The 72,089-nt window shown below is 38.9% G+C and overlaps 1 protein-coding gene across 1 annotated transcript; it reads right to left on the bottom strand.

The window, feature by feature from the left end:
• Nucleotides 1-15,026: 15,026 nt before the first annotated feature.
• On the bottom strand, nt 15,027-59,158 carry FAM193A (family with sequence similarity 193 member A). The gene is given in 22 exon segments (XM_050337971.1): nt 15,027-15,896; nt 18,752-18,833; nt 21,789-22,056; nt 22,058-22,630; nt 24,497-24,727; nt 26,548-26,734; nt 28,449-28,731; nt 29,078-29,350; nt 30,640-30,838; nt 32,600-32,851; nt 35,836-36,015; nt 36,117-36,270; nt 38,293-38,535; nt 38,690-38,802; nt 40,380-40,457; nt 44,320-44,464; nt 47,706-47,830; nt 50,986-51,220; nt 53,306-53,473; nt 53,738-53,904; nt 56,220-56,465; nt 59,138-59,158. Coding segments are annotated over 21 exon segments (4,140 nt in total). The 5' UTR covers nt 56,310-56,465; nt 59,138-59,158; the 3' UTR covers nt 15,027-15,802.
• Nucleotides 59,159-72,089: the final 12,931 nt, after the last annotated feature.

Raw genomic sequence — 72,089 nt, 5'->3', positions numbered from 1 at the left:
CAGCATGAGCTCAGGTTGGACAATCAGGGAGAATTTCTTCACTGAAAGAGTGGTTGGCATTGAAATAAGTTGCTCAGGAAAGTGGCAGAGTCACCATCCCTGGAAGTGTTCAAGAAGCAACTGGATATGGCACTTAGTGCTATGGTTTAGTTTATATGGTGGTGTTTGGTCAAAGGCTGGACTCGATCTTGGAGGTCTTTTCTAACCTTAATGATTCTATGATGCTCTCTGGGGGTTTTCACCATGCCAGTATCTGCTTGGGAGGGCAACAAGGAAGAGTGTAAGTAATTTAGAAGAGACAACTTTTTGATAAAAGTCATAGGTCAATCCATTAGGAGAGGCCCCCTGCTCAATCTGCTGCTCATTAACGAAGATGAACCAGTTACAGCCGTGAAGGTTGATCACAGCCTTGGCTGCAGCAATCACAGGAGGGTGATATAAAGATCCTGAAAGAGGTGAGGCAGGCAGGTAGCAGAATAGAGAGAGATCTTGCACTTCAGAAGAGCAGTTCTACACTTGGTCAGGGAACTGGCAGGCAGGATCCCACCAGAGGCTCAAGGACCTGGGAGGCTGGTTGATCTCCAAGAACCACCACTCAAAGCAGAACAGACTGTTCTGATGTGCAGGAAGTCAAGCAAACGTGGCAGAGGGCCAGCTCCGCCCAAGGGGGAATTCCTGACTGAGCTCAAACACTAAAAGGAAGTGGGGACAGGTTACTTAGGAGGAATATGGAGATAATGCCTGAGCACAAACCAGAGCAGGAAAGCAAAAGTTTGGCAGGTGTTGAAATATGGAAGGGGTGCAGAAGGCAACAAGAAGTATTTCAGCAGCAAGGAAAACAGGACAATGGTAACAAAAAAAGGCCAAGGTCTTGGCTGGGAAAGTCTGCCCACAGATGTCCTTGAAGGTATCAGCAGAGTCTGTGCAAGCGAAACATAACCCAGACTACAGAGAAAGTGGATTAGGGGCCACTTAGCAAACCAGGCATCACGAAAGGCAGCAGGAGGCTGGACTAGATGACCTGCAAAGGGCCCTTCTAACCTGAATTAGTCTTGATTAAAATTTCCAGAGATCACCATCAATTCTTTTGCTGTCTAAAGAAAAAACAAGCTGAAGTCTCATCTCAGTCTATCATTTTAACCACAGTTGTGCCAAAGCTAAAAAAAGCTGCTGTATTTGAAGACAGAAGACATAACAGTGCATACCTGAAATGGTGATTTGAATTTCAGTAATGATTCCTATCCATACACACTGTCAGATGCTGACATCTCTAGTTATGTTTTCAGACACCAATATCTCGGGTGAGAACACGATGGGGACAAACACAGTGCTGCCCTCTGAACCATATCAGACAAGCTGTTAACATCATTGCTTCCCCCTATTACCACTGACATCAGAGATTTGGTGGCTGAGGTTTAATCCTATAATACTGTAATATTAAAAAGTCCCCAAGCCCTTAGACCATGTCCACTGCTACAGCTGTAAACTCATTTAAGATGGAAAAGGCTATAGCGACTTCTGTGTGGAAGCCACCTTATCCTGCTGTTTGGGTTTGCTAACTTCTCCAAGAGTATCTATCTGAGCTTCCTTTAAGTCTTGTCTGTAGGATGAAATTGCCAACAAATTAAGAAATCTTTCCCAGAGGTCATCAGTATGCTGCTGCATTGTCAAGTGGTGGTATTTTGAGGTAATGTCAAAGCAAGCATTAGAGCAAAATAGCGGGGAAAAAAAAAAAACCCTTCAGGGCCACCTTCCAGTGGAGCACAGTAACAACCAATTTGAAGGAAAAATCCAGACAGGTACATCAGCTCTGTGAAGAGAACAAACCAGACAAGTATTAGGAAAATAAGTAAAACATGAGTGTATCATCAGTTCTCTCTAAAGGTCTCTTCAGTGAACCATTAGCCAGGTAACTTCTTTTACTTGGTCCAAATTCATTGTTACCTTGCAAACACAGAAAGCCACAGTTTTAATTATTATTTTTAAATGAAGCAAAGTCAAGCACGAAGGCAAGGCTGCTGCAAGAATCAAACAGCAACTACACTCTTAGTTCCTGTGCTACAGCAGGAGGGAGCTGAGCTGTAACAGCTTGTGCCTTTAGACAACAGAAGCTTTTGAAGTTCAAGCCTTTTCAGACCCTTCTAAGAAGCTGAAACATTCTCAGCTGAGTACATGCACTCAGAGATGCTTCACTTTAATGAACTGAAAGTGTCAACTTCCCATTGGTGCGTCAGATGGACTTTTTCTCAAGCAGTGGAAACAACTGTCTAGGCAGCACTTGCGTGGGGCTGCAGACACCACTGAGCTGCTGAAGTACCTTTTATAATAAATTTGAAACTATGAGGAGAGACCATTCATTCTTCACCTCTGAATCAGGAAGTCCACTCATTCAAGCAATCATCAGCTCCTGCAGCAAAACACATAACATTCACACCAACCCCACCAGTCCTCCTCCAAACATTAACTCACAAAAAGCCACTCAGAGGCTTCCTCAGGCCCACCGGGAAAAGAAGTGGGGGCTTTTTTAGATGTAGTTTATGGTAGTCTAAGGTCAATAGCTGATTTCAGATAGGGAAAGTCCATTGGCATTTGTTTATTATTTCCTTAATGTAATTTACACAGAGTGGGGAGGTTATAAAGGGAAAGGCCTGAGACAACCATGATGCAGCCAGAATGAAACAATGCTCGTCATCAACAAAACCAGCCTGAGATGGCATTAACACACATATCCCATTGCATGCCAGGTTTATACACTACTCCATCACAAACAAACACTGCTGTTGCAATGCTGACACCAGTAATGTCACGTAGTGGAAAAACCTGCCACAAGAACACAATCTCTACCAGGCTGATGTAAACCAGGCGCTTCACAATGGCACTGCTGTTCCAGTTTGGAATTCTAGAAATGCATGGGTTTATACCCACTCATTCCCCAGAACTTGCTTAGAAGCCATGAGCATAAGCTTTCTGTCTCCACTGGTAAAAATGGAGACATGAAAGATGAGCCTAAATGCTAGAAAGTAAGTGAACAATAATAACAAACAGAAGGCCAATTTACTACAATCAATAAATCAATTAACAGATTGCCCAGAGATGTTTCACTCTCTGTTCTAGAAGATTTTCAGGGCCAAACCAGGTAAAGACTGCAGCAACCCGATCTCATCTCTCATCTAAGCAACCCTGCTTAGAGCAGGAGGTTGAACTGGAGAATTTCCTTAGTCCCTTCCGACCTGAATTATTCTGTTTTAGATTCCTGCTATGCAGCCTTCCTGGGTTCAGCCTGGGAGTAAAGAGACTATGAATCTCTTCAAGCCTGGCAATACAGATATATTCACAGGCAGGCTTCAGAATTCAAACTCCCCTTGCAGGCTTTTCAGCCTTCTAGCATTCAAGTGAGACAGTCATTAACCCTCCAGCCCAATAAAATGGAACCATCAGCTCCGTGATCATCTATTGCCAGGTGGTGCAGCAGCTTTGAGAGCACACCAGAGAGCTGGGCAACAGCCCTTGAAGCAGCACAGGGAGCGTGGCTAGAGAGCATCCAGAAGAATGCCCAGGTTGTAACGTGTGCCAGACTTCACTACCCTGCCAGATTTCAGGGCTCACTAGAAACCACAATCACTGTGAAATTCACAGCCCACACTGCATGTCTGTTACTGGGCTGGGTAGGTGGGAGGGGGCATCTTGCAACAGGCATGGCCTCAGTCTGTCTCCCTCAAGTCTCTAACTAGACTGAGTCATACAGAACCAAGTTCAAAATTTGAAAGGGAAGCCAAACCCCTGCAAAATGCCTGTTTCCTGATCGCTGGTGGCCAGCCCTCTGCTGGGTGCAGACTTTCCCCGACTGCCACCTTGTGTCTTCCAAAAGCACTGCCAGTGGCGGCAGGATGCACCAGGACTTCTCTCTAGAGTTACCAGTCTTCACTGGTCTGTGCTTAACGTTCATTTTCTTGACTAACACAGGGAGAAGTGCAATTAAAATCTCAGCCAAACTCTTAGAACAAAATCTCTGTTTGTCACCTGTTTTTCTTACCAGTTCCTGGCTAGCAGCACATCTGGCTAATTGCCTTAATGAATCAGATGAAACTCACCCTGATGCCCCACTGGTTGTACCATTTATTTTGACAAGAATAGCATCAAATTACATTTGCACATTTATTATTACATGAAAATCCACCACTTTATTTTTTCCACTGGAGAGTGCAGCTGCCAAGTTCTGTTTAAAAAACCCCTCTGTCCTTTGAGGTATGCCCAAACAGACACCACCCATGGGATATTGGGGACAAAGAACTGGAAATTTAAAATTTGGGTAAGATTTGAGACATTCCTGATCCCTAAACATGAAAAAAAACATCTAGTGTTGGCAACAGAGAACAGCAGGAGAAGATGACAGTTAACATGAAAAGGAAGCTCACTTGGCCACGAAGCACAAACTTCTGTACTTGCCACACCACCCTCACTTATAGGCAGAGCTTTTCCTTCCCTGGGTGGCTTCTCTAACAAGGGATGGCCAGAATGCCACTATAAAAGGGAGCAGGACTGTTTCAGTGACTCATCCTAGAGGAAAGGTAGGATATAACTTTCAGAGTCTGATAGGAAAAGATCCACAGATATTATTTTTGTGTTTCTAACCGATGAAATTCAGATCGGCTATGTTTTAAAAGTCGGGTTTCCAACGTAACCAGGCTTCTGCCTTGGTTACACAGATAAAAGACAAACCAAGGCAGCTGGGTGAACATTACCCTGGAGAGGCACTTCAACCTCTTAGCTTCAACTTTGGGTCTCACCACCACTAAAAAAGTTAAACCTTTTGGAATCCTGCCAAAGTCCACTTCGGCTGAAACACAGCAACTGACATGACTGATAATCTTCTGCACAGATAAAGGCAACTCTTAAGTGATCTAAAAACATCACACACTCCTTACAAAAATCTAGCATCTACTATCCTGTCCTGTTGGTTAAAGGGAAGATTATTTTCTCACCTGAAGACCAAGGCACTGGTAAACATTTTTTTTTAACTTTTTTTAATGACAAAGTGTCAAATTTCATAGTGAACTCTCATTAAACAGCTTTAAGAGGCAACTTCTCATTGTATCAGAATAAAGTTATCCCACCAGAGCAAGATGCTCAAACATACCAAGCCCTTTGCATATACCTGGTCTCCTTCCTCTGTGTTTGCACAGCAGATCACTTCAGCTCCCTCTACACTCAACAGGAAATGGCAATGCATTAGTAGCTGAATTAGCTGAACCCATTGGAAACTATCTCACTCCTATGCAAACAAGTACATCTGCTATGAGACAACGATCCTCACTCAATGCAAAACCTGTTACCGCTGATGAAGGCTCTCAGTTTCTTTCTATCAAGCAAAAGTAAGGTGAACAAAGTAAGTCATGTGCTTTCCTGGAAATTCATTTCTAGTGGGCAGAAACCACTGCCATTCTACAAAGTTGGTGATCACTGCTGGAGATCACACCAGAGCCGAACTACATGAGCTACCTTTAGAGTTTCTTAAGCATTAAACCTGTAAGTCAGTTGATTCACTTCCTCATACATCACATGGTGGCACTGCACCAGTAGCCAGTCCATGCAATATTGATCTCAAAATGCAACCTACACCATTTAATGTTCCCATCATCTCACTTACTAGTTTCTGCTAAAATTTTGCACGACACCTTTCAGATGAAAATCCTCCCCACAGGCCTATTCCATGCTCTAAAGACCAAGCACCCTTCAGGGTTATAAAAGAAGTATTTAATACCAACTGTCATCTTTTAGAAGTACAAAAGTGATACGTGGTTTTAGGGTCACTTCCTGGATTCCTATTTCCACCAGGAAATGTGGTCATGTGTGATGGAAAACAGCAACCTGATATCCTGATATGGTAAGACAAAAGACTCCAGCACAGGACATGCTGTTACTGTAGCAGCAATGAATGAACAAAGAGAGAAAGACCAGATCCCTCCTCTTTATCTCATCCAATGATGTTTAGAGAACAAGCAGAAGTTTTACTTTGTTCCAACCCCACTGAGCTCACTCACAACATGGTCTGACTACAGCACATGCAGAACACTACACCTGTTCTCAGTGATACAACTGTCCACACATGGTAAGAAATGCCACGAGGGCTGGCTTTTCAGGCATGCATGAAACGGTCTAACTGAACAAATCAAGCCCCAAAGTATTAATTTGGAAGTTCTGCTGTCAAAAAGCCTCAGGAGAACATCACCACTTACACAACCCCACTGCTCCTCAGGTATTTCCTTGGGAACCTCAGCCACAAGGTCTGTAGGAGCAAGAAGGATCAACGTGATGGTCTGGGAGGTGTTGTGGTAAACAGACAAGGAAGAGAACATTTAGTGCAAAAATCATCACAAAGTGATTATACAAGAGTGTAATGCTTCACAGTGCTTCTCCTCTTCTTTATCCAGTGACAGTTCTTGTCTAAATCCTCATGACGTAAGACAGGCTTGTAACTCAGCCATAGACTTAGGTCTCTGGATATCAGGGTTCAGTTTCCAGCTCCATTTCAGACTTGCACTGTAGCTCTGGGGCAAAGCTGCTTTACCTCTGTGCTGATGCTTCTGTAAAATGGAGTCGAGTTGTAGATGCCCCACGTCTTTCCTGCCTCATCTATTCCAGTTGTACACCCATGTGGGACACCAGTGTCATCTTGGAAACATCTTTACCAGCGTTCAGATGCTCATCATTATTCCTCCTAGGAAAGACCAATTCTCAGTGCAGTGATGAGCTACTGAATTGCATGAGCAATGAACCAGAAATACTGTCAGTTGGTTAAGGCAAAAGCCATTTAAGAAAGTAATTAAATAAGAGCCCTTCACCAAAATAAAGTAACACATTTCCAAAGAGTCAAAGAAATGAAACCTTGTATTAAAATTTTTAGCAACCTTTTTCACATGCTTTACAAATGAAGTTAAAATGGAAAAAGGAATTGCTAAAGACCCTAGGATGAAGAAAGAGAAATCTTTTTTTTTAAAACTACTTCAAAATAGCTATTTTTTCCCTTCTTCATTTACCCTCAACTACCTAATTTCAGTTATCATACAAGATACAATACCTGAAGTTGTGCAGAGCACAACACTTGCTCAGTATGGCTGTGAAATTGCATATCTTGTAACGTTTAAGCTGATGAAACGTTACCACAACACACACCAAAAAAATATTAAAGAGGAAGTAGATTATCTCCTTGCAACATTTAAGCCTTACATAGTTAAAACATTACTTTTAATACCAATACCATTTTAGATTATTATACATTAAAACAGGGCATTCATATTTACACATGTAAATAAAGTAGCATGCTTGTTTTTCATACTTATGCTGCATTATCTCCTGCAATCTAATACACAGAATGTATTCCAGGCCATACCCAAAACCAAATAGGTTTGTGTTGTTGTTTTTTTTTTTATCTCCCAGTCATTTCAAAACACTATCACTTCCACAATTTCTCAACCAGCTGTGCTGTTTCCTCATTGGGTGACTTTTGTTTGGGTGATTCTGCATTACAGCAGGAACATTCAAGATTGCTTAAGCTGGCAACAGCTAACCATGAAGTGTCAATTGACATCAAAACCAAATCCAAAGTATAGATGATAATGTCCCAGTCTAAATACGTAAGAGGCATTGGTTTTATTTTTTTATTTAAAGAAACTGTGCAGTAAACAAAGTCAGCCAGCCAGCCTGGAGACTTCAATCTGCAACTGTGTTTGGGTTCCAGCTGTTTTTAGTAAATGCTTGGCTCACAACAACAGACTACATCATGCTGATACACTGCTGGGAGAGAAAAGGGAACTGCCAGTAGGTCATGCCAGACCTTATCTGTCCCTACACCACATCATTTAAAGGATTCCAACCCAAGGACAAACATACCTTGCTATGGAAGTGACTTCAACATTTTAAGACTTCTCTTCCATGTTTATTCTACTTGCATGCATCGTGCAGATTATCATGTCCTAGTTCAAGGCACTGCCAAAATCTAAGTCTTTGCCAGTGCCTAATCCATTCAAGCCCCTGACTCCTACGCCTAAGATGTTCCAAGGCATGTAGAGATGACACTCCTGTTGCACAAGTATAGATTAGTCCAGAGAGGCGTCTGCGTGAGGAAAGAGAAAACCAGTCAGGCTATACTGGTTAACATTGACACAAACAAAACCCAAAGTTCAGACCACACGAGAACATGCCAACTCTCTCCAGTAACTCAGCTGTGGCCAGTCTGGATTGACCAGCTGTTAAGATGGGCTAAAAATGATTTCAGAAGAGCAGTTACAATAGTGATCACCATTGGTGGTCCATGAATGAACTTAAATGAAGAAGTATCTTGCAAGAGAGTATCAGTCCTGATGTGGCAAGATGACTCTTTCTCACACTGCGTAATCAGTACACTGACCTGCTTCATTTTTGCATTTCCACTTACCTCACTATCCAGCATTATGCCCTCAGCTGTAGCTCAGCAGCAAATTTAACAAACATCTGAAACCCCTTATGACTTTACACATGCATTTACATAACTCCTTTCACCAGTGCTCAACCACCAATTATGCTTTTGTACCATTTACAAAAGCAGCACACCACAGTACAGAGAGGCTGAGTGATGTACTCACAACTTTCTCTGACGGGCTGTTCAGTGAACTGCCTTGCTACACGTTAAACAAAAGCTTTCAGTAGGAATAAGGAGCACCACAGAACAGACTTAAGCCTTTTACCTTACCATTCTCTTCTTCCACCTTCAGTTTATCCTCACCAATATTAAACCAGCTCCTCCCAGAGCTACACTTGAACAGTGCAGGCAGACCCAGAATTTTTTACTATTATGTTATTTTAATAGAAGAAATCCCAAACAGTTCAATACACAATTTCATGCCTCTTGACTCAAGGAGCATAATTCATGATACAGAAAGGACAGGATTTTCTGCAAGACCGCCTTTGAAAGCTTCCCCAGCTGGTGAAATACTAAGTATGACCAATGTAAATGACAAAAAAGGCTCAGAGGCAGCTGGGGAGAATAAATCAATGAATCAATTTCACTTTAGACCACAAAATGGCTTGGGCAAGTGACATGTACCACAGTTACATGACTGAAAAGGTTCATTAATTCTTCAAATGGACTTTTCAAACATGCACTCTGAGTCTAAGCAGGAAAGAGACATCACCTTTCAAGCTTTCAAGACAGATCGATGGCACAGAGAGGAATAAGTAGAAGCCCCCATAGGATAAATGGTAGCAAACTGGACTTTCATTACTCTCTTCAAATGGAAAAGTTTTTTTACTTGATGACTAGAGGACAAAGACTTTACCTGAAGACTGTTACAGACAGTAAGAGTACAACCAATTAAGAAATCTCAAAAGTGACCGTGCACGAAAGGATAAAGGCAACAGTATTGTTGCCATGTTAGGTACTGGTGTACCAGGGCACTCTTTCCACCCCACTTTCTACAGGTCTAGCAATCACACCTTTCACAGTCAGCAAGGCTACACAACTATGCTTCTCCTTCCAGCCTCAAGATTTTACTCACTAGAGCAAAGAGCTCACAGTCTGATGTAACGTTACTTAAAACTTGTCTTTCCCTGTCATTCTGTTAAGATTGTCCCGAGAGGACTTCTCTTGCAAACTGGTTACATCTAATTTGACCTAATAGGAAGTAAAAAAAAAAAAAAAGGAAAACAAACCAGACAAAAAAACAAACAAACTTGAAAACCTCAATTTAATTGCCCTTAGCAATACTGCAGAATTCACTTAGTAGTCCTGAAGACAAGCTGTATTAGACAAGGTATGTATGGTCAACTACCTGACTTCAAGTGACTTGATTCCTGTCTTTTTTCCCTTTTGGAACAAGAGGGCTTTGCTGATTATATATTTCCAGTTGATATGGAACCACTCTCCCATGAGCTGACACAGATGAGGGGATTGAAGCATGAAGTCTGTTGAAGCAACACTTTTATCTGACCTGATGAATTCTGCGTTGCAGCTTTTCTACTCCAAACCCCTGGATTCAAATCCTGTATTTCATTCACAAGCAAAACAACCCCACACACCATGCTTCTTACATGCGACTCCCCAGCTCCCCCTAAACCAGCACAAACCATTGTACTAACTTGATTTGCGTCAACTGGCTGTTTAAAAGAAAACAGAATCGGAAAACAAGTCCAAACATCTTGCCCTCAGAAAAATCAAAGTTGTGTAAGCTGGTTGAATGACATACTCGGTGTGGAATGCACACTCATTTATGCAATATGAGTGACAATTATCTGTGAGTGCATCAGTAGAGATTTTTATTTATTCTTCCACTTAACACTACGTGTCTCTCTTCACAGCACCTGCCTGCTGCCTCCTCTCTTCATCGATGGCAAGCTGGACATTATGTTATTATTTACAGCAAAAACATTACCTTGTCACATGTTCCTTGCCACTTGATGAATCTGAAATTGTCAGCTTATGGGTATTACAGCACTGTCAAAGAGATGTTCATTTTACTTTTCTGTACAGCTTCCACGAAAACATGGTGAAGAAAATGGAGGTTAAGAGTTGACACGAAGTTCCTCAATGCTCGTTAAGTGGTGTAGATTTTTCTTTGGGCAATTTCTAGAAAAGAACTGTCCAGTAGATCCCTCTTGATATGCTACATTTATGCTATGGACTGCTGTACTTCTGAAACACAGACACCCTGGAAGGAAAATTGAGGTTAAACACATATCCAGACGACACATCCTCTGCTCTCCTTGCAACTCTGCCTGAGGAGCCACTAATAACAAAATAAAACTACATATTTCTGGCAAAAGAGAATGTTAAAGGCCGTGGACCTCTGACTGAATTGTAAAATCACACTTTAAGCTGTTCCAAAATGAGACATTCAAACTAGTAGAAAGTTTTAAAAAATCTTAGATAAAAACCTATCAGAGAAGACACAATCAATACATACCTTCTTCTTTTTTGGTCTTTCATCCACTTTAAAATCCCTTTTGTACTTATCATGCCTATCAGCAAACCAGTAAAAACCCAAAAGTAGTCAGAGAAAAACACAGGTTTACCTGGCATGTTTTTCACCAATAGATCCAGAGTGCATCAATAGGTTTCTGCCACATCCCTTAAGCTCTGAGCTGGGAGAGGCCCAACTGCCCAGCTAAAAGCAGCAGCAAAGCTGAAACTGTGAAGAACAGAAATGAGGCCCAAAGGGTTGCATTGTTACTTCTTCATTCAGTGGGGAAAATAGAAGAGAAAAACATCTTCCTTTCAGTGTCAATTCACTTACACCACCTGCGTGCAGTAGCAGTACAAAATACAACATTTTTATGATTATTTAACATTTTCAGTTAATGATGAATAGGGTAACAGCTGACAGGCAAGTTGTTGGCCATTAGGAAGGCACCTAAAATTTGAAAAACTGGAATTTTTTTGAAAGTCCTTTCTGATGGACAGGAAGAGGAAAAGCGACATCCCAAATCAACACTTCCGTGGCTTCAGTTGGCAGAATTCCCCTATCAAAGGTTTCAGTCTTCAGATTTCCTGGAGGTTTAGAGAGAAAGAGCCAAAGACAACAGAGATACTACACACCTAATCCTGCTCAGATGTACGTTACAACAGAGCAAGCAGAGATATTTTTTTTTTTTTTTTTTTAAAACTGCTTCTGTCTGCAATTGCAAGTTGCACACCTCTATTTGTACTGGGAAACGTGTGAAATCTTGACTATTAAGTGTAAACATTTATTCCAGGAACCATCAACTTCTCTATTACGATACAAAAGAATCTATACTAAAGCAAAGCTAAACTAATCTTCCTTTGAAACAGAAGGTAACTTGTAAAGCGTTTTTGAACAGCAGCGAGCACACCAAACGCCCACACATTCAGCAGTCACTATGTGAATTCATTTTTAACACACCAATCTTCTTCCCAGGCTGTGGTGAGATCGGTGTTGCCAGCATGATGAACCTCAGCTTCACAGTTTTAAGCACCAATGATGCCACACCAAAAAAACCCAAAACAACCCATGCTGAAGACTTTTGAACTCTCAGTTGCATTACTTCTGGAAGCAGCAATAGGGAATGCCAAGCAGAGATAAGGCAGCCCGGTTTAAGGGTTGTTTTAGATCACCCAAAATCAGCACCGCCCAAGACACACACATTTTGTGCAATTATGCCCTCTTTCATTAAGGAAATGCCTGACAGTACCACACCCTCAGATTCAGCAGCACTGGTATCAGCAGACAGGCATAAAACAGATATGCCCCCAGTCACCTCCAGAACTTAAGACATCCATCTTTCATACAGGTAGATGAGTAAGGAATAGGGGGATAAGCTACACTACAGCTATCAAAATAGGCCACTCTAGACGTTGGAATTACTCCCCTTCCAACTCTCATGAAGAACTCTAATCTACTCAGTCATGATGTATTATTTACAGCTGTCTCCTCTGCTTGAAGTTAGCTTTGAACGTATTTTTTCTGGACTGAAAGGATCTGAACCACACAAATACCAATGTAGAACATAAAAGCTTCCAACAGGTTGTACCTCAGGCTTTACTTTGCTACTTATTTAATTCAGGCATTAAAAAACATGGTCATAATTCAGCAAATTCTCAATAAAACCATTTAATGAATGGAGTCACAGTAATTCATTTGTTCAAAGCCACTAAAGTGGTAGAATTGAAGTAGTATATTCATAGATTCATAGAATCCCTTAGGTTGGAAAAGACCTCTAGGATCATCAAGTCCAACCTCAATCCTACCACTGCCATGTTACCACTAAAGTATGTTCACAAGTATCACACCCACACGTTTTCTGAACACTTCCAGGGATGGTAATTCCACCATTTCTTTGGCCAGCCTGTTCCAATGCTTGACAACCCTTTCAATGAAGAAATTTTTGCTCTGTATTGAACCTAAACCTCCCTTGGCTCAACCTGAGGCCATTTCCTCTCATCCTGTCACTTGTTACCTGGCAGAAGAGACAACCTCCTTTCAAACCTCCTGGTTTCCAAGACTAAACAATGCTTATCTTCACTTATGAAATTAAAAAAAAATATGATTTGCCTTTAACTTCTCATCAAGGTGCAACAACAGCAGATCCATGGAGACTCATTCTTGGTGCCTTCTGTGATGTGTGTGGAAGCATATCACTTGTACTAATACTCCATGATGGAGCACAAGGCAAATATCTCTGAAGGATCTCACAAATACACACATATATTCCTCAGATGCAAAAGTACTACTTCTCTTGTCTTAATCCAGGATTTCAACATAAAGAAAAGCAGTCCTATTATCACTCTGAACAGCTTTGTTAGCAGAGAATAAAGCTGACTTTCTTACCCAATTCCTAGCGAAAACAAATGCTAAATGAGTTTTCTAGCACCATTAAAAATCTCAGTACTTTCAAAGCATTCCAACTCTAGAGAAGATGGGATCTGCATCAATATTCACCCATGTGACATCAAACAGTTTTCCCATCCCACCTCTTGGTTTGTTGAGAATCTTGACTTAGTGATGACATGCACTGCCATCTTGTGTTATGGCTCAGAACTGAAAAGGTCTGACAAGTTGGGTTTCACACGAACATCCAGCTTCCACTGTTTCAGCAGCAATTTTTTTCCCCAGTCACTGTGCTACATGAGAAGCCTCTCCAGCCTTTTATATAAATACATACATGCATACATAAATATATATAAATATACACATATATTAAAAAATAACCAAGATCTAACTCAGGCTGCAACAGATGCAAGCTTCCACAATCCCAGGGAACAAAGTGGACAAAGTTCATTCTTCTCCACTAACTGGTGCTCGTATTTTCAACAGCACACAGTTTTGCAGGGACAGCTGGTGCTAAGTGGCATAGATATTTACCTTTTAGGTTTGAGCTGCTCTTCCTCCAGCACAAACAAATAAGTCCATAGGCTACAATGCTGCATTGCTAAAAGAGTGAGGCTAAGCTATTAATCCCTTCCTCAACTTCAATCTGAAAAATAATACAAGTTGTCCCTTTTATGTCCTGAGACTATATTTTGAGAGGAGGTATTGTTCTCAAAATATCTACAAGAACAGGCTAAGGGTTCATTTACCTACAATGGCTGGGTATACACTGAGCAAGTATATTCTGTACCAGCAGCACACTCTGGGATAGGAGCTCCAGAATGAAACAGAGGGATGTTAAGTTGTCCATATTTCAGTTGTCTGTAGCCAACCCAATCCTGCTACATCTGTGCCTCACAGTGGACATGAAGGCAGTCATCTGTTAAACCTTCTCAAGTCCAAAGCCAAGTGTAACTACATTGTGTTTTGCAGTGTAGTCCCAAACTCAGTGGGTGGATCACAGAAAAACATGCATTTACAAGTAGGAGAAAGAAAATTGTAGAATGGTTCTGGAAATGGATATTAATGGGCTTTGGAGCTGTATTGTACTTTTAAATATATACTGAGTGGAAGTTCCTTTACCTTAAAAAAAAAAAAAAAAAAGAAAAAAAAAGAGAAAAGAAGATGACCACCTTACAATTTGGGTAAGTACAGTCATCTAGAAGTAAAAATGCTTCTGTTGTCTTTATTCTGAAAAGAGTATCAGAAAAACTTCTACAAGTGCACTGTCTTTACACAGACCAAACTCCTAGATAACCTGTCTTCTTTCTCACTGGGCATACTATGCAGCTGTAAAACATCACTCTACTGTTAACTATTTACATGACAGCAGCACTGAGCCTACCTGCTTCACTTCTGCACTGACATCGAATTGGAAATGTCTGTATTACCTTGTTTCTCACCAATTATCCACTGAAACAGAAACATTAAAGTAATTCACAGAAACTTAGTTCCAGCACTCAGCAGCTGCCCTTCTAGTTCTAGCAGATAGCAGTTTTCGTATCATGTGAGTTGGCATACAAAGAATATGTAAAACTTAATTAGTGTTCACTGACCAATTCTGACACACAATGAAATTTAGGTTAGAAAACTTCTGTTTTGTATGTTTCTTTCTTCCCCTTCCCCACCCAAGCAGGAAAAAAGCAAGACACAAGTCATCTGCCATACTAATGTATTCCATCTTTCAAAAAGAAAGACATGATTTTAATATTACTTAACAATATGTTAAAAAAGTAGCCAGTTAGGCTTCAGTGTTAATACAATTATACACTCTATAACAGATTTGATAGTGTGAGTACTGTTCTTTTTTAAATTTTCTCATTCTGCAAGTATTCTTACACAAGCTGGCTACAAGTCAGGAAAAAAAAAATCAAAACACAAATAGCGTAACTTGTACACTCTTAAACAGTAGATTGTGAAAGAATTGAGGGAATACTTGTCCCGTAAGAGCCTCTTTTTCATGAAGTCATGTCAGGAGAGTTCTGGAGCAGATGAAAGCACAACTGACTAGGTCCATTCCTTTGTCAGGAGTCAGAATGACAAAACATAGCTAGATGCAGAAGTGACAGGAGCCACTGCAGATGATGCAACCTAGTATTTTGGCCTCCACCCAAGCCTAAGCAATTTAAAGTCTCTGAGGCCAAGGCATTCAGAAGGAGATGGAAAAGAGCTATTGTTCCAACTCCAACGGCATACAGCTACAATCAAGTAAGTCTCACTCACAGACTACAAGCACACAAGCTAACAAATTCAGGTAGAAAGTGGCAATTTTTCAGTCCGCAAGAATTATCAGGCCAAAGGGTTCAGTGCAGATCCACACAGCACTGGGGACAAGGCAAGGCAGCACTGGCTCAAGACCAGATAAGCTCTCAGCACAGCAGGACAGGTAAGTGGAGTTGTCGTTCATTGATTCCTGCAGGGTTCCCTCCCCATCTTGTGTCATTTCAATGTGCAGCAAAGGTGGTTTTTTTCAAGCTAAAATTGGACCAGTTGATGGAAAGTCTCTGCCTTGTCTGTCTGGCAGAATCCAAGCAGAATCTGAAAAGAAGAAAGTGATAAAGTGAAATCAATACACATAAAATCAAGCCTCCTGTGTTATCCCTCTTTTGAAGAGTAGCTCTCATTCAGAAGGACATAATCTCTTAAAAAAACCATACCTGAAAAAAAACCCAAAACCACTAGCCCATCTCTGAAATACATCATAAACCAGTTACTTTAAACTGTATTATCAGGAATGAGTGAAGAAGGCAGCAAGGAATGCTGTGTATTTAGTGGCATAGAAGTGAGTTAACCAGAAACAGAGATGGCATCAGTGTATTCACCAAAAATCTTGTAAGGCTAAGAATAAGTGGTAGGTAGTGTGTAAAGCAGCATTGTCAATGGGACACTGCTGCTTCTTTCCTTAATACAGAGAAGTTACATGTGAGACAAAGACCCAGGGAAAGGAGGCCTGTCTATAATACAGTAGATAAGTAGCCCAACATGCCTGGATAAACACCTTTAGAACAAAAATCCACTTATTCACTTTCACTGAACACAATTTATGGAAGAACTCTGGAAAAGGTTGCCACATGCAAGCCTTTCAGTGACTTAACTGATGTTGAAGAACTTTATCAAGGCAAGGTGTGGCTTATGTAGGCTAAAGGCTGCATGACTGCATCAAAGTAGAGCAAACCTCTCTCGAAAGCTTTACTGCTTCTGTAATAACTGAAAGCCAAAAAAGGGGAGCAGACAGAAGGAGCACAGTAGAACAGGTACAGTGGAAGGTTAAAACAAGACTTATTTTGTTCTTTCTATGCTAAAGTTAGAAGTAGTTTGCAATATTAAACCTGATGTCAGAGTGTAATTAAAGTATCCATCTATTATGCCACTACAAGTCAAGAAGAAAAGATGATGAATGAACAAACTATCAGTAAAAAGTATGAATTCAGTAGGCCTGTGCAGCTCACTGCCACGGAGGGTTACAAAAACAAGCCATGTTTTAGTTACTAAAACAAGCCTTCCAAGTATTACACTGGGAATGACTGAATTATAGAGAAACATATACATTAAAGGTACCTTCATGGCATTAAGTACATGTTTTTCTCCCTTAAAACTGCATCAATCAGGGCTTTTCAGAAACCTTTTCTAAGTAGATATACATAAAAAAACTGGGCAGTCACACACAATTCCTAACAGGTGACAGTAAAGGAGTAGATTACACCAATCACTGAATGAACACCAAACAGTCCACTTTAAAGTGCTAAGTCTTCATCTGGAATCACATTTGACAGGTTTATCTCCAAAATTCAACTGCACTTCTCCAAATAGAAGACACTGCTTCATTCATCCTACTGTGAGTAAACAACTGATGAAAAGAACTTTTCTATTTGCTACAGATACTGCAAACTTTATTGAAGTGAAGAATATTCCCTAACAAAGGCTTATGCTATACCAACACTAGCAGCACCTAATACATGGCATATTTCACCTGTAAAACCTACACTCTCATTTAAAAAAAAATCCTTTAATTGGCACCACTCAGAAAAATAAGTTTTGAGACGAAACACCATGCACTGGTGAAAATTTCATCGTCTTGTACATTGTAACTCTGTAAGTAACCAGATACACCCATTTTGCAGTAACACTAAGCAGCAGCTGTTCTCTGTTCTCTGCAAGACCCAGACACACACTACATCCCAGGCACAAAAGCAGTGAAAACTATATACATTTAGAAGAGAAATTAATACTGAAAGTCCTTGCTTAAAAGATCTCATCCTTTAAACAAACAGCTTTTGTTGCTTTGTGCAAAACTACTGTTGAGTCCTGAATTATTCAAGTCAGGAAACTGAGTTATTTGTAACTTTTCACATTTGGCTAAAAGGCTCACTAAATGTATTCATGGGAAATCAGCACATCCAGCCAACATTAAAGAACAGAAATTGAGTGACTGTGTGGATTGAGTGGATTTCAGTACTACAGGAGAACATGTGCTACACTATTTAAACATGAGCTGTCACCTCATATTTGAGGAATTTAAAAGTAACTACTATCACAGAATCAGAATATTCTGAGTAGGAAGGGACTCACAAGGATCGACTCCAACTCTCAAATATGATGCATAAATCCCCAAATCAACCAAAATGCACAGAAGAAAAAACTTTCACAAGGAAAGGTTCATTCTTTTACTGTCACTGTGGGCCAGGTTGGATGGAGCTCTGAGCAACCTGATCCAGTGAAAGGTGTCCCTGCCCACGGCAGGGGGTTGTAACTATATGGTCTTTAAGGACTCTTTCAACCCAGGCCATTCTACGATTGTATGATAAGCAACCCCTCTTAATGACTGGCATAAATTAATATCCTGCAGTTATATCATCTCTACTTTGTGTATAGAACTCCCAATTAATAGCTTCTGCAAACAAGGAAGAAAACCTTCCTGAAGTATCTGTTTGGAAATTTAAACAGTAAAGTTTCATTTGCTCAGCACTTAAAATCATGTTAGGTTTTTCTTTTCTTTTCTTTTAACACTGATCAGTATTTGGCCTTTGTGGAAAATCAAGGAAATATTAAAGGAAACTTTACTTAAAAACAAAAAAGGTAATGGAAAATATTCTGAAAGCCTCGATGAGAACCTGGGGGACACACAGATAATTCTGGCACTCATTTCTGTATTTGTGCTATTCAGCTATGAGCTGTGCCCACAGATCACAGCTCTGGTGATTGTTACAGTACTCAAAATGTCAGCTGTAACAGGATTTTCTGTGTTACACCACAGTGCTTACATAGGCTTTTCTGCCAGGAGCTAGTTATTAAATTGGGGGTTGGTGTGCTGGAGTTGTTTTTGTTTGTTTTACAACCATGACATACGGAATGAAGCAACAATAGTTTTATGTGTAGGGACTACAGCGTTTTACCTTTTAAAATACTCCACTTCTCTCTCTGTTTCATCCATTTCCACGCTGTCTAGATCAATGTCTTTGGGTAGAAACACATCATCTGCAAAGGAAAAAGGATGACACTACGTTAGGATTCCATGGGGAGGGAGGAAGGAGAGAGGAAGAAGCTTGAAGAAGCCACATTAAAGATGTTTTTGGAAAACTGACTGAAACTTTGTAGACTACTGATTATTCATATTTAGGATGAATTAATACACATTTATCATTAAAAAGACACTTCTTAAAACCCCTATACTAGTATCTCTGCCCAGTCTTTAAGGAGTTACACTGGGAACAAGGAAGAGATTAATCAATAGTAAATTTACTGATTTCATTGCAAAAAGATACCATAAACCTGGAAAACACATGAGAATAGTGAAATTATCCAAAGGGCTCAATGAACTAGATAGCTGTTGAATGTCTGAAATTCATTGATCTTACTACTAAAAAGGTAGCTCTAGAAATATACTTAAAATGGTATTTGTAAAGAAAAATACTTTAATAATTCTGGATTTCTACAGCTGCTGTACTCCCTCTGGGACATGATCCTCAGGCTGTGTCTGAAAGAGTTTAAGTCATGCTAGCTACCATTAGGATTTTTTTTTTTTTATTAAAAACCCAACATTTAACACATTAATATATGACCTGAATTCAGGTCTCAGCTATAGCAAAAAAGTCACCATAAAAGTCTCTTGGTATATTGCATTATCTCAGTGTATGGTTCTCTTTTGTACTTTATAAAGAAATAAATCAGAAAGCATAACTTTTTGTAGAAACCAATTAAAACATTTTCCTTTTGAAATTTCTTTTCTCACCACGTACTTACTCCAGTCTCATTTCTAAAGCTGCTTCGCAAAACGTTCCAAAATGGGTGAGACAAAGAAACTAACAAAACCCACCAAGTACACACCTGGACCTTAGAATCCTTGAGATTATGAGAATAGGCAACAATTTTGTTGTTATTGTTCTTCTAAAGACACCTCTGGTGTTTTAAAAGTTGCATATATTTGCTGTTCAACTCACTCTGAAGAAGCAGAAGGTCCTATAAACACAGGGCTTCCCTAACACTCCTAGTTTTCTTTAGCCTCTTTATAACAAGAAGTTAAAATACTTGCCAGAATACATTTTTTTAAGAAACAGAGATCTCACCAAAAGCAATAATGTTGACTGCTTTAACAGTTCATTTTAAAACTCAGTTAAAACCCTCTAGCTTTGTTACCCACTTTTCATGTTCTCTCAATTACCCAAGTTCTCATATTTTTTCTCAGTTCATTTTTTATGTCTTTGCTAATTTTGTACATCAACCCCCTGTCTTAAAAGAATTACAACTACATGAAAAAATGTGTATTACAGTATCTTTCTTGTAGCTCCAAAGTCAGAACTACTCGAAGTAGAAATCCAGTCCCAACTCTACAGAGAGCAGCACAACTCTCTCAGAAACATGTCCCTGTGTTTTTTAACACTTAAGCGTTAACTTTTGGAAATTATAAGTATACTTGATTTAAGCAGAGAAAACAATGGTGGGAGGAGGACAAGGTGCAGGAAGGCACCTGCGTTGTCCTACAGTAAATGCCCTCCATCATCACCACCCTCTTCAATATTTTCTCCTTCAAATGTCTCCAGTCTCCTCTTTCTGCTCCCAGTTCTGGAGTTTTATCTTGCTCCCATCACTGGAGTACATTCTCCTTGGTGAAATAAAAAGGCCAAACCCCAAACACACCACAACACAAGAACTAAAGGTATCAGAGAAAACGGTTCCATGCAATGGTTTCACGCTGTATTGCTGCTCCACTGACATGGAATGGAAACATTAAATGCAAGATTGAAAAACAAAGAATGGTGGGCTGACCCAACCCAACCATGAAACCACAAAAAACCAAAGCTGGGCTCTACACCCAGCACTTCCAACAACCACGAGTTAGGTTTACATTTTTGTACCAAAGCTTAACACACAAATATTCTGAGACACTGGCAGAGGCTGCCGAAGGATTAAGGTCTCCTACGTTGATGTGCTTATCAGTCAGAACGGCAGCAGGAACTGGCACATGTTTCATTTCTGCACCGTTACCCCTCGGCTCCCAGGTGGTCCCAGGGGAATGACCGGGTGCTCCAGGCAGACTGATGTCCACACCACAGAACTGCCACCCAGCTGGCAGTCCCAGCAGGGACCAAGCACGTGCAGGAATAACCTGATGCCTGAGAATGGCAGTTTAACTGGTGAGCTGACAAAGCCAACCAGCCAGCACTGCACGAGCCTCTCAGCTCTGGTATTAGCTGTTGGATGTGTTCAGGCAAACAAAAAACAAGCTGGAAATAAATTTTTTCAAGTGCAACTTGCTTGAGTCAACTCAATCTCCTACAGTTTTATTCTTTCTATCAGATAAATAAAAAATTCTGTTTACCTAGGACAAGCTAAAACAGAGAACACAATATTATCAACTAATTAACATCCCACTGCAACTTTTCACTTGGGCAAAAATAGGAAATTAGTTTTTTTATTTACTTACCTGTTAATGTAATAAATATAAGAAAGGAATTATTTCCACTGAAAAAATGCATATTTATGCATGAATGACCATTCTTTGACTGTAGAATTCCCTTATTTCTCTTGCTTAAAGAGTAAGGTCAACTTCATACCATACTATACTATGCTGTGTGAAAACCAACCTCACTTTTAAAGAAATTCAAAATTTATTTCAGAATACTATTGAATTATACATTTATTTTAAAAAGATAGGCTTTCCAGAAGACTGCCTTTCTTAAATGACAACCCAACGCCCCCCCACCAAAACCTGCAGTGTGTGCTAGTTATTTTATTTTTGAAAATATCCTACACCTCTTTCCTAGAACACTATCCATCTCTTAATTGTTACAACTCTGATGACTTGAGTTTTCCTGATACCAGTTTCTCAAATTTACACTGGTAGGAAGGCCTGAAGATAAAGATGTCAGACTTCTGGATTTAAATGGTAACAACCAAAACCAACATAAGTTCTTAACTTTCTTACACACTTACCAATGGAATTGTTGACTTTGTCCCCTTTTTTCTTCTTGTTTTTCTTGTTCTTGCCTTTTGGTTGAGGAGAATCTGCAAGTATTAGCTTATTATTCTGCTGCTGTTCACTTGGTGAAGGGGATTCACTTGTTATGGGTGCTTTCTCTTCCTTTACGTGGTTCAGCTGCTTTTTGTTGTTACTGTTCAATTTCTTATCATCCTTTTTAGGTTCTGCAAGTGTTGGGAGCTCTGCTGCTTTTGCTTTGGATTCTATTTGGTTTCTGGGTTTTAGTCTGAATCTCAGCTGCTTTGGGGGATTCAACAGGCTTTTTCACTTGCTCAACACATGATTTGTTTATCTGCTTTAGTTTCTGTTTGCTGTTTCCTTCTTTATGTTGATGCATAATATCAAGCAGAAAAGAGAGGGGCTCGTGCTGCTTTACACTGCCCTCTTTCTGATAGAGCAGTTTTGAGTCTCTAGTGTTTACACTGGACAGTTCACAGCCCGTCTCTAGAACTGGCCTCTGCTCTGTGTGATTCACGTGTCTCGACAGTGAACCGGAGGAGGTTTCAATCTTTTCTGATTGTTCAAGTGTACCATTCTGAATGTCTTCGGGGGCGTTTGGGACAGGTTCCTTCACTGCCTGGCAGTTTCGAGTGAGCATGTCCACCTTCTGGCAGTCCTTACTGGGTCGTTCTTTCTTCTTTTTCTTTACAGCCCGCAGCTGCTGAAGTTCTTGAAGGCGCTGTAATTCCTGTTTCAGCCTCTCTTCTTCCTCTTCCTCACGGCGCCTCTGTTCCTCAAGCAACTGGTGATGCTCCCTCTCCCTGGCTTCAGCTTCGAGTCGAGCTTTTTCTTCAAGCTGCAAATTAACAGTAGGTTTATTGGAAGTGACAAATACTTTGGAAATTTAGAGTTTTAGGGATTATGACAACTTCTCTCTGTGAATGTTATAAATCGCAGGATGTGAACATATGAACATACTTAATCCACAAGTCTGCAGAGCAAGCAAATAACTACACAAAATCTGCCCTTTTAAGCACATTACAATCCTTTCTATATTTCCATTTTCTATGTTTCTGTAACTCATTTGACTGTTGTTAATACCCACTGTTGATCTTCTCTTTGCTACTACTAAGCCTAACGTCATATCAAAGCTTTCTATACCCACAAAAACCTGCTGAAAACAAAACATTCAGCTTCTTTCTCAGTGACTGTGTTTATTACTAAGGTAACTCAGGTTTGCATCAGGTTGTGTCTTTTACCTCTTCTCTTGCTATGGCAGCAGAGTTGCTCTGTTCCAATGTTCAGGAACTTTAGGAAGAACAATCATTAAAAACATGCACTAAAACGCTAAGCAAATAATAGTTACATTAAACGCTGTCAAAAACACTAAGGATGGCAAAGTTTTCTATTGTCAGCCATAAGTTCATTAACCAAAGCAAAAACACAAGGGATTTTTTCCAGTCATTACTGCCAATGCCTAAAACTCTGCTGTGCAGCACTGAACTTGCATCGTTTGCAAAATGAAAGAAAGTCATACACCGAGAACAATCATGACCATTTATTTTCTTGCACATTTAGAGGTTCCTGTATGGCATTACTTTTCAGTTATGGAAGTCATGCGAAAAACCCTGTGAGAATCTTCCACTTTTTATGCTCAAAGTGCATTGCAAGAGCAAAGTGAATTTTGCATCCGAGTTTTATAAAATTAATTTTATTTATAAATAATCCACTAAGCCTTCAAGATGCTGAATAGTGCTACAACATGAACGTAAGGAATTTAGCTAGGGAACATTAGGTCTTCCAAACCCATGGAATCATTTAAAGAAAGCAGAAGTAGTGCCAGAAGGAAATCCACAAACAAGAAAATATTTACAGTGTGCATAACACGCTTACCAGACTTCAAACAACATTCAGCAACTGATCTCATTGGGCCTTGAACTTAAACCTAAAGCTGATACCTGAATCGCAGTAAGAAAAGCAGATGTCTTGCTTGTTCCAAATAAAAACAAAACAAAACAAATTTACTCTATTAACTCAGCAAATACTATCTTCAAAAAATAATTTCACTGTTAAAACACTGGAGTTCTTTAGAAATCTTTTTTTGCCAATTTTCATTTGAAAGCAATCTGTAGTTTTTTTCTTCTTTGCCCCCTCTCTGTAGCTTGCCACTTCACTCCAGCTTGGGATAACCCTTTGTGTCGTCACTTGGCACAGCACTCAACCTCTGTCAGACAGGACAGCAAGGTGCTCAGTGCCATCACTCTAAAAATATCAAACCTCAACTCTTCCTCTCTCATAAAAGCACTGACCTATGTCCCCTGGCTTCCTACAAAGATACTTTATCATAATCATTATCCCAATACAGGAACACTGGCTTTCTAACTTCCCCAACTTTTAAATGTCAATGCTACAAAACAATAGAATTCTTAACATGTCTGACACTCAGAATTAACCTCCTTAAGTGTGGGAAATTCCAGTGTAAAGATGACTAGCAGCAAACACATGGCAATGACACTGTGAGGAATATTACCTGTCTACTACCAAAACTCCTTAGGTAGCATCAGAACAGGCAAGTTGACTGTGTGGAAACAAACAGGCAGTGTACCATAAACTATACAGAAAACACAGCATTATTATAAAGCCAGTGTACAGTGGCATACTTACAGAGAGTGCACAGATTCAAAAATATGTGGTCTGGGATAAATGAACTTTTATGTCTTACCTTTCTTTGCTTATGTCTGGCTCGTTTGGCTGCACGAGAACTGCTTACTGGTTTGGTTTCAGAGCTGTTTATAAATTGTAGCAAGTCTTCCACCTTTCGATGGTCAACAACACTTTCCCTTTCAGAGATCTGATCTGGCTTCTTGGGCTGTTCTTCTTTCCTTTTTGTTAAACGTAAACGAAGTTTTTCTCGCATCTCTGCATAATTTCTACTGGTTGGTGCAGCTGGAGGCTGAAGGACACAAGACAAAAATGTAGTGACCAAACGGAAAAATGTCACTGACCTAATACTTTTGAGATTTTGGAACTTTTGAGAGCTTCAAGTAACATGGAAGGTCCAAACCTGAGTATCAAACTCCTCATTGTTTGTAGGTGCACCTAAAAGTGAATTTGACAGGCAACAGACCTGTCAGACTTGGTGCTGGCTAGTGAACTACGTTTTCCAACTGAAAGAATGACTGATCTCGAGGAGGATCACATGAGTGAGAAGACAAAGAAATTTTTAAAAGCCAGAAAAGAGATTTTCATATTCTTCTGTGATTGGTACACCATATCTGAGAATTTGAAAGGAGCAGGCATTTGCTGGTTTTTATTTCCTACAAAGTCTGTTTCAGAGTTTGGGCTACACAGGCCCCTGGGCTGTAACTGTGAAGGGCTGATTATCCTGCTCTGTGCCAGCATCCCCTCCAGCAGAGTCACATCAATAACTCCACACTGCTGCAAGTGGAATCCTTGCATCACATTTTGTATCTGTATTCCCACCCACTGCTCCTGCCTCTCAACTCCCTCATTCCTCCTCCCCTCCCGATGCCTTACCCTCTCCCCTCCTGTACTGGACCTGGTGCCCATCTGTTTGCAGCTACACCAGTTCAACTCATTAAACCAGCAAAACAAAGCCTATTAACTTAAAAATCCTGCAGCACTCTGCCACTTCAGCAAAATGAGTATCTTACTGTGCCATCAGGTAACTATCACACACAGATAAACCATGGACACGGTGGGACCATGCAAGAAGAAATGGTATCCCCTTCCTGCCCCTTTCAGCCACAGGGGCTTTTAATTCACTTCAAGCACTAAGATGAAACTGCATTTGATGCAATCCATGGCCTATAAACCGAGTTTTTATTTCAAATGGGAAAAATGCCAGCGACTCGAACTCTACTACTGAGCTGATTATTAAAACAGATTATACACAGATTTACATGTAAAGAAAAAACTAAATGTGGCAACTTGACAGCTTTTAGCATTTCATTTGTGCAAATGAAAATATATATTTACAACACCTCAGTAGATGTGTTACTGGTATGAAGTTAACTTAAGGATCCTTCAAAAAAAGCGTAAAGTATTAAAATAAAGAACATAACTTGCATGCATTAGAACTTCATAATTTCTTCAAATCATCCTTAAAATACAAGTCAGTGCCTATCAAATTACACCAATAAAGAAAATGGTTTGTAATTCGGAAAATGGGGAAAATGCAGTTTGGGTTTTCCTTGGATAAAAATATAATTCTAATTTCCATGGTCTACGTTCTAGGTAAGAACAGGGGACTTTTTTTTTTTTTTTGTCTTTTTTTTTTAATCAAGTTTAAGTGAATACTTCAAGGATTGGTATTTTTACAGATGGGAGAATGGCTCATAAATTGCCACAAAGATTTCAAAGATTTAAACTAATATCCTATATAAAGTGTACTTTCACCCAAACTCATCACATTTATTATAATTACAGTACTACAGATGAGTGCATGGATTTTGTGAAGTTACTGAAATGGTTCAATAACCCTGTTTGCAGTTTCAGTCAAACATGGTATCTATTATCCAAGTCAGTTGCTTCCTAAATCTTTTAGTCATTCTTATTGCTCTTGAATGCTTTCAACTGGAAAGGTTTGTTTCAATTCTTCATTTCAGAGGAAAATTACTTTCTGACTCCTTTTACAACTTCTCTTGAGTTCCAATGCCACCCCCTTAGTTGCAGTCTGATAAATCACATGTAATCAATGATGAGTAAGTGACAAAAAAGAAAACAAAAGCAATTTAAAATACAACAACTTACTCCTCCGTGGCCGAAGAACTCACAGTAACAGCAGTCACAGTATTTTCCTTCCTTCTGATTTGTGGATGTTGAGGTACTGGAGCTGTGCTCTGAACAACTATCTTCATCTTGGCTCTCCTCTCCATCATACTGTTGATGATCATACGTGTTACTGTTCTCACAGCGATGGCCCTCACAATCAGGATCACTATATTAAATTAAGAAAAAGTTTATAAAAACTCTAATGATAATACATAAGGTATTTGGAAAAAAACCAAACCAAACAAAACAAACCACCAACCATAAACATTTATATGTGCATCTACCAGGAACAATGATTCTCAAATTGGGATATCAGCCACCGGTGACATACCCAACCTTAAAGCCTTCATCCACTAGCTTGCAAATGGAGACATTCCAAACCAAGCAGAAGGTAAACTGATACTTGGGAAAGAGACTTATAAAAAAATTATTCTAGTGACTTACTGAACAGGCAGACTTGAGAACAAGTTTTGGAACTGTTCTTCCTGGCTTTCAACAGGTAAACTATTTCAGAAGTAGTGATTCTAGATATTTTAAATGAAATGGTTTTGAAACTGCTGCCCATCTCGTCACTTGTGGTCTGCAGCTGCAAATATCCTGGTTTTAGATTGATTTGCAAGCTTTTGACTTAAATAAAAAACCCAAGGTCAGCTAAAACCAGAATGTTCCCATTACCCTGTTTGCAACTTTATTTTGAAGGGGAAACACTAGTATTTCTCTTCAATAAGCATGTATAAGGCAGTGGATTTCCTCCAGAGCTCTGTATAACTGTGAACCCAACATATCTACTGTCCAGTTCTTCTAAAACTGATGTGATTTTTCTTCAAAAGAAAGTAGTATTAAAAAAAACCCCTCACTTTTCTAGGACTAGCATTTTCTTATTTATTTTAGAAAGGTGAAAACAGGCTATAATCTGTTTTACCTACAAAATATATATAGATCTTCTTTCTAACCTCACTCCCCCTCCCCAAACACCATCACTGCTTCTAGGTTGTCTCCCAGTTCATTATTTTACAAACTAAAAAACATCACATTAGCACCTGGAGATGATGACAACAGCTGGCTATTGTGTTCAATAGCCCATATTCAGTTATCTCCCTTCACCAGGTAGGAAAATTTCCTTACAAAATTCCACTAATTTCTCAAGTATGAAACAACAGTTACTTATTTGGTGACACCATCAACGAAACCAGTTAATAATGGAGATAAGGGCATTTTTAGAAGCACTTCAGGCACGCAGTTACCAAACTCTACCTAAACCTTGCATCTTCCTCTGAAAACCTACAGTAGCCAGGAGACTACATTCACAGCATCCATGCTCACAGCCCTACAGGTCACAGAGCCCTTAGAGCAATGACTCAGCTGCTCTTCTGCCTCCACCCTCCAGACACATCAAATAGCTGGCACCACTGTCAGTCTTCCACAATACACAACACTACCAGAAGAAAGCTCCACCAAACTCCTCCCAACCTCCAAGACCTCTGACAGCCTTTATAAGTCACATCCTTCCATACCATAAGCCCTGTATAAACGGAGGTTTGTGTCTCAGCAGCAGCAATCACTACTGGCAATGACAGAGTAAAAAAAAAAAAAAAAAAAAAAAAAAGGGTTTGACTTGTATATCCCCAGGTAACATTTCTAAAAGTGAGAAAACATTTGGTTTCAGGACTCTAAATTCAGTAACTAGACTCTGCAGTGGAAATCATATTTGTCAAGTCTCACACTAAGTTGCATACTAAGTGTCTGTGCTCAGTTTCACTTGCTAAACACACAGACAGCTCTTCTTTCACACTACAACCAGTGGCTAAGGAGAAAAGGTATGTGTATTTTCGTTTCCCTTCTACTGTAAAAACCAACAAGAATAACCACACCAAGCTTACCTGCAGACACTCGGTGGGGCACTTGCAGAGCTGTCTGTGGTTGAAGTAGGAGGTGCAACTGTAGTAGGACAAAGACCTGAATGAGGATCCACAAATCCAGGGGCTGTTGCAGCAGTTTTGGGGAATGAAGGAGCAGCAAGGTTTGGAAGATGTGGTGTAGAGGCTGGAGACAGTGCAGCAGGAGACAGTGAAGGAAGGGATGCTAAACTGGTAGGACTATTTCGTGGTGCAACTGGTGCAGAATGTCTATGGTCCTCTTTATTAATATTGTGGAACACTTCACCTAAATTGGGGGAAAAAAAAGAAAACACTTACAATTAAAAATAATTAATAAGTCTCCATTAACTACCCAAACAATCATACAAAGTGTTGGATGTTCTCAGTTTCTATAAAAATCAGCAGTATTTCAACGCATCTCTATTACCAGTTTCAAACACTAACATTAAGGTCTTTCACAAAGTTCTTTAATCCAGGACTACAGAGACCAGCTCAGGAGTAATAACAACAGCAGTTAATGAAAATCATCAAATATATATCATTACTAAAATAAACACACCCACAGATCTTTATGGTTAGCTAAAGGTACTCGAGCCAGTTACTGAAGCTGTACGTGGATTACACATCCTCACCTATTGATGAAGGTCTCTTGGATGATACTTTGAATTGGTTGCTGCTTGACTGCACCGTAGTTGCTGTACACGAGACAGAAGAAGTGGCAGAAGAGGTTGCCATGACAACTTTATTAGCTTCCATAAAGGCATCCTGGAAATTGTACAGACATTTCTTCTTTGCAGCATTTTTTTTCTCTTTGCTGTCAGTAACTGCTGTTGTTTCATTGCTAGATGTAGTAGGAAGTGCTTCGGGTCTTATTTCTGAGAGTGCTGGTGCTAATATATCACTCCCTTCAATTGAAACACACACAGTAGTTCAGAATCACAGAGTTACAGAATTGTCTTTGTGGGACTTAGAATTAAGCATTCAATAATTTAGAAGCAGACAAGCAAGGATATATTTCGGTAGTGTTGGCTTAGTATGATTAGTGAAGGGAATTCTCCTTTCCCCCTTCCTCCTCCCCAAATAATGGAGATGTAACAAAAAGTGCTGTGAAGTCACAGAGCAGAAATCACAAACCCTAAAGTTACAATTGTAAGAAGACTACTAAATATGTATTAACAAGTAGTAAAGATGCTACAGATATCTTTATCCATTTATAATTTAAAACCTAAAATTGGACACCATTTAACACGCTATGTATATAAAATCCTAATATGTGAAAACCAGGTTAGCCATGCAACAATTATAACCACAAACAACATGTCCTTTTATCAATACAACACGATAAATCTCATCTTTATTTATTTGACATTCCAGTTAACTACAGTAACACCTTTGTGATAGACCTTCCACCCAAATGGGCCACCACCCATCTGCTGGAACAGCTATCCATGACTACATTGGTAAATGGATGAGCTATCCTACTGAGGAACTTTTCTGGATGTTTTTAATGCCTTTCCTTTTAAATATCACTGCAGTAATCTGACACAAGTTAGCAGCAGATCAGTCTGAAAAAAAAAAGCTAAAACACAAACCCAAAATTCCTTTCTCATACAAGTCAAATAAAATAAAAAAGGCATTTTAATATTTGCTGTGACGTGAATGGAAAGTTTTCTCTCTCTCTGTAATTTCTCTTTTATTCTCTTTCACTTTAACCATTTGTGTTTCCAAAGGCTTCCTGGTTTAAATTAATCTCTTTCTTGATTTATGCCTGTCTTTGTGAATGACAATGCAGTTATCTCAGTGCATTATAAGAAGTAGGATGCAGTAGTGTGTTACCAATGCTCTTACTAGCCTGCAGAAATAGGGCAGGCCTTTTTGGCAGAAGTCTAGAAGTTATTTAACTTTCCCCTTACTTCCCATTTCTCTACAGTCCTAAACTTCTGAAGACAAACAAAACTCTACAATGACCACAGATGAAAAATAGTATGCCATTCTTCTGCCTTTACCATCTTCTCCCCAGTACATAAGAATTTATTTTTCAATTTTCAGCCTCACTGTAGTAGAGGCGGCAGCAAATCTGCCAGAGTCTCATCTTACAAAACCATGATGATGAAACCAACCATTCCTGAAAAAAATAAACCCATAAAACATAAGGCTTTTAACTAGTCAGTGTGAAGTAGAAACAAACCCTCACCAGGAATTGTGTCAGGCAAAAATGTAGCAGGATTCCAGTTCTTGTCATTCATCATCTCTGAACCCCAAAGACTTATAAATTTAGAGCTATTCCAATCTGGAGTGCTCCCAAAACAGCTTGGATAAATATGATCTTGGAGAGATGCATTGAATACTTGATGCTTGTTTGTATGATTCTGAACTGGAGCTGGTGGTAATGCCTACAAAAATAAAGAGTATTTTCCTCGTTAATATTCTGTTTGCTTACACAGTCACTCCAACAGCAATAGTCAAATCACAGTGTTTTAATTGTGAAAAGCATTATAAAAAGCATAATAAACAATATTTCCAAGAACGATAAAAAAACTGATTTGTTGATTATTACTGCAGATAATATACTACAGATTGTATGTAATGTGTATGTTTTATACTCAAAACCACTACTTTTAGATTCAGCTAACTGATGAATACAAAACATCCAAATCTCCAGAAATACTTGTGTTAATGTGCAATTAAAAACAGTATTTGTATGAATGTAGAACTTGTCAGTAATTACTACCTTTCAAAGCCCAAGCTGCCTAAACCAATCCTCTCTGACACGACAATCATTACCACGATAGACAATTGCAAAAAAGGGATTACAAACACTTCAGCATTGAAAATAAGGGCAAGAGAAACAAAACACATAAAACATAAAAAACCTTGATTATTTTTTTCAGCTTTTTTTATCTCCAAGTATTAACAGGTTCCTGACTTAAAATTAACAAGCAAAGAATAAACCCTTTCATTTTTTAAGAAGCAATTGGAAAAAAAAAGGGGAGGGGGTACACACTTTCTTCTCCTATAGAGGGAAGTTTTTCTGGCTCACCCCATTTCTTCTGGTTGTGAAATTGTTACTCACATTCTAAAATGTAACTTTCTCCTACAGACCTTATGCAATGCAAACATTTTATTCAATTTCTGCCTCCTTTAAAAAAAATCAAGGAAAAGCAAGTTTATTCTATTTTTGCACTAGATTTGATGCAATGACAAGCTATGCAGAAGTAGATATAGATATTAAAAATACCAGTTGAGTCCAATGACATTTCAGATGTGAAAGCCCAAACACCCATGGCCAAAGAAAGTCCTTATATACCCAGTCTCATTTTTTTATATGAGGGATTTTCATTATCTGACTAATGGTGAAGGTGGGAGGGGCTGGAATAACCTGCATTAAAGAAAATTCATACATATGGGTGCAAAAAAACACTTAAGAGGGTTTCAGAAGAACAGCAGTGGTTGTTGCTGGTACACTGCAACAAAGGAAGGGACACTGATAAGACAGGAGAACAACAAGTGGATGTTAAGGAGCACAGTAAGAGTCAGTAACAGTCATCTTGGTGAGCTAATCTACTCTCCTTGCAACCACAGGCTGATTGGATCAGACCAAAAGGAGACAAGAGGAATATGTATCTAATGACAAAGGCTTTGCCCTTTTCAGCAGCACCCACAGTTCAGCTCATTTAAATAGTGTGTGAAACAACATCCCGTTAATAGTACCTCTGTTTTTTGACTCCTACTTCTGAAAAACTGTCACCTGGTCTCAGCTCTTGTTCCATATCTTTCTCTTGTTTATTACTTACAAGTTTAAGGCCAAAAGAATTTTGCAGAATCTGCAAAATAGCAAGTTCTCTCAAAGCACAAAAAACCCCTTACAAATAAGACTCCTATGCCTCCACTTTCTCAAAAAAAAAAAAGAAGAAAATATCACTAAGATTTTGAACTACAAATCTCACAATATTATTGCCTGAATTGAGTACTTAATTTGGTTCTGAATCTGTTTTATTCCCCACCCTTCATCACGCCTCACAAAAGGAATACTACAAACCAACCACAGTGTAAAGCAACTTTGGCTGCTGACTGTACTCAGTCATGCTGGTTTGTTCAGATGTGCAGTATTTTTCCTGGGATGAGGATGCATCCATGTCCTTCCCCAGGCTTACCTTGTTGTGTGTGAAGGGAGAAGCAGTATACAAGGTGGGATGAATAAGTGGACGAGGCAGATGAGGAATTGTATGCAATGGTATATGTCCATGGATGTGAGGATAAAGATGAAGTGCAGGATGTGCAGGTTTTTCAGGATTCATAAACTGGTGGCCAGCAGGCAGCCTTCCAGTTGCAAGTGCAGGGGCTGTTAGTCCTGAGGCTTCTTGTTTGCAAACGTGACACTCACAAGCATTTGGACCTTGATCAGCCTGTAAAACAAAACAAAACAAAAAACCATAACCAAAAGAATAACTAATTAAAAAATTCAATCTGGTCAAGAGACAGTAAAACCTTAGTAATCACTATTTCATTTTGCATACATCAATTAATATCTTCAGAGCATCCACAGAATTATTTTGTCTAATACCAATGGAAAAGCCTTGTAGTGAAGTGAAAGCACTAATGAAGGATCTTTATTGTACTTAAGAATACCCTAAGAATTGACAGCATTTCATACTATACAGAGATTTAACATCCACGATCAGTGACAACAAGCAAAACACTCATTCAAAATACTGATACAAGCCTTGACAGTGTTTGATCATTACTAGGAAATTAATTACCCCAGTATACAAAGAAAAAAGTCAAATTGGATTAATATTTTCCAAAATTTTCCAAGCATATGGCAAAAAGTACATGTGGGAAGTGGTGATAAAGGTTGATTAGCTGATAAAAGTTGGAAGTAGTCCTAAGTTGCATTAGGCAGAGCACAACCAGCATCTGCCAAGGGAAACAATCTTTGCATTCTGCTTAGCACTGGTGAGACTGGTGCCAGGACCAGTTCTGGGCTCCCGAGCACGAGAGAGCTATGGACACACTGCAGTGAGCCCAGTGAAGGACCACAAAGATGATTTAGGCCTTGAAGCATCTGTCAAACAAGGAGAGAATGAGATCACTGGGATTGTTCAGCCTCAACAAAGAAGACTAAGGGATCTTACCAGTGTGTGTTCCCTGACTGGGTGGGGAAAAGACAAGTAGAAAGGACAGAGCCTGACTCCTCTCAGTGGTATCCCATGAAAGGACAAGAGGAAATGGGCACAAAGAGAAATACAGGAAATTCCACCCAAACCACTGATTTGTGAGGGTGGTTGAACACTGGAACATATTTACCCACAGCAGCTCTGGAGCCTCTATCCTTGACAATACTCAACACACAACTGGACACAGTGTTGACCAACCTTCTCTAGATGATCTTGCTTTGAGCAGGAAGGCTGGTCTAGATTACCTCCAGAAGTCCCTTCCAAACTCAACTGTTCTGTGATCGTGTGAAGCTGACATTTCTCATGAGAAATTTCATAATCCCACCAACCACACCCTCTTAGAAACTTTTACTCATCTCAAGGTATCATCAGCCTCTGTTCTTTCAAAAGGACTCAAGACTTTAGCAAAAAAGCACCCCAGGAAAGAGCAGTTCCACTTCCCTCTCTCAGCTCAGTATTTTTTGCTGCCACTGTCACCTGGTATTTCACTGAAAGATAATTTTATCAGAAGCAACAGCAGGACCACTTCCCAACTGCTCTTTTCCCCAGCAATATGGAAGTACACATTTTTCCAAAAATACAACATTAGCTAATTGTATTTCTAAAAAAGAATTGACAGGTGATACTCTTCTTAAATATGCCTTCCGTCTCAGAAGCAAGTAATTCTTCATTACCACATAAAACCATTACAGCCTTTAACATGAGGTATATTTTAAGAACCAAAGATTTTATAAACCAAATACAATGATTAAATTAATTTGGTGTATAAAGAAGAAAACCCAACTCTCTCAAAAAACAGTATTATTGAGAAACCAACACTAATCTACTAAAAAATGAAAGTGGAAAAAAGAAGTCAAACTAGATGATGAGACTCAAAACCCAATTCTGACAAACCTTTGGGTACTGAAAAGGAATCCAAAGAGAGATAGAGATACTGAGTAAATGAGCAATCCCAAGAGACAATGCCAAAAAAATCTCACATGCACATGACATGTACCAGTGAAATCAATCACTTAAATACAACACTATACTTACTCAGTTCTGATTAGAAGATCAGACTAAAAAAAGAAAATCACTAAGAGTTCCCCAGAATAATTCTGAGAAAATCCCTTTTCCATAAAGAAAACAAAAAAGCGAAAGGCTAAACCCATCCTTTTATCTTGCATTTTAGTTTGCTTCCCTAAGGCAAGTAGACTTACATAATCTCATTTGATTTTCCACAACAAATGCAGAATCTCCTCATCAGTTTCAAACTAGTTTGACAGAGGTCTCACCCCATGTAAGTGTGGCATTGGTCAACAATACACTGGAAAAAACCTTGCCATACTTGCTGAAAGAAAATCAGGTTTACTCTTAACACATGAGAAAATACTTCCAGTGGAAGGTCTTACAAACATCCTAACCACAGGAGAACACCTACTGGGAGATGACTGGTTGTCTAAGCTCACAAAGGTGCACCAAAGTGGATTCTTTTGTACAGTAAGAAATAAAGGTAACGTTCCCCTCAAAGCAGTGAGCCTGTGTCATAGCTGTGGGGTAACTCAGATTAAAAGCCACACAATTACAAAAGCAAACCCATCAGACACTTTGCCTTGGTGCTCAGCTGTTAAACCAAACGCCACTCCTGGCTGAGCAGATAATCTAGGCATGGTTCTCTGGGTGGTCTGGTGACCTCACAGACAAGAGCTTAATAATCTTAAGCCGTTAAAACCAAACAAAATCACACACACCAAGACCCATGACGTAAGTCATGCAATGGATTTAAATACCTGGGGTTTTTCAATGGGGAAAGTTAATCCTCAAATACAGTAGTAAAAAATACATGTTAACTAAGTACTTCTGACATTCACCCCCGTCAAATAATTTCAAATAACATAACCATTAATATTTAGCAAAGACAAAGGTCAAGCTTCCAAACAGAAATGCTCCTTAGTTTATGTTTCTCATTCATACAGGCAGGAATAAATTTTTTACCCTTTTACTGAAGCCACCTTCAACATGACTTAACATTTTTCAGGTTTTGACTAAAGACAGATATTTGCCATGACAATATAACAACTAGTTGAAAAATATTTTACATGTCATACTTACCCACTGATAATATGAATATTTTAAAAGTTAAGGAAATAATTGATGATGCACATGTCTTCTAATTCAAGCAGCCACATTTCAGAAATTAAATTACTACAGGGGTTGCTTTTAGATGACTATACCTGCTGACTGGGGTAAGAAGGTGGTGGACTATCCATTTTTGTTTCCTCTTTCCTTAAAGCCCTTTTTCCTAGAGATATTTCCTCCTTTTGAGTCCCTGGTGGTTCACCGCTGCTCTCCCCATCTGCTTCTTCATCATCTGCTTCTGAGGAACTGCTGCTCGTACTGCTCACCTGAGGAGACTGGACAACATCAACTCATTAACACGGGAGTGAAGGACAGGCCTTTCCTCAGTGAGCACATCCAACTGCCAGGAAAAGACAGGACACTGGAAATGCTGTACCTCATCTTTCAACGCCATGTTTTCACCTCCGCCGTTCAGCTCACTGTGAATTCCGTTCATGTTGGCCACAACCTCTGCATCGTCGTAGTTATTCAGCGGGTAGATATCAGCAAACTTTGCTGATAACGGCGCAACATCTTCATCATCGCTACCACTGAGGGGGAAAACAGGCTTCGATAAATCACAGTGCTCAGTAACCTCAGTTATAGTGAAAGCAGCTACAACACCAAAATGAAATACAGTTGAAGGTACCCCTTGTATAAATGTTCCAATTAGGAATCAAAAGATGGTCTCTCAAGTTGTTCAACTGATCCTGTATCGCCAAGCAAGTAAAATCAAGCGAACAGCCATATTAATCTCCTAAATGTAGCAGTCGTGTGCCCGAACGACAGACTCGATCAAAAATGTGATTCTCTGCTGGTTTTTAGTAAAATGTTTTTCCACCACTGCTTTCTGACCAAGACTCTATGGAATTAGTAATTACGGGATATGGATGACCTTTAATTTGATGAAAAAAAGCCTTATGCCAATGATTTCATTTACAGAAATTGTGATGTGGAAAAAAATACAATATAAAATGCAAGTTTTTCCACACGTTAAATGTCAAACCAGTAAATAGGGAACACTGAACACATCACAGTAACTCTTAAATTTCTAAACAGCAACTAGTTTGTAGACAACCCCACATCTGCTTTTCAGAATCTGTTCTAAAATACTTAATGGAATTTTCTGCCATACAGATAGCTAGTAAAAGAACCTGCTCGTTTAATTACTCACTCCAGGGAAGTGTTGCAAAGATTGGTTAGTCTGTGTTGCTACAACAATTCAGAGCTCTTGGAAGAGCTCTCAAACTGTACACTATATCTTGTTGCATTCCGTAAAATACTGTGCCAAAATTTAATTACATGATGGCACCATCAGGCATATTTCAAACGTGCAATGAAGAAATACAACACAGCAGACAGTATGAGACACAAGATGGCACTTCCCCAGGGAGCAGTGGTACTTCCCTAAAAATAGGCTTCTGACAGCAAATAATACTTGGATTCAACTGAACTAGCTTCTGAAGAGACAAATTGAACAATTTTTGACATTTCTGCAGCAAAACTAGTGAGAGTTTATAGAAACGGCAAAGTACACACTTAGGAATACACAGCTAAACACACCACCACAAAATCTGTTTTCAAGTGCTGCCCAAATGGGATCAGAAACTAAAGTCCTGTTACGGAAGATTAAATCACTGATGTTAGAAGATAAACTTCTAGAGGAAAAGGAACTCAGTGTGTGACAGTCATTGGAAACACCTCACACATCAGCACTGTCCTCATTTGTCACACCATATTAACACGGAACACTAACGCAAATTTCCTGGACAGCACCTACAGCAAGTATTTCATCAGTGTTCCCACCAATAGCAAAGTTTTTGTTTTGGTTTTGTTTTGTTTGTTTGTTCTGGTTTTTTGGTTGGTTTTTGTTGTTGTTGGGTTGTTGTTTTTTTTAAGTATTCCTTTAGAATATCACATGACAGAGGAGACTCCTGGTTAGCTGTACACACACCCAATACAAAAGCCAGCCTACCAAGCAGCTCTAACCCTTCAGAATTATGAAGGGGTGGGAGTTTACATTAGACTAATGTAAACATCAAATCTGATGGTCATTGTGATCAGAGTATAAAAAAGGGGATGGTAGTTACTTCTGATACAGACAATCGTTTTTAATGCAAGACTCACGTTAACACAACTTCAAGAATCCTAAAAGCCTTCTGAAAAAGGCAGAAGTAAACTGATTCATATGAAATGACAATCCCTCAAAGAAAAGAACACCAGTTCCCTTGCTCAGCCCAGGAAAATGTAACATTTTAAAATGATCCTCTAAAGCAGGTCTATATCTGACGTCCTTGTTATTGCAAAGCAGGAACGTACACACTCCACACACTTCTAGCAATATTAAGTCAATATCTTCAGAAATTTTTAAGAACTTCACAGGATTAAAAAAAAAATATATATATATATGTTCGGGCACACATAGCACTGGAGTTGCGGTTGGCTGAACACAGTACCGTTATTAAATAATTTTCGGAGGCAAAACTAACATTACGTAACAATAGCCTGTCAATGCCACTTGCCTGCTCAAGTTCAATTCACTCCAGCAATCGAGAACAGAAAAAAGAACTTACAAAGTTGGTGCAGAACCATTGTCTGCGAGGATCAGTCTGGGATGTTGCTGAATTGTGATAGGCGAGCTGGAGCCTGATCCTGAACTTGCTGAAGACATACTGGGTGGGCGGATCTCAGATAGATAATCCGGAGCAGAATCAATTTGCAGAGGTAACTGGTTAATGTGGATATCATCCGTTATAGGAGAATCCATGATGCCACACGTTAAAATGTGTGAAAGGCTGCAGTCATCACAAGTACATCTGTACAAGAATTCAGATTACAGGTTTTTATGACCTTGTTTAAGTATCAATGATTTAAAGTAACCACATTCTTTGTTCCAATAATGCATTTCTTTTTTCCTTGAACGAGAAAGTAATGCTTTAATATGATTCCAAACTAAAAACATCAGCTCACCTTCTTCTATAATTACAGTTGGGACAGTCAGGCATGCTCAAACGTGATGACAGCATGTGTCTCATTGTGTCTGTGAAGTTGTTCTCCCCAGCTAGTGCTTTCTTGTTATTAAGCTGAAGTAAATGGTAAAGGCAGTGTTTTAGTAGTGCAAGTCTTTCCATTAAAAATTCAACGGCACATAATGACAAGTTACATAATCAAAAGGCGTTCTTTGGGCAAAATAATCGAAAAGCAGAATAATTCAGAATAATTTCATGAAGGTGGTGTTTTGATCATGGGTGAAAAAGGAAAAAGTTCAAAGTTACAAGCAACAAACATTTGGCACTGAGACTCTTCAAATAAAGTATGTTTCTACTATGAAACAGTAAAGTGGACAAGTCCATCTCCTTGACTCATTTGTACGTACATCTTGCACGGTATTTCTGCTGACGCATTCTGAACTTGAGCAGTTCTTGTCTTGTTTCATGGTATGCACAAAAGGACACTGCTGACAAACGGAGAAAGCAAACTCACCCTTAGCTGGCAAAGAAGAATTAGCACTAATTTTGTAGCCACAATGGGATAGAGTCAAGAAACAAAGTAGCTGCCCAAGAGGGGACCTGACTGCTTTACTGAAAAAATACAATCCAAATAACCTCCACCTGGCAGAGGCCTAATCCTGAAAGCACCTAATTTCATTAGATACCCACAAACCTTAGGTTAAACAAGGATGTGCCTAAGCTCCCACCCCTGTGGATGCCCAGACCTGATCCTTACCTAAGCAGCCATGGTCTTAGAGCTCACTTAAGGCCAATTAGGATCAAGGAAAAAAAAGAGGATTCTTCCTCAAGTCCTCTGAGAAGACCTGTATACCAGATGTTCTAAAAACATTGTTACCACAGGCTTATGTTCCCGTCAGGAAAAAGTACTTACTGATGACTTTGAGACATTGCCAATTTAAGCTTAAGTTTATTAAAATGTACTGCCATACTCTCTGGCTCAGGACTAGTGTTTCTTTCTGCATACTGGTACGGGAACGGAGAGGTTCTCCATCCAGAGTCGACTGTACCCAAAGCCCACTGTACTCTTATGGAAAGCATGATGCACACTTGAGCACTTACAGGCTGGAGAAGAGAGTACTGAGTCCTAAACAGCAGTTTTATAGTAAGTTAGGAACTTCTATTGGCCCATGTCTGGTGACAGCTTAGAAGAAAGAAATACAGCTCAGCTCAGGCTTTTCCCCCACAAAAGAGTTGCAGGAGCCATCTCCAAAGTCCTGAGAGATGGAATCACCTGCCCTGCTACTGTAGCTCCCAGTCCCGCACACACATAGGAATTTGTCGAACTCCTGATCACAATGTTCCCTATCATGTAAATCAAGACAGCTCCACACTCAATGTATTGGCTGTTTTGGATCCCACTCTAAGGCAACAAAGATTCCCCTTTTTTTTGTATAAAGATTTTAAAGACCTGGTATTTAATCCTAAAACTATTATCTTTTTATCTTGTACAAGTGAGATTACAGACTTTTACTTACTCTTCGTGGATCTTACTGTTCTGCATTTTAGCTGATCAAATTTCATGCCTGGCATAGTTGCAGAATTAGAGTGCACAGAACTGGTACAACATACTACACTCATTGTTTGCATCTTACAAACATATGTGTAGCTTTAGTATAACTTAGAATGGTGTAACAAAAAAAAAATCCTACCTGCTCTTCAATAAAACGCCTCTGCTTAAAAAATTCCCAGTCTTCCTTTAGCATGCGTTGTTTTGTTTTCATTGCCATCTAAAACAGAATTTAAGGAAAACTCATTGACTTAACAATAGAAAACCTACATTATTGTCAACTGATCTAAGTTTCATTAAACCTAGTTTATCTATTCTATTTTGCAAGTAGTTACTTAGTCAATATGAATCGTATTTTATTTGCTAATAATTTGATTTGAGTTACTTAAACATCAGAGTTCATATTCATTTACACTATTTTTCAGTCAGATTTTCCCACTGTTACTCCTTATGTTAATATTTCTTTTCATTAAATATGTGCATAACATTTTCAATAAAACGTGACTGGCATTAAATACTCAACACCTCAGATCCACTAAAATCCATTAAAATCTACAGATAAAGGACTTATGGCAAAGCCTCAACACAGGCTCAAGTGCAAACCCTGACGTACCACATGTGGAAGTAATCACCCCAAGAGTCAGAAGAATCAAAAGCAGTGACCTAGACTAACACTATATGGCACATTTATTCCTCAAAGTTTTTCATGCCCCTTGATTTAGGTAAGGCTGGGAAAATATTTTATAATTACTTGTCTCTTGAATCACCATAAATGCACATAGAGCCTGTAACTTTTTGCACACAAAATGATATTTTTCTGATTTAGTAAATAAATTGTCTCTGACAGAACGCAAAAGCTTTCATGAATTCTAACAGAGTAAAATGCAGGAACAAAGCTCCTCCTGTTGTACCTTGCAACATTTTAACAGAACTACTTCATCAATGAGGAAACAACTACCTAAGGTTATCTTTTACAGTTCTTTTTTTCATTTACCTAATAATTAATAATAATAAAAATCGACTACCTTATAGAACATAACAAATTGTTTCATAAAAATAGGTTAGTGAGCCATTAGGTTATACCACTAGAAATCTTTTTTCTTCAAAATCATGCCTCCAGGAATTCATACTTGATCAAAAGTTTAGTCTTACAACTAAGCTAAGTGTATTACTACTATTATAATTATTTAACTTAGGAAAATGAAATTTTAGGCTGGGGATCTGGAACAGTGTTAAGTGGTAAAATTTTGCCTAATTAATTTCTGGAATGATCAGCATCATATTCTAACTACTACTATGGATTTTGATTTCCCTTGCTCCAGCAAGGTTATGTTAACACCAAAAAAACGAGTTTATCATGTCCATGTGTGTTTAAAAATGAAGAGGTACTGCAGAGCCTGTGGCCACCAACACCAGAAATTTCATCCTGGGTGCAATACCAGCTTCCGAGAATCCCTGAGCTATATTTAAACCCAGCAGCGCTCACTGGTTTAGCTGCCCTGCCACCTAGCTGAATCCTCGCCATCAGAGACAGCTACCTACATTCACTCTACATTATAAGAGAAGACTTTTAATGCCAGAGAACAATGTTTAAAACAGCCAGTGCATTAACTGGGAGCTGCCTACTCAAGCCTGCCAAGAAACTGTCAAAGCAAACAGCACGGTACAAGCGTTGCTACTCTGCTATTAACAGGAACGGGGGCTGACACGCAAGATTTCCTACTTCTGACCTTGCAGCCTTTCCAATATTCCATGGATGCAAGTATCTAAAATTATTGATTCTATAAATAATAGAAAATCACTTCTCTCCCCTCTTTCTTTTCCCCAATGAATATTTATTTCAGCAGAGCAGGGCAGCAACACAAACCACATGCATCGTGCCCAGGAACTCTTCTAGGGAGCGGGAGATAAATTCAAACACCAGATACTCCAAAGATCTTCCTCAGATGTGACAAGTGATGAATACAGGTGTTGATATGAAGGAATCCTTACTCTGAACTGTATTACAGTGAACACACGTGATACAGCAGTGTATAGTTATGTGTCCGTGTGGGACACAGCTGTCATGCCCTGTCTTAAACTAGTATTTCAATCACTTGCAAAAACTATTAACTTTGTTTTCCATGAACAAGTAACATAACATACAGCAGAAGAGTCCATTAATTATCTCTGCTGATGCCCTGTCTACAGTTTTGGGTGTAGTTCCACAACAGATAAATGAGAACCATTCTTATATTTTTCTTTCCCTTCTAACCTTTCAAACACTAGCAATAAAAGGTCACAAGTTTGTTAAGTCATGAGGCAAGGAAACAGTGAATGCATGTTCATTATTAAGATCCAGTTTCTATAGCAGCGGGGCTCTCTGATTTCTACCCTGTTGACAAAAATATCACTGCAAATTCAGGTACGATGGTCATACTGAATGATGTATTTTTGATCAAGAGAGTACAACCACAAGTTATCACCAACATGCGGTTTAAGGTGTCATTGTGAAAATGCTTTTTTCTACCTATAAATACCAATATAAATGTCTTTTTTTAAAATTTGATGGTTTAAGTTTTTGAATTGTTTCCTCTACCTACCTGCACCTGCAGGTATTTTTGGTCATTAGGAAATAAGCCATCACATTAAGTTTTCCCTACTGGGAAAAGGGTATGTGTTGCACCAGGATACAGGTTTCACTGAGCAAATTAAAAAATTATATAAGACAGTACTTGTGGCAGCTGCATGGTCACTTGATATGAAGAAATACAGAAAAAATCAGTTAAGAACTTTATTTGGGCATGATGCAGAACCACCAGTCAGAAGCCTGATATGAATGTGACTCTACAGAAATGCCACTTTTTAAACAAAGTAAGTGAGTAATTCAAAAAGAACTAGGTTTCTTTTCTTACTAGAGAGACATCAGACAGCCGTGACGCTCTGAGACCATGGGGAAAATGACTTCTAGTAGCAAAAGATGTGAGATGATCAAATTTTACTGAGCTGCAATCAAATATTTAGGTGCACAAAATCTGCCAGACCAAGAGAAAACTTTGTAATGATAGCTCACAGATGCAGTCCCCAAATATAGAACAATCTCTAAAAATAAAATCAGTTATGTCTTGTCTCCATCTTGAAGGTACTGGAATTAATGGTAAAAGTTCACTTAAATTCTTTGGCAAAGGGAACAGGTTCTGAAGGACACTTACAGTGTACAATAAGACTAAAATATGTTTGGTATCTATAGAAGTAACATAGCATTATTGAATCTCAGATTGGATCTCCATATTCCTAGTGCTCATAAAATACAAGAAAAGTTCTATAAAATTCCGCATCTTAAGATATTTCCAAGACATTCTTTCTTCTAAAACATTTAAGATTGAACAAAACTATATTCAAAGCTTTATCCTGAGGTGTTTTAAGAAAATTAGGTTCTTTGAGCATGAAACTAAAAAGTACAAGAAATTTTCTTTGAAGAATATGAAAAACCGCTTGCAAAATAAACAGCTATTTGTCTGAAAAAATGTAGGAGTCAGCACAATATTATGATTATTTTCTGGAACAAATTCAGAAGAATGAGCTATCAGATCATACACTTTAGAAAAGGACACCTTCAGAGGTCTCAAGTATTTACGTACTGACACAAATGGAAGTTCCTTTTTTGACAACAGTACAAAGATCACCATCACACTATGCAACATGCAATAGTTTTTAAAAGCAGTATCTTCCTCTCGATTTCATTTAGTGTAGTTATTATTTTGGAAGCTTACGGGGTTCTGTGGGATGAGTTGTTTTTTTTCTCCCTATGGCTAATTTACTGGCTGAAGTAATTAAAAAATGTTCAAAGACCATCTCCAAACAACAACAATACAATCTGCCTCAACAATTTAAGGAAGTTATTGTACAATCAGCATTAAGTATCGGTATGTTAGCATTCTTTCCTATTGTGAATGAATGACATAAATGAAAAAAAGTTACACTTTGTTGCTTCAAAGCTCCGGATTAAAACATCAAAGAAATGATTCCTCACTGAATGGACAGAGCCCTCGATGGGCTGCTCCATACATAATCAGTCTTGAGACTGTTTGCATGACTCTTACCTGCTCATCAACATAATCATCTATTCTTTTCTGGCATTCAAGCCATGCTTCAGCAACTTGGCCCATTTCCTGTTCCAGCTGATGATACCTTTGTAGCAAGGTACTATACATATCTTCACTACAGGAATCGTGGGTTGTTCCAAGCCTAAAAGTCCAAACAGCACTCGTTATAGAAGAGACATTTCACTGAAGAATCACGCTTTTAAGTTCTGCCAGCCAAAAAAGTGTTGTTACAGCGCAGTTACTGACACACCTAGGCCCACACAGCTGCTAGTATCCCAAAATTGAGTACTATTTTTAGTAGCTTTTCAAAAAATATCCCAAAACTGCTTATTCCAATCTTCTGTAACCAGCAATAGCAAGAATGTGGGAAGTGCCACATTGCTAGAGCCTCTTTTCCATGAGCAACCAGATGACAAATACTGAGCCATATTTATGCAAATTTTGTTGCTTGATGTACTTTTCCTTCCAATTTCTATGGGCTAAATATACATGTTGACTATTTATCGAAGAGCTCCATAATAAAAATAAAGCCAGAAGCTTGTTAAGCAGAACTCTCATGACCAATGCCAAAAAGATGACTAGACAAGTTGGAGTTCCAGGTGGGAAATGTGCTGCAGAATGAGGGAAGTGAGATACAAGCAGTTATTCACTATCACTTGAGCAGCACTGAATTCAAAATGTGGTTATGCCATTCACTGATGACTGTCTCTGTGAGGAGCCTCAGAAATAGGACAAAGACTCACATCCTTTTTCACATCTTTGCACAGCATCATCAAAACGCTTCTTCAGTAAATATGCAAGCTCCCAATATGTTGACTTCAGAAATAATAAAAGACAAAATTCTACATGCGTTTAATAGCACATTGAATTGTAATGACCTGTCAATTGACACAAATAAACTGAAGCTTCGCAAGTTTTCTACTACTCAAAAGTAATTAAGGAGAAACTGGGAGGTAGTTAATTAGGCACAGAGGTTGCATGGCAAGTCAAAGCCAGTACCAAAAAATACAAAACAGAAGCATCTCAAAATGTGATATCTAAGCCCAGTTCCAGCATTTGAGGGAGGTTTGTTACAGATTTTCATTGCAACAGGATGCAACCCAACCTAAAAACCACACAGTCTTGTTTGTCACCTGGTAAAGAACTAAGCCCTTATTTCTAACTTGACAATTAAGTATAATGAAGAGCTGATCACACAGACAACCCAGTAAGCACCAAGTTACAGCTGTTAGTGTGACTTCACCAATAAATTCAAATTTGTTTCATTTTGTTGTTTTTCCCAGAACCTGCAACACAACCACTTAAGAAAGGTGCATGAGCAATTCTGCACAATAAAACTTGGGCAGTCTGCAGTTGGAAGAGTAGAAAAAGAAGTTTCAAGGGATACAGGTGACTCTCCTTATTATCAGTGCAAGCACTGTCAATTCATGTTACTAGACCACAATTTACTGCTGTTCTGAAGCCTTGCTGATATTATGCAATTATGTGGAAATAAATTATGTGAAAATAGGACCCCTGCTGTACAGAAATCAAGAATTTGTTCTTGTAACTGCTGCTGTGTAGCACTATTCTTCCAAACATTTGTGCACAAATTATTTTTTAAAATATGTTCCTAAGTTAGAAGCAAAGTAACTTAATTTAAAAAGATTGAGATTAGCAATGCAAAAGAACAGCGTTTACACTTTCATTTTTTATTGTGATTCTGAATAAAGGTCAACAGGCTACTAGCAAGTACAGTCTACCCCCCAAGGCAAGTATAAAGCAACAATCTAGGTAATATTTCCATTCTGTAAACAGAGGTGGAATATATTCCTGGACTGCAGTAAAAACAGGTGATAAAAAGTGTAACAGATGCATAAAACTTAACAGGAATTGCGCAGTTTAAAGTACCTGGAATCTTACAAGCTGTACCTGTTGACACAGCTCCTCCTGTAAACCTACATATTTTGACCAGGAACACATGATTTTTTGGACAACAGCATTTAACTGAAGCTGTGAAAATATCCTGAACACTGTCCCATCCCACACTGGGAAAGCAAAGCAGACAGAGAAGCCCCAGGTATCAGTTACTTCATTACCAAACCCCAATAAAGCAGTCTGTTGGATGTAGGAGGTATGTCAGTGGTTGCATGGAATCAAAAGCATCTCAACCCAAGCAAGATATTTAACCTCTAAGAAACTCTTCACAGCAACACCACCATCAGAAGTACTGGACATTTATCTTTGAAAGGACTGGATTTCCTAAAATACTGATTATGAAAATACAGCCTTATGACATGCTGTGGCTGACCTAGAAGCCCTGCTGATTAATCAACTCTTGCTAAGCTATGGACAGCTCTCAGAGCTGGTCTGCACACTGTGCAGCTGAGTGTGCCTCCCAAACCAGCCACAGATGTTGACTGGGTAGCCAAACAAGATCTAACACATTAAGACCCTGGTAGTTTACCCTGAGCAGATGACCAGTTTCAGATGTGAAACACTGACACAGATGATCTCATATCAGCTAGTAACCTCCATCCCCACAAGACTGCTGTCTAAACCTCCCTATGTGAACATCTTTTCAAGTCTGACATCTGATAAACATCCTTGGAACCAACCACAGCACACCAACTACGTATTTTGAAAAAGCCAGAGATACATAAAAAATGCAGTGATTTAAATTAGGGATGAAAGAAAGGGCTAACACCCAAAATCTAAGTGAAGCTGAGATGCCAAAAGGCCATTTCACATTTCTGTTCTTCAGGAAGAGAAAGCAATGAGGCCAATGTTCTTTTGTAAAGAAACTGGCAACACCTTCTCTGCTGCACATGGCCGATTCTCTACTGACCAAATGATGAGAGGACTAGCCTGATCTCTGCTTCTTCATGAGAGGTCTTCCTGATGGAAAAAATTTGCTGTCTGGAGAGGGAAAGCTTTTAGTGCCAACCCAGTCTCGTGTAAATGAACTGAATAACTTATGAGGGACCTTAGACATCTAGCTGAGCTCAGCAACAATTAAGCTTTCTTGCCTGTTCTTGCTTTCCTTTCCATTACCTACCAGCAAAAGGAGAACTCATCAGAAATTTTCTTTATTCACTGTGAGCAACATCTCTTGTGACAGAGATCTTAATCAAACTGCTCCTGTACCATGGAAAATTACCCAAGACAATACGTTTAAAACACATGTACACAGAACATAAATGTGTCTTCATCAGAAACAAGACTGAGAGGTCAGCATGAACTAACTATCCATAACTACTGTAAAAATGTTTGGGCTTAGGATAAAGAATAAAATTTCTATTAATAAATTATAAATTAGCAGAAGAATTTTTTTTTAAACGCTGTGGTTGCAAACATGGGTTTTCATTTCTCCTTTAAATTACAAAACAAAAGTTCAACTCTACCTTAGCTGCGACACCAACGTTGGCAAGCTATTCTGCAAGAGTGGCTCAGAAAATACCAGATTTTCAAACAGATGCTTGTTGTGCAATTCCCATGTCACCTGAAATTTCTTCAAATGTTCATTTTCCTATAATGATAAAACAACCAGAAATAAGCTGGGTTAGGAAAAAAAAAAGAATTCTGTCCAAGGCAAGAATTTTTTTAAGAACTCTACTGTCCAACCTACTGACAGGATTAACCAGCTCAGATCTTATGCAGTTTTAATATCCAGAAACACAGAATTTAAGCCATTTTAAAGACTTAAATAACCATAGCTTAATTCCTTGTTTTTCTAAGCTGTAATGAATTAGGAAGAAAAAAAAACATAAACAAAAGTCAGGCTATATTTCAAAGCTCCCATTCATTTCTGTACCAAAAGATGTATTTCATGATCTGAACCTGTAATTCTCAGGTTTTCTTGTCAAAAAATTGTCTCTCTCTGATTATTTTTCGGTTCTTTGAACTTATCTAGTAAGACATATATACAATGACAACCTATAATCTTTATTCAAAACCGACATAAAATCAAGTAAACAGTTCTCCCAAGTACAGCTTAAAAACGAAGTTTTTTAAACAGAAAAGAGACCAACAGCTTACTTCCCCAGTAAGAATAACATTTTTGTATTTGAGGTTATTTAACACGTAATTGTATGTAAGTTCAAGGCCTAAAACTAAAAACTATTACCATGAAAACACAACAATTCAAGACAGGTATAATATATTTTTCAAGTCAGCAAGTTTTCCCACATAGAACCAGCAGTACACAGGTTTTCTATACTAGGACTCACCCACAAAGCAGAACTAAATTCAGGTGTTCTGGCTCTTAGATAAGCAAGTGGCCCTACAAAATATAACATCCAGTACCCAGAAACACCAGAATACTCTGGAACTTTTAAGTTTAGTTAAGCATAGTGGGTTAAAAAAAAAAAACAACAAAACAAACCCAAATGTTTTTATATCAGACCTAAAGATGAGACTACTGATATGCAAAAAGGGAATTAAGTTTTATTATTATTTAAGAAGGACGGGTGGTGTTGGTTTTGAGTTGCACAAGACATCTGTACCTCTTTACTATTGTAACTTCAAAATATTCCAAATTTCTCTTAATTCCTAATAATTTCTCAAGGGTCACTGCGACAGGTTGATTTTTTAAGGAATTTCCATAGTATGCTGTGAACAAAACCATCAAGAGTTACCTACAAAATCTTGTCTATCAGTTTACACAAAGAAATACCAGGAAGTTTTCCTCTCTAGTCCGCTATACCCTGTACTTGAGGGCCCTTCAGCACTGCCCACAGTACTTGCTGTCAGTATAACCTGTCACTCCCTGGTGGGGCACACGGCTTTAGTTCCTGCTCTTGAAGTCAGATGGATTCCTCTGAAAGGAGGGACAACTGTTCATAATTTCACTGAGAAATCAGTTCCTCACAGGTGGAGGTTCAAGGCATTATATGCCTTTGTAGAGTAGACTACGTGCAAAGCTTTTATCTTTAAAAGGAAGGCTGCACTAAGTTTAGAGATCTTGGCTGACTTTTACGTATTTCAGCCAAAAAGATTCCTTTTTCCATAGTGCACTGATATCTTGAGAGGAAACATCCATGCACAATGAAAAAGCTTGTGACCCTACTACCTGTACTGAAAACTGTGACATACTACTCCATTTAATAAAAAGGTTATTTAATAAACCTAATAAATGTATGACAAGACATTCTCACAGTTCAGTTTCTGACTGCCACAGGTTAGTAGAAAGAAGTTTTCATTACTTACTGGGCTGCAGAAGGAAAATGACAAAAAAATCTGGCATATTTTGTGTTTTAGTATGCTTTGTTTTTTAGAAGAGAAATTTTATTTTACTTTGAATTTTATCAGAAAAGGGGTAGATTAGGTAGTTCAAGCATCTTGTGCCTTTTCATGGCCACTATCTCAATCTCTCACACCTACCAAGTTTTCATGACTACCAGTTCACAAAAATTGCCAGGGAAAAAGTATCAAATGGTTATTTCTGATCAGCTGTGTAATTCTGGCACCAGTGGGATAGAAAACATTTGTACTGTAAAACATTCGCTTTTCAGCTGAACAAGCTGCAATGCAAATCAACCTGAAGAGCAATCTTCTCTCGAGCACCTTGTTAGAAACTTAATGGTTATTAGAAGCAGACAATAAACAGGAGATGGCAGTGACCTCAAATCTGTACCTAAGTGATAAAGCCGGGGAAGATAATACAGACAACAGCAAATAAACAGCACTGAGAGCAGAAAAAGAACATCAGATAGGTCAAGTTTCTTAGTAGAAACATCTTCCTGCTTTGGCAACTCAATTTTGGGTAACAGCCCTACTAATGACACTCTGCTTCCCCTCCATTTTATATCCTCACCTGTGGCAACCACAGTCTATTTTTTCCTCTCTTTATAAAAAGTTAGACAGTCACTTTCAGCTAACTGGCAATAAAAGCCAAATTCACCATTTATCCACCTTTTTTTTTTTCTACTTGCACCAAGTTTGCACAAGAAAAGGAAGGTACAGGGTAAGGGCATTACCAAAGGATGCACAAGAAAGGATTATTAACAAAACAGGATTACTAACATTCTCAGGCCTTAAACAAATAGAATTACAGAATTTGTTTACTGTATTACTCACTCATGATGGACAATTACACAAGATGAAATTTTTAAGGCTATTGCTTATTTTATAGCTGACAATATAATCCCAACTCTAACATCACTGTCAGTTGATAAAACAAGCATTTAAGAAAGAACTTTAGAAATAATAGCAGATTAGTTACAAGGCAAGAGAAAATCTTCTCAAGTAGCCATCCCTGATTATAAGTAAAAAGAAAAATTGGACACTGAAACAATTTAAGTTAGTGCTACTCATAGAAATTTGTGTTGTTTAAACATGGTTGTCAAGAGACCATTTAAGATTAACAGAGAAGTGTTTCCCATATTTTCAGAGGCATTAACTAATATTTTGTAAATCTGCTTAAATGCTTGGTTCAGAGTAAGTGCCACACACAGCATCCCACCTCTTCCTTTACAAACAAAAAACAATTTCATTAAGTCACTGCAAGAGGTGCCTACTCTACGCTTCTGAATACTTAAATTTGCATTTCCAGAACCTCCCTGTCTCCAAGGATGCACATAAAAAGAACCTGACATTTTATAACCACAGAAGACTTCTGAAAGAGCCCAGAACAACTCTGGTAGCATCACCCCAGAAGCACACAGGCTGTTTCTTCAGTCTTACCAGGGTAACTAGGAAGGCGCTGATTGTACACGCTGCCTGACAGAGTGCACTGTATTCTTCAAGTAGGAGTGAGATGAACTGCTGTGCCTGGGGTGGCCCTTCTGTCACTAATGTTGATGCAACTTTAGATCCCAGTGACAAGTGTCTGAGCAGACGAACCTTCATCTCAAGCACGTATTCTCTAGCTTGCTGTTCCAACCGTTGGTAAAGCTGGTATGGATCTCTTTCACAAAGCCTGTATTTGTGGAATGTTTGTGACCAAAAAGAAAGAAACAAACAAGAAACACCACACAAAAGAGAGAATGTCATCAACAGTTTTCATTTTCCTAGAAACTTTTACCAGCTACCACTACCATCATCAAAAATAACCTCAATGGCTAGGGTTTAGAGAACTGCCTGAAATCTCAGAGAACACACTCCAGTCCCCTACTCCTACACTGTGGGAACTGAGCTCCAGAGTAGCTCTAGGACCAGGATGCCCTGCACACCTCAGGAACAGATTGATTTAGGACTTTACTAGTTCACTTCAACTTGTGAGCTCGAACTCTTAATTCAATTTGCATACAACCCTACAGGCACCCAGACTCTTCAGACAACCTTCTTCACGACTTCTCCCTGTTCTTACATGTGACAGCTTTGTGTCTACCAAAGAGAATTAAACACGATGGCTGCTTTGAAGCACTTTAAATAATTCAATTTCACTCTAAAGTCCTGTGCGTGGAGTTTAAGCATTCACCTTGGGTTTTTTTACAGCACAGGGAGGTGGGGAAGAAGCACTTATCTAATCCCTTTCTTAAGAGTTAGATGAATAGAAGTCTGCAGCTACTAGTCCATGCTCTTCCCTCACCACTCACAGAACAGTCCTATCACACTGCCCTCAAGCACTCCAACATACAGCAGGGACATTACTTGGCACCACTACGGATTCCAGCTAAGAAGAGCAGACACTCTGATTCTTGCCAGTTGTGTCTAACAGAGCCGAGCATGAAATCAGGAATTTCAGCCTTTTAAGCACAGAGTTACTTGGTCACAGCACGGTCTTTGGTGTGCCACTGAAATGGTTTTATGGGGTTTTTTAAAAACTTTCAACACCTACATTGACTAGTTTTGTTAAAAAGTACTGTGTGACATTAGCACCACAGACTGGACATGCTAGTGCCTGCACAAACTGTATCCCAGTTTTATTTCATACTTCAGAGACCATAAGGAACTTGAGTGAAAAATAATTCTACTGACATTTAGGGATTCCTTCCCTGTGATCCTGTTTCTGTCTTTGTATTCTAATAATCTCTCTCCAAAGTGAAAAACAGTTCTAGAGCAATCAAAGCTCCTGAGTACATACGAAAGGTACATAGTATATGTTCCCATTTCCAGAATTTATCCATTAAAGAGAAAGCACATAAAATCAACAACCATTTTAGCTGTGACTCAGTTTTAATTACCCCCACATTATGCAACATTTGAACACCTTCGATTTCAAAGGCTATGTTGCATGTTTTGATCACTTACATAAACAAAGTGTGACTAACAGGGAGGCACACTACATTACCCTGCTTGTACAGAACTCATGTTCAAAACCAAACACTCAGTTTTTATACAACCGAAGTGCAAGAAGCCTATTTAATTATCTATTAAGGCTGGTTCAGGTGTACAATCATATAAAGAGCACTGCTAGATGACTGCAACCTTTCAAAAGTTTCTTTACTTCACCAGAATTCAGCTTCAACTAGAAACTCCACGTAAGAACTACAGCTGGTCAGAGCTCAGTATATTAAGCACATATGGAACCAAGGAGAACAACTATTCCTTGACCATACACTGAGTTAGAGAGAAACACAGATGATCCTCCTGGAGCACTTTAGCAACTGCCACACTTTTCCCAAAAGCAAAAACCCCAACACTGAGGATCTCATTAAGCCCATCTTCAACTTCACACCTAGAAAAGCTACAACTTTGACTCCTAAACCAAGAAAAAGATTCTTAGAACCCACCTTATCTAGGGATCAATGAATATTATTTTTTTCATTTTCATGAAGTCTCTTCCAGCTGTTACAACTACAGTAAGGTGCAAGCACTTCCATAACTCAGGTTAGTTCAACAAGCTAAGATTTCATGTAGGACAATTCAAAGTTAACAGTGTCTTACGAATAATCATCATCTCAAGGTCTTTTGAAGAATAAGATTCTGGGACCCTTCCATAATTATACCTTTATATTCCTATTGCAAACAGCATACAAATCTAATAGCTTCCTGTGCATTCAAACTAGCATTGAAAAATCCTGCACAAAACAGAATTAATATTCTTTAAAGTGATATATACCTATCCACCAGCTCCTTCATTCCTTCTTTATCTGGTACCAACGACTGGTCCTGGTCATCTGCCAAAGGGGTCCCAGCTTGGCGATATATACACCGAACCATGTATCTGACTTCTGACCAGTAATTCTGAAGCTGCTGAGGTTCACGTTCAGGCTCTGCTGAATTTTCTCTGCACATCAAGACAAAAATAATTATTTGGTACACATCACACAGGTGTACTGATTCCTACTATTCTGGAAAAAAACTCCACAAAATACATCTGAAAATGCCTAAAAATAAGGTAAGAAACTGGATACACGCAGCCATTTGTAAATGACTGTTACTGTCAGACAACCTGCATAAAGGAGTTTAGGCACACACCTAAAACAAGCCACAACAGTGCCCTCAGTCTGACCGCAGTCACCACACTGCTGAGTCTGAGCTCAGTTCTTACCGGCGCTCATTACAGGCCTCACAGTTGCACGCTATGTCTGAAGGAGAGGAATTGCTAAGATCTGCAGCAGGCACTGTCTGTGCACCCACGGTTATTCTGCCTCCTCCTACAGATTCCTGCTGTGATCCACTGTTTCCAAGAGGCATGTGCAAAAGAAAATCTTGGCTCTGAAAGAAAAAAAACAAAACCAAAAACAAACAGCCTTCAGTTTGTAAGGTCTGAAATGCTAGTGGTAATTCTTGGTGCTGCACATATTTTGGGGGACACTCAAACAAGTATGAAGAATTTATCTACAAAAAGCCTAATAAATGTAGGAGACGGGATGAGAAAACCAATGATACAGAGTTTCATTTCTAATAACCAAAGGTATGTTGGTTATAATTATCACCTTTATGTACTTCAGCATAAACAATGAACTAAGCTAAAGGAAGGCTTGCATCATCCACGCTTAATCATAAGCCAGTAACATCTCTGCAGTCTCCATTTAACAGTATGTTTGGCTTTCGGAGTTTAACAATCCCTTCTAGCAAAAATCATTAAATCTCCTTGTTTGTAGCAGCCAGACATAGCACCTCATGGCAGGGGATGTTAGAAAGCTGCAGTCACTGGGAATGATGTGACCTCCTGTGCCCAGCACTGCCCAGCACCAGCAGGTGACAGAGACCTCTCGCCCAGGACTGCTGGGATTTTTGTCACCAGTTTCTCTCCCTCCTCTGTGCTCCAGCCCCAGCTCATGCCATCCTTCCCCCCTGCACCCTCCCAAGGCTGCCACCAGCTTTCTGCAGCACCAGGCAGGGACCTCTCCCACAACAGCAGCATGACTGAAAAGGTATTTTTGTGCCCCAAATTCTGGATCGGGATGCAGACAAGGAAAAACAAACCTGCAAGCATTTGCTACCAAGAAAAGTAACGAGAGCAACAGCAAACTGAACACAGGAGCATCTATTGCAAACCACTTGCACTCTTGGCTTGCAGTGAGTGGTAACTCACTAAATTTTTTTAGATAATTTTGGGGTTTTTTCCCAGCTGGCTTCTCAAATTTGGCTGGTTACCAAATTCGCTTAGGTCTTTTTTAAGTCAAGCTTCCAGACCTAAAAACCACTTTGCTGTTTGCTTTTAAAAATTCCCCTTTAAAAAAGAAAACAGTCACCAAATTAAAAAAAAATGCTGTAAATTTTTATTTCATCTGGAGTATCTGTAACTTAAAATGTTTAGGAAGCAATTCCTGCTTTTCCTGTACTTGCAGAACACTTATTTTTTTTACTAATTCACTAGTAGAGCTTAAATAAGTCATAAATTTTGACTTATTTAAATAAGTCAATATTAAAATAAATATCTTTATTTAAATGCATTATTAATATTTAATAATAAAAATATTTAAATGATTTTTGACTCAGTCTTGCACAGTCTTGCTGTGCTTTGAACTCTCTAGGATGTGTTTACCATCTTAATACCAGTATAATTTCCTCAGATATAATCTCTTGATTAATTTTACTACCCTTGTTAATAGGAAGGATATCTGTAAACACGAGATGTATACAAGTGATATGCTCTTAAATTTTCCTCACGAAAACTATGTTGTGTGCTTTTAACTTGAGCTTAACAACATACACTATACAATCTTTCTTCACGCTGATTTATTGAAATAAAAATCTGTATGTGCCTATGGGCACAGCCTGTTAGTTCTCTGCAAGGAGATGTCAGCTGGAATCTATAATACTTCCAATTATCCCAAGTGTGTGGCTTCCCAAATCAGCCAGATGATTTGGTTCTGCAGTATGGCATAGTTTACTTCTAATGAGGTTTTGCTGGACCTGTCAATGAACTTTTAGTATCTTTCTGCTACACTGAGCACAGTTGAGCACAGTTCACACGAGGCTGAATTCACGACTCAAAATATTAGCACCATGTATTAAAGTGGTGTTTGCAGTGCTATGAAGAATAGGAAATTGTTACATGCATACTAGGCAAAGTTGTGCTTCCTTATTAAAACAATATAGGAAAGACAAGACTGCAAATCTCCGAGACACAGGGAAGTGTCAGTGCAAGTGCAGTGACTCCAGAACACTGCTGAAACAACAAGGAATACTCAGATATTTTACCTCACAAAGAGGGAAAAACACACCACAAGCAGACAGTATAGGAAAAAGTGTAATGAGTAAGGTCACATTTGTAAGAGTAGAAAAAGATGAGTTTAATTAAAGGGAGTAAGGACGAAGTTCGAGATCCGCTGAATTAAAAGGCAAAAAACCAGTAAGAAACAGATCTAAACCTTGCTCTACTCGAAAATCCAAACTCAGATTCAGAACTCCGCATTTTCAAAACAACTCGCTTGTTCAGTTCACCTCGCAGCAAAACCAACTCAAGATCTCCTAAAATGCTTCCTAAGCTTTTACAGTTTAAGTGATTCCAAAGCACGAAGTGCCATTCAGCCCATAAGAACACATCATCTCAGTGAGCGAACTGAAGTGCTTGAACTTACCACAAGAGATTGCTCTATTGTAGCGTGCCTCTCCTCCTTTTCCACTGTTCTTCGACAGTCTGGACACACCCACAGTGGAAGATGCAGCATATTGTTTGCTTTTGGAGATGTGGAAAGTGCTGTTTTGCTGGAATTTTTTATCCCGCTCTCTGAAAGCGAAGCATCTTTTCGTTCACTTCTACAAAGAAGACAATGCTCGCCAGTTGTATAGGGTGCCCTTTGGCCCAAGCCAAAGGTAAATGGTGTCTGCAAACAAGCATGTTGATAGGTAACTGGTTATTGAGAGAATGCACACCAGAAAAACTTATTCTGAGATTTGAAACAAACAAACAAACAAAAACACATCCCCGCCCCAAAGTACAACACACATATTTTACTAGTCACTATTAAATGGTGAATATTTGGAGTGTCCCAAGATCAAACACATCAGTCTCAATATCCATAAGGCAAAGTAGGAACAGTCAGACTATGAATACGTTCACATTTAGAAAAAGATGTTTTCAGGGAGCATGGACCACAGCCTTTCCCTCTAAAACAATTCAGCCTAGATGCAATAATCTAGTAAGTGAAATTAAAAAGCGATAGTACAATTCCTTTTACTGTTGTCATCATTACAGATAAAAAGAAAAATAGCTGCTCTTTGAAGTTCTGTGTAACCTCTTTTCTAGTACTATGTGAAAAGAGACACTTCCAGCTTCGCTTATTACAAAATAAAAGTATAAATCAGTTTAAACAAAACCCATCAGCAGGGTCTTAAAATCCACTATCATCTATTGAATACCGTAGACTCAGTGACTTAGGGGGACAGAGACAGTTCAAAACCTAAACTCTCTTCCAAGATGCTACTGCATATGAAACCACAGTTCAGCCATAAAACACTGATAATTCACCAAGTCTAACAGTGAAAAACAAGCTGGGCAGCACAAGACAAAGAGAACCCAACTTTACCGAACATAAGTGAAACTGAGATGAAAGGGACAAAAACATGGCAGAATCACAGATTTGCCCCATTATATTGCACCTCTGCCTTAATTAGCAACATCTGTGTAGGCCTCAACATCATGAAATTCTTTTTCAAAGAAAAAGCAAAATTTAAATAAGTAATTCAAACATCCTTCTCAATACTGCTCCAACCTCAATACTAACAAAAATAATGCTTTAAAGATCTTGTAGGGCTGAAATGCACAAAATCTAGAACAGTTCTTTAGGTCAAAGGACTAGTTCAGGCTAAAAGAGAATTCACTAACACTCTTCTTCACAGCAACAACAAATCAATTCCCTATTGCTGACACCTAATGAAAAACAGCAGAACATTACAAACTCTGATTTTTGTGTTCTTCACATTTGTAAAACTGAGAGACTCAGCAATATGGAAAGAAAAACTAATCATCCTTGACATAAAAAAGACACACTGAATTCATCTCCACAAGTATCTTCCCATCTTTCAGAAGTTCATGAGAAATTTAGCAAATTTAGTAAAAACAGTTAATCCCTTTACTTATGGATGCCACTTCCAGAATTCACACCTAGGGCAGGAAAAAGAACACCATCTCTCAAGGAGTCTCCTGCAGGTTTGCAGAAAACCTTCTTATTTGGGAAGATTCACTGTGCCCCCTGAAAGGCTGGGACTGACCAAATCCTTTGTTGGCTCTACAAGCACGAACAGATTTCTCAGGTTAAACATTCCACTTGGCTGCCCTGCACTCAACTGCAGATCTTCTTAATGCCTGCATGCAGGAGGTCATGGCTGCTCACAAAACCCCTGAAAGTTTCCTTCCTAGAATAAATTTTTTTGAAGCCAGATTAAGGCCCTGTTGGAATGATGATCATAGCTATTGCAGGCAGATCCTTCAGAACATTATCCGAGGACATCTTCCAACAAGTAGGAAGAGCAGAGGAAAACACAAAAGTTCAGAAGTTAGGACTAGTTCTAGGACTCCTCAGAAGTTAAGATGATGGTGTGTAATTTGCTTAAAGCTGCATCACAATTATCATAAAAGCCACGGCAAACACAGAAGGAACAACAATCTTCATTCTGACCAACTCACAGACTCAGGAAAACCCTAACAATTTCCCCACTGGGCCCATATTTACGACAGATATGAAGTTTAAATTAAAGCACTTGGTTCCTAGAGCACAATGCACATCATGAATGAAACTTGATCTAAGTAGTTTATTTCTAACAAAACTGACAGCTGGAACTTTGACAAAATCTAGAGCAAAGCATCTCAGATACCTGCTATAGCTCCTTCATGCTAAAATGCAGCTATGAATTGCAGTTTCTTAGTTATTTAAAAGATGATGAATGCAGTGACTGTTCATGTGACCTTTTCACCAGGAGCAGGAGCAGTAAACTCTTCCTGGATTAGATGAGCTTGGAATTAGGTCACATACACATTTGTATGTGTCTTCAGTGCAATCAGAGCAAAGTGTACATTTTGAGAAATGCGAGATAGTTTTCCACTAGTCAAGCTTCAAAAAATGTGGGATGAATCTCTACAAGAAAACACCCAGTCTTTCTCTCTGAAACATGTTCAGATATAACATTCATAAATGAAAGCTGGAAGTAGGACAAGTTGGAACAGAAATAACTGCATCTCTGCTACGTATTTAGATTTATTTCCAAGAATAACTTTATTACCATAAAACCGCACAGATTTTTTTTTTGGAAGATCCATGTGCAACTTCAAGCATATTATAACAATAAAATTTTACTTAAAAAAAAAAAGCTTTCATTGCTCTTTAAAGCTTGATTATTGAAATTATCAGAAACTGACTTCAGCTGGCCAAGTCCCAACCTCAAACAGAATGCATTTTTTGAAGAGTTTGCTCTAGTATGTTTAATACTGTTTAGTATTTTCTGCCATTAGTAAATAATTCTGCTATCATATACACTCACAAAATTTGCCTGTGCTTACCTGAGAAACACCTGTGAACTCTGATCCAACAGTACTGTCTGTAAACTGTGTACCATTTAGTGAAACCTGGAAAAAATTAATAATGGGTTGGTAACCATAGTTGAGTTTAATGCTAAAAGACTGTTAAAAAAATTACACAAAACCTTCCCCTGTATTTGAGGGTTGATAAAATAGCTTTTGAAACTTGAATGACTATTTGGTTGCAGAGATGGAAAACTCCTTTTCTTTTGTATTAAAAGTTCTGCAGATGCAAAGTTTGCAATTTATGGATTTTAAACTTTTGCATAGTAGTTGTTTTACTAGCAACTTTGAGGTGAAAGAACTGATACAGGAACACAGAAAACTCATAAGCAAACTTACGTTTTTCTTTCAGTATTTGATTGTTCGTGATTAGCTTTTAAACTTCTATTGTGAATTGAAACAATTAAAAGATTTTTGCCTTTTGAAAGTCGAATACAATGCTACTCAGAAAAACATGCAGTATTAAGCAGGAAGAGTATTCCACAGCAAGCCTCCAAAAGCCACTCAGCTGTTCCACTGCAGCAGCTTCCTTCCTGCCCCAGGTTATAACTCCTACAGAAACCTCCCAGATCTCCTCTACTCCAGTGTTACAGAGACCACACCAGGCAGCAACGAAGCACCTTTCACAACCCCCAACTGTTCTCACACAGCATTTTTTGAAGACACTAAATCAAGAGTAAAGTTAAGACAACACAGTAACTCAAGCCAGTGAAAATGAAGAGCCCAGATCACACCAACTTGAATAAAAAGCATTCGATTAAAAACAGTGGGAAAGGGGAAATAAAGTCAATTATTTTATTCTTTATTTCCCTTCTTCTTGAGCAGTGGTTGAGCTCTGGGATTTGAGACATCATTTTACCTCATGCCTCTGTTCCACCTTCCACATGTTTTTTTGCTAACCTCTTTTTACCCTCCAGTTTTCCACCTCCTGTTGTCAGATATTAATATCTCTACGACTTCTCTAAAGACCGTGATAAAAAGCAGTCTGCTTAATGTAGGACCCCCCACATTTTGTTTGTTGTATTCACAGAGGTCAGAAAATGTTTCTGCCCTGCTACCAAACCACGAACTCCGACTGGAGCCTTCTTCAGTACAAAGGAGCATCCTTCAGTTTTACACATCCACAGAATTACCAGCTGCTCAGTTTAGAGACAAGGGGATTATTGCATAGCCATTGTCTCCAGCTAGTTTTTTTCAAAGGTAAAAAAATAATTTCAAATCACTGCTAGAGCAAATACAAACAAGAAACCACACAACTTCACTTATGTACCCTCTGCTATGTTTCCAGAGAAGGTATTTAAGAAAAAAACCCCTCATATGCAAGCCAAGCATCTCAGATCTAAAATTATGGGAACAAAAATGCTGATGTGGAACAAGTTACCTATTTTTTCCAGAAAGTGGAAAAAATAAAGGTTTTTTTAATTAAAAGAAGTCTTCTTGACCAAGAAAAAATATCCTCCAGTCTGGAGGGTCCACTGGTTTTTGGCATGCATATGTATTCAAAAACCAAGAAACCAGTAAGAAAGATCAGAATGAAATTGTTATCTGCAGCTAAAATTTTATATATTTCTTTGAAAATTAATAAAGAGGCAAGTTTATCCAATATTATTAAGGGAGTACATGTACCTTCTTTACATTCAAGAGAGTGGTAATGAGAAATGCATGAGCCATCACACTGAAACATCCAGGCACTGAGTGTCCAAGCTAAAAGCAGTCAGAAATGTTACAAAAGCAGAGACAAAAACAGTGGGAGGTTTAGTTACCCACTAAATGTCACAAGAAGCCAAGACAAAATTACTGAACATCAGGAACGACTGCTTCATGGAATGAGTTGTCACGCTGCTAACAAAAGAAAAGACATCTCTCGATCCTAAGCACTGTGCAGAATTTGCTTAAAAATATTAGTGAAAACCCCCCCACCCGAATTTAGTAGTGACCTAAATATCTGCAGGAGGAACAAACACCAAGGAGTTTAAAGAAAGGAAGTGGATAAACAGGAGGAAACAAAGAGAATCATCAAAAATTAAGTGTCTGTAGGCAATGAGATGTCAGACATTGTATGGGAGGCTTAGAGCAAACACAAAGATCACAAAAAAGACTTAAGTGGGGATGAATAATGACGGGACAGGCAAGGGAAGGAGATGGCTAAATAACATATTAGAGAAAATATTAGAAGAATCTTGTAGAAGTTGTCCAAATGGGGCTCACACAATAGCAAGCTAAAAACAGACTGAGAAAGAAAAATTACAATGAGACAGTCCCACAAATAATTTAAGGAAGAAAAAGAAGTATAAAAACTACAACTGAATCCCTTCTCAAGGCATATAAGGAGCAAGGAGCAGTAAGTAGCCTGTGAGGATCTCTAAAGCTAAGGTAAGTAAACAAATAGAAGCACTAAAAATGCTTAAAAAGCTACGGTCGCAGCAGAAACACCAGATTTATTTTTTGTATGTTCACTGTGGAGAAGCTTAAAGATATTCTCCCAGTGAAAGGCTTCTTTATGGAAGATGGATTAGAGGATCTGTTTCAAAGCAAGCACTGCTAGAAAAAAAAGCAGTACAGAGAAAATGGACAAGTGAAAAATTAGCAAACCACCAAGAGTGGATGACATTCAGCCAAGAGTCCTAAAGGAGCTCAAGGACATTATAGTTGCACTAACAATTTCAGTATGTTAATTCTTGCTTTATACTTCACCAGCACTAGAGGAGCAGATGATTTTTTAAATTATTTATTTATGAAGCTTTCAGAGACCTAGGGAACTGCAGTTATCCAAAGCCTATAGCAGGGAAGTGCCTGAGACGACAAAGTTAACTATCAGCATCAAATTCCACATGTAACTAAGGAGACTGGAAGAATGGCAGAAGGACCTTCCAAGATCTAGTTACTGGGCCATATGTTTACAGATATAACTCTGTGTGCTGAGAATTAAAGTGGAAGTCACAAGCTAGACAGCTGTCACTTCTGGATAACCCTTTTTTTTTTTAATTAAAGAAAACTTATTTTTACAGTCCTGAATATCCTTTTAAATGATTTTAAAGTTTTATGGTTTAAAAATCTATTTTGTGAGGGTGAATGCCAGAAGAAAGGCTGACATGGATCATGAGGAAAACGTAAATCTCAAGAAGAACTCTCCAACGTAATGAAGTGCGTGTGTGAAATCTTCCTGTTCTTGCTATAAATGGTATTTACAATGGAAGAGATATAGGGAAATATATCCTGTATTTCTTAGAAGGTGCTGTCACACTAACTCACCTTCTTGAAAACACTGATTTTCTGGAGGCATGCATCATTTTGGCCCAGTGTAATTCATACCAAAAAGTGCGAAGAAGGAGAAAATCACAGCTTAAACAATACTGCTTGATTGCAGCAGAATGACCTTGAAGAACCAGTTGAGCAATTAGAAAATAAGCACTCAGAGGATGCCATAATTCGCTCTAATAGCCTGCCGCTATCGAAATCAGACCTTCAGGAGGCTCAGTGACATATTACCAGACAACACACCCCCATCCTTCTCCCAGCTGAAGCCTTGTGAAGCCACAAACATCATGGAAGTGAGAGTGATACAACGTTCTCAGGAGAGCTCAGGAAAAGAAAAGCACAGGAAGGAAATTTAGATTTGATGCATCATCACTGAACCCTAAACAGTTTAACAGAAATGTGACACTCAAAAAAAAAAAAAAAAAAAAAAGGTAGAATTTAATACAATTTCTCCTGGGGAAAACCAGCAAGGATATACTGCACTGATTTTTTCAGGAAAGGTTTTGATTTCTTAGGAATGACAGACTAGGAAACAAATCAGCTACCAAGGGACAATTCAGGCTACACTTCATTCTACAAGGTCCTAATATAATAGAGATATTCCACACCACTTGAATTAATTACCTTATTTTTATATAGGGAGGTAAAAAATTAAGTTTGTTGAAAGATCTGTGTCTGACTAACACTAAAGAAAGGTACTGCACCTAACCCTGCTACCCCCTCAAAACCCATCCAGATATCTCATCCATGCCACTTGCTCTCTGCCTGCATTTCTGTGCCAAAACCCATCTGCCACAGCTGTTCTGTGCTGAGCCCCCTCCCAGGCACTTCCCGGCAGTGAGCACACCCCAGCACTGCTCTGCAGCTCCTCAGAGCAGCTCTGCCTCGCTCCCACCGCTGTCATCCAACACCTTTTGGGAGGCAGCGGTCTCAGGTGCCCCTCCCCGGCGAGGATCCCCCTTCCCTGGCTAGGATCCCCCTCCCCGCAGCCCGAGTGAAGCTCCAACTTGGGCGCTCTCCAGTCTCAGGCCGAGCTGTTCCTCTCCTCTCCCAGACACAGCTCTAAATCGGTCACAGAACTGCTGCTGGCAGATGAGTGATGCTTACAAAATCCTAAGTGACTCTCAGATATGAAGAACGATTTCTTCATGTATTTAGTTCAACCGAATAGCAAACTACCCGATTTCAGTAAGTGAAAATTTAGGATCCTTCCCTCCCTAACACAAACTGATTTAAGGATTAGCCACTGTAAAAGTCAAATGCATGGATGAGAGGAAAAAATGATGATAAAATGCATAAGAGACAGGTTTAACAGTAGGTAACAAACAAAATCTGATGCATGATACCCCTGGATTGTAAGACCTGGAAAGACACACGGGGGGGAGGATTATTCTACACATGCACTGTAGTTCTCCCTCTCCATTCTCTAGCACCAAGCACTGTCAGACAGCACAGCGTGTCTGCTGGCCAGACCTCTAGCACATGGAAGTTTGGGTGTTGGTTTGCTTTAAACACTGCTCCTAAACACCACCAGTAGTGACCGTAGCCTCTGCAGTTACAATAGTCCCTGCACAACGTGTATTACAGCAATGAAGAGTTACTATGATGTGAAAATCAGCTGTAAACTATCAACACTTATCCCTTCCTTAATCCTTTTCTAAGTCCACATTATACCCAGTTAACATCTGGTACAATCCAGTTTTTCAGAGGAGGAGCAAACTGCAACAGATCTGATACTTGGCACTGTCATCCCTCTTGCCTATGAGATTTCATTTATTTCAACATTCTGATTATTTTTAACCTGCTTTAAGAAACCCAGGAAGGTTTTTAAAGGCACTGGTAGTACACACTCAAGAGACTAAGCAAAGTACTGTCTGGTTTCTCACAGAAGAGGCTGCCTTTACCACACTCTGGACACACCAGTTCCACGCACCACATGAAAGCAAAAACAAACTCACCCACCAAAATACCGTAAGCCCTGAAAGGTATCAAATACTGCAAAGCCAAAGCAAAACAAAGCATATGCCCAATAAAGCAGAACGTGCTCTACAAAAAACACTGTATTCCATTATTTTTTCATGAAAGTGTCTGTTGTTAAGGGCAGTCTTAACACTGAAAGAAATGGTCCAGGGAGGTCTTGGAAAGAGATGAATGGTCATGCAGAACTACTCAGGAATCCCCTTAGAGAGGACGACCACGTTATTACTGGAGCTACAGGTGTATTTATGGCCAAGAGATGCAGAAGTGCCCTCTGACACAGAGTGCCTGGGCCTGATGTTCTGTGGCTGGGCTGGCCCAAGGTCATTGAAAGTCCCTGTCCATGGTAATGAAAGTCTGACACCCAAGTGGCAGATGAACAGGAAACTCTTCCAATAGGAGGCCAGACAGAAGTCTGTGGAGCTCGTGCTTTTCGTTTTTAAATAGCCCCCAAAAGAACTAAAGCTTCTGCAGAAGGAAAACATGACCTCTTAGAAAAGCATACCAAAATGATATTTTAAAAAAGATTAAATGGAAGAATTTTCTTCCTAACACTGGAGTAAGGAGAATGAAAAATTAACACACCCAAGAGCAGGCAGGAAAATAATCGGCAATATGCAACACATTTCCAGGTTCATTAGCATAGCAACACTCAAGAAACTCAAGCAGCTATCAGAGTCTATTATTATTGTTTTAGAGGGGAAAAAAAATATCTTTCTACATCATTTGCAGAAAATTTCATTGCAAAGAGCTTTTAATCAGTAGATTGAAAATAAGTAAATGTTTGATGGGCAACAGTGAGAAGTTTGGAGGTTCCTACTCCAAACATGGTTGAAGTGTTATGGAGTAATGAAACACATCTTGGAGGGAGTAGGGTGTGTATGTGAACAAAGACCACCAAATATTTTTATTAACTATAAAGGTACAAGATAAGCAAAGTACCATAGTACCACTCCCTGAGGTAGGAGTGCTTTGTTTATGAAACTGACATAAACATTTAATTTTTCTTGTGATAATCACACCTCTCTAGTGACACTGAACAGAATGCAGTTACACTTCCTAATACACACTTGCCAGGCAGTCTCAATATTACAGGAGAGACAGTGACAGATAAAGTGATTATTGATTAGCTGCAAATGTCACCAACAGGGAAAGTTGTGAAGGTTTCTGACACAAAATCCTCTATTTTACCAAGGATGCTGAAATACCAAATAAAAACCAGAGAAAGCAAAGACAGGGTGATAATCATTGAAGTTCATATATCCATTTTAAGGCAGCCAACACCTGATCTGCCCAACTGATTAATTTTGCAGACTATCAATTCATTTAACCAAGCATGCTGTCCTCGGCATCAATATTCACAAACACCTAAATTATCCTTTCCCAGCCCGGCCTGCATTACTTTAGTGTAGTCCACACTCTTGAGATTGAAAACTTTTCAGTGAATAAAAACATACCCATAAACAAGTCAATGATACCAGAAGTCAGTCCCTTGGTACGTATTAAAAAAGCTCCTGGACTACATCCAATTTCAGAGGACGTTTAAATCTTTATGCCAATTATCAGGGATATAGAAAAGTGAAGGCTGCAGAAGTTCCAACATTCAGACTACGTATTTAAAATTTTTGATATTACTCTCAAATAAAATAGATAAACTATTTTTTAGGTCTGAAATAATTAAGTAGTAGAAGAAAGAGAAGTTGCCAGATGCTGAACAGTCAAGAGTAAAGCATTAGTGAGAAGCCTGGCAGAGGCTCCAGAGGGCAAAATCCCTGCACATCAATACAGAGAACGTGTCGACTCAACCTGTACTTATATTGGTATCTAACACTAAACATATTTATGCTCAACAGCTACTGTACTTAACAGAAATCATTAACATCATACCAGAGAGCTCAGTCAAATACATACCCTCAACAATCTGTTCTGATGTAGAAACAGGCCTAAACACCCCCTCAGAAGCCAAGCAGCTCAGCAGGACCCGAGAGCACAGTGCCCTCCCAGTCACTGAGGGTGTTTGTGGAAGCAGATCTGCTGCAGAACACCACGTGAGACACCTCAACCAGCTGTGACAGCCAACATGTTACTGCTCTATGTACCACCTTGTGTACAGACATCTGGATGGGGCAGGTTAGAAATCCTGTGACCATAAAGCACACCAGCCTGTTGTGTCCCACTCCCTCCATCATGCTCAGCCAGCAGGAATTATGTACTTACTCAAGGGTTAAACACAGGAAATGCTGGCACTAGGAAAAGATTATTCGTCTAACTCAAGAATTCATACTCATTTTGTTTGTAAAGACAAGCAAAAGACAGGAAAATGCTGAGCAGAGAGCACAGTGTTGCACTCAGTTACAAACCCAACTCCATGCGACAAACTAACGAGGCTCTTGTCAAACAGGTCACTCATTTAGCCCTCCAAAAGGCAAAGTATGACATTACTTCATATTATGAAAAATCTGTTAAGTGTTTTTAAGATAATATTTGGCAATAGTCATCGTATTAAACCAAAATGAGGTACTTGCTATCCAGGAATCTCCACAGAAAATGTTTATGAGCAAAATGCTTTCTATCTCTTTTGACCTGTGCTACTGCCCAAGTAAACCTTGTGAGATCCAAGGTTAATCCCTCTTTAGCCAATATAACTGTCTTCTTATGTGAATAATGAGGAAAATTACAAACAAAATCAACATTATGAGACTTCAATAATTTTAGTGACACTCCTTCTGCAATTTTAATATTTTTTTTAATGCAATAACATTGACTTCCAGTGTTTTCTTTATTAAGTAAAATCAGCCACTACAGAATCTGACTAACCTGAAAGACAGGTTCTCTGAAGGCTTCCCTTCTTCCACAAGGTATTATTATTAAAACTTATCACCTGGTTTTAAATAAACATAACACTACCTTCATGGTTCAGGAAAAGCTATTCCTAAAGTAAATTGCTGATGTCAAACAAGCTGACAAGCTGAGGGTGAGGAGGCTTAATCTAGAAAGCTCGATCTACCTTGCATGTAGATAAGGCAAGTGTACTATGAATGGCTCAAAACCCCAACATTATTCCTCTCCCCACACCCTCAAGATATCAAACCTGATTTGCCTCTTTTCCAACAGTGAAATCCTTTAAGACCTTTGATACTAAGTCAAAATGTCAAAGAAGTTTTCAACAGAAACTGAAATTTCAAGTTACACTTTTTTAAATTCCTCTACATAAACTGAACTTGCATAATGACAAAGGCTTCAACTGGGAAAAGTATCATCACGGGGCAGGAGGGGGGAGGAGGAGGATAAATCACCTGCACACAGTCCTGTTCTTCAACATAAGCCATAATATTAGTAGTCATAGAAAGTTAAAAGCATCTAATTCCCCATGGTTTGGAAAGGTGCTGGTCATGCACTCTTAGCATCTGCTGGATCAAATACACGGATACCGTTTAAAACTCTGTGCAAAAAGTATATGTAATTAAGGTTTTGTTTTGTTTGTATGACCAGATGCACAGAAAGACCTCAAAACTGGAGTAGGGAGGAAGGAAATCAGACAGCACTGAACAGTGCAGAAAAGGAAGAAAACCAGTTTTCTAATTCTGTTCTTCAAGACTGAAGTCCTCTGAAAATCAGTAAAACGCCACTTCTGGTGGATTTACAATAAACTGATTATTTAGCTGATGTATGTTTTTTTTCCTTTGAGGCCTCAGTGCCAAAATAAAACAATTCTAACTGTAGTACAATAATCAGAATAGACTGAAGTCCAACAGCTACTTAAAATTCACAAACCCATCAAACCTGGACTGACAAAAAGCCTTACTCAGAAACACAGCCATCTAAAGTAACACGACCTGTGCTGCAAATAAAGGTGCCTGAAGCTCCCCAGGGAAAGTTTTTTTTCCTCAGTATTACCTCAGAAAGATGACTTTGAAGTAGTACCTTGAAAAGAAGACAGATATTGTTATTCTGTAATGAGTTTTAAGGAAGCAATGTCTATATTCTGTGCCATTCCTCCCACACATTCTTCAATAGCACACTCAGTTTTTCTTTTAGTTGAATCAATCTAAAATACATCCTTCAGGAAATGAGCACCTGTTAGGAAATAAGGAGTTCACAGGTTATAGTGCCACAATATGAAAATGTCAGCACACAAAAAAAAGCTGTGATCTCTACAGGAACTATGAAGAATTCATAATCCAAAATTAAAAAGATGGAATTTTGATCTGTATCCCATTACAAGACAGAATGATCTACAATCATTCAACTTTTTAACCAGAAGTCAAAGCAAGGGTGTACTCAAAGAAGAGGGTTTTTCACCTATTTTGCTTTACTGAACAAGGTCAGATTACTTCCTTGGACGTTAATTTGAATGATGCAGACCTTAACTATTCATTCCACAAAACTTGCAGATGGGTAATACCCATTCCTACCTCAACCACTGCAATAAAATTCCTCTCTCTTTCTTCTGGTTTAAAAAGGCTCATGTGGCAACTAATCACTATCAAATAATACTCTAAGGACAAAGAAATTAAGAAACAGACAGTCACTTTGCAGAACGAAGTGTACAGACCCTACCAGAAGTCCTGCTGCATTCTCCAGATACTCAATTCTGTACTGAATTCCACTATTAAATACAAACCTAAGCTGTAACTAAGAAAAATAGCTAAGCACTGTCTGGCACATGATGTCATGAAATTTGTCGTGACAAACGCCAAAGATCTTCCTGAATTAATTCCTGCTTGGGTGCTTTTTCCATAGGATATGATCTAGGATAATTCCTATTTGAAAAATGCAAGTAGCAAATAATCTACCTAAATAAATATACAGAAATATTACAGCCATTATAATGTAATAAACAATGACACTTCAGCAAAGAAATAATAAAAATAGGAAAAAAATCAAAGCTCTGTGTTTTGAAGTAAAAAATTATATACCAATCAGAAAGCTGCAAACCGTAACATAAGCTTGTGCTCATCTTTGCAGTTATATCTTCATAACTATTTTCTCAAAGAAAAATGGTTTTAAACAAAGCAAAATCCAACAAACTACAATAACTATGAGGCTATCAGCTCTTAAATTGTGTGTAACCAAGAAACTACAGCTTGCCTATACTTGTGCAAGCAATCACTTGGATAAATAAGACCATTTATTCAGATTAAAACCAGCAGCAATTAATACCCTTATCTTCTTTATCTCACATTGCATTGACCTGAAGTACTGCGTGTAAATTGAAGAATATGTTACTAATAATTGGTTATTTTTAAGAAGTATCACCGTGCATATGCATATCTAATGATTTGTACTCATGAGTCCATAACTACTTCTCTTTCATCCTTTTCAACTAATTATTCTTAGTTTACACGTGCAACTGTCAGAATTCTTCAATTCCCAGCTCCCAATCAAGAAATTGCACATCTTAAATGAAAATTAAAAAAAGGAACGCTGACAAGTTTCTCGTGCTGTATTTGCAACCAAACATCCTTTCTGAGATGAATTCTCTATCAAAGACTGGGAAGCGAAGGGGCATTTTGGTACACTAATTAACTTATGCTCATCACTGCGGCTGAGAAAACATGATTCCAAGATGCATCACAATGTTTGCAAGAGACATTGGGAAGTATTAGTGCTGCTTCACAGCCCTCTGGGGGAGACCTCATTTGGTCAACCACCTTCAAGGAACAACTAACTGGAACAGACACGGTGACAGCCAAGCAGGGGTGTCAGCAAGAGGCCTGGCTCGTTTAGCTTAGCCAAGCAGTGGAGTTCTCTGCAGATGTACCGGGGATGGGCAGAAGACAAGAATTAAACTGAGGACAGGGAAGCAGAGTAAAGTGTCCTGGAATACACTCAAACCCAAGGGAAAGCCTATCGGTCACGGCACGAAGGACGCAAAGCAGAACCGAAGATACGATAATGAAGATCTATTTCAAATGGAGCTGGATTAGCTAATGGAAGGCATTTTATGGTGTTTCTACAGACAGGCAGGACCAAAAAAGCTGCCCATATCCCCTCACATTTTTATCACCCTTCACATGGAAAAGCGTTGCGGTCACCCAAATATATCTGCGACTCAGCTGTAATAGATGAGCTGACTTCGTCTTTTGGGTGGTTTTTTCAATTCTATTTGCAGCAGGGGAGATGAAGGGAAATTTGCCTACAGCCATTTTTATAAAGCTCTTACCTACCTTTTAACACAAAAGCAAAAAACCAAAAATATTATTTTAAGTAGAGTGTAAAGGTACGGACAATTTGCAAGCTAAAGCAAACTTGAAAACCTGAAACCAAATTAAAATCATAAGGGGAGGAAATCATGCCTTTTACTGGTGGATGTACAGGAATTAATTAGATCAGAAGAGTTTTCAGCACAGAATTAAATGCTATCACCATCTGATAAGTGAAATGGCAGCAAGTACACAAAATAACAGAGCTAACTTAAGCACAGATAAGCTTAAGACTTTAGTAAAAACATACTTGGATCTGTAATACTTGGATGTGCAGCTACCAAGAACCCAGGCTCTCCAGCAGAAAAAGGGAGAGAAGGAAATTTTGTTTTCATTACACACATTACAAATTCTTTAGGAGCACATATCCCACATGCGATACTTCCCTTCTTTGTAGCTAAATATGACACAGCAAAACAGAGCCAATCCACCTCCTTCCAGGATTCTGCCTTTTCTGTTCTAGGAGCATGTTCAATATTTTCCCAGCAATTTTGCAGCCACATGTGCTAAAAGATACCAAAAGCTAATAATGAACGTGATTCGAGCATTTATTTTCCCCAGTACCACGGTCAGTCTCCTGAGCAGGCAGTTAAAATGCCCCAAAAATCTCTCAACTAGCCCTGACAGGTAACAACTATGCATATACACTTTTTTCCTAATACAGAGTTGTTAGAGATTTAATCTCTTGTTTATACTTCAATCCTGAGCAGGAATATGTCAAATTATTGGGATTATACAAAACAAAACAAAAAAACCCACCAAAATGTGCTTGCACTTCCCTTATGAACAGTAAGAAGAATTCATCCAAAGGCAAGGGTAAGATGCTTAAGACAACATTTAGGAGGTAACTACTCAACTGTGTAACTTCAATGCTACAGCTGTAGATTCCCTACTGCAGGAGTTATGCTACACAAAAACAACCTCACCTGATAACTAGTAAAGGGTTAAAACATACACACTCCCAACAGTAAAACCTCAGAGTATTAAGTAAAGCCATGCACGGGAGAGGACATTTTCAGAAAGATCCACCAAACACCATTTCTGAAACTAGCCATGTTTTTCCCAGAGCAGAGGAACAGAAGAGTCAGACAAATTGCATACACTGTACTTGGGCATGACACAGACAATATGAGCCAGAGAAATAGTTCTCCACTTCTCAGCCCATTCGAATCTGCAAAAATCAGCACCTGTAAGAAGCAGAGTCCTCTTTTAACAGTTAAGACTTAAGAGCAATCAGCAAAATTACAGGAGAAGATGCAGCAAGTAAGCTCTAACATCAGAACTGCATTCAAAGGTTGTTTCTAACAAATCACTACGAAGTTAATAAAAGCCCAAGTTACGCTAATATCCAGAGAACATTACCTCAGTCCTTGCACTTCATTAACCTCAAACTACCCAGCTCTGGAGGCTCAGCATACACCCATACACCACACCACTGAAACAGAACACGTCATTTGCCTAAACTACCAGCATGGGAGGGACCACAAATT

The sequence above is a fragment of the Myiozetetes cayanensis genome, unplaced genomic scaffold (genome assembly GCF_022539395.1).
Source record: "Myiozetetes cayanensis isolate MyiCay16 unplaced genomic scaffold, myiCay2020 scf7, whole genome shotgun sequence".
Classification (NCBI taxonomy): domain Eukaryota; kingdom Metazoa; phylum Chordata; class Aves; order Passeriformes; family Tyrannidae; genus Myiozetetes; species Myiozetetes cayanensis.
This window is presented reverse-complemented; position numbering and strand designations above follow the sequence as displayed.